Here is a 72089-nt window from a genome sequence, read left to right as displayed (position 1 = left end):
AGTTTGGGTGAGGCAGATAGGCTCTCTGCCTATCCTATAGAGCTGTGGAGCAGCTTTGGTCTGAGTCACAATGCCGTGTGCCCTCTCAGCTTTATCCTCAGGCCCAGGGTCCATCTGCGCTCTTTAGGCTCCTGAGGTCTCAAGTCTAGTTTTTCTCAGGGTCAAGCTACCTGGTGGTCCTCTTGCTTACTCCTCTGCCTGAAGCTCCTTTAACAGTCTCAGGGCACTGCTTCTGTGCACCCCTCTGCACTGGGTCCCCACCCAAGGTCCTTGCCTGTGCTCAAGGTCCACACCTGTGCTCAAGGTCTGGGTTCAAAGTCCAGTTCTTTAGCCCCTTGGGGTCTTAAGTCTTGCTGCTCTCAGGAGCAGGTCCTGGTGATCACAGGTAGCTGCCAAGAACTTAATGAATGCCCCAAACTTGCTTTAACTCTGGCGTGCTGGCTTTGGCACTGTAGATGGTGTGGGGGGAGGGGGTTGCTCAGGTCGCGTTTTAGTGAGAGCTATTTTACCCCCTTATAGCATGGAAATGCCCCGATTCTGTGTACCTTCAATGCTGTGCCCTGCTATGGTGTCCCTTTGTTCGTCTGGATTTGTTTTTATGTCCTCTTGAGGAGTCCTATATGTGTGGGTTAGGAGAGGTTAATCAGCTGCTTCTACTCTGCTGCCATCTTAACCTGGAAGTCTCATTAGGTGCCAGTTTACAAACTAGGCCCAGAGGTCAACTTGGGCCTTGCAGAGATAATATGTTGCAGCCACATGTTGCTTCATAGTTATCTAGCAAATAGTGCAGGTACATAGGAGAGCTGAGGAACTCTCAACCCAAAGGTCCTATCTATTTACTGGATATAGATGGATCATGGGTACCAGAAGACAGCCCTTCTGGTAGTAATTCAGGTCAACATTTGAATCAAGTGGGAATCAAGTTTGGGAGCACCATTGTGGAATACAGAAGTCTATTTTGGCTGCCTTAGTCTGAGGAAGGCCAGGCCTTCCTTGATGAGTAAGAGTAAATAAATCTGGAGTCTGTTTTCTATCTATTCATCTAGTTTTGGAGATGCCAAAGGAACAGATGCCACATATAGATCTTGACTTTGTGAGAGTAGAAGATAACTCTTTTTGCTCTAGGCTGTGTATAGCCTCAGAATTGGGGCTTTAGGCCAGTGGGCCTAATTATACCTGCTCTTCAACAGGGGGTGAGAGATGGAATATTCAGAAGTGATAGCACATCTTCATAGATATGCCTGGACTACCTAATCAGTGATTAGACTGCCAGGATCTTGGGGTGACAAGCAAGAATGGCACTCATGCAAGTAGACTGCTCAAAACATTCAGGGGAAGAGAGTGCATTTGTTTAATTTTAAGGGGCAACCATTGGAGGCAGAATGTGGTGGTGATGATGTTGATAAATCCCTTCTACTTATTCATAGTGTTTGTCTAGGGCCCATTAGCAAGAAGGACTTGTTTCTGGATATTAGACAGAAAACAAAGATAATGAGAAAAAAGACAGAGATACTAAGCTTCAAAGGAACCAGGAGAGAGAAGGGTTAAGTCTTTGAGCACTTGGAGTAGACATCTCCCACTAACTCACTAATGAGTTTGGGGCCTTTTGGTTATCCTCAACATATTTAGCCCATCTGGTGAGTTCATGGAGGACCAGGACCTCTGGTGTAAGGGCTTGCTGAGCCCCTTTCAGAGCAGTTTATCCCTCTTTGGTGTCCACCTTTCACCCATTTCTCACCTGTGGCTCCAAGAAGCTGTAGCATGTAACAGTGGTCATACCCTTGTGTAGACTGTATAGGTTTTAAGGGAAGAAGGCACCCACAGGAGGGAAAGGAGGCCCTTGAGGAAGGGGAGGAAAGGTTTCCTGGAGGTTGAGAGGCAAAGGTGTGATATCATTTGAGGTAAGCTCCTTGACAGAAGGGATTATCTTATTCATTGTATTTGTATCTTTTAACACCCAAGACGGTGTTTGGCATGTAATAGATACTGAATAAATGCTTATTGATTGGTTGTGGTTGTCACTGAGTTAAATAAAATTCATCCTGTATTTGATGTCTTGTTAGTCTGAAGGGTTGTAGTGGGAGCTAAGGGGGCACAAAATGATCCAGATACTGATTGTTTCCAGCCTAGAGTTGGGGCATCAGCCAGGATTTTTGGTTGGTTGGTTTGTTTTTCGTGAAAGATATGAACCAGGTGTGGACATTCCAAAGATTTTCTTGTGTGGAAACTTGAGCTGGAGAGATTTTTGTGAGAAACTCCAACCGAAAATGCATGCCTGTGTCTATTATGCCAGGATCTAGGACCTAATGGATACACAGGTTTCAGGAGTCTCTCCCTGTGTGGTTTATATTTCTAGCAGGCACTTGATCAATGTTAGCTGCTGATGAAGTAGTCTCTCCACAGGTTCATTTGCCAATCTATGGAGGTGGTTGCTTGGCCTTGGATGCCCTAAGACCCAGGGCTGGGCCTCCAATAGCCTTTCCTGGTGGCAGGCCTCAGCTAGTGCCTGCAGCTGATCCATCAGAAGGGGGCAAAATGATGGGACAATTTCCAATGGTGATTTCTTAACTGACAGGGAAATGAATGTTCTCTATTATAGGCATTTAATCAGTGCCAAGTCCCCCGGAGCCTGGAAATGGGCTGAGGAAATGAAAGATGGATTGGATGGAATAGATCAAGTATAAAAGAGGAATACTTCATAACAAAATAAATGAGGTGTTTGCTTTCCCAGGCCATCAGGAAGATGGGGAGTTAGCAGGAGGGTTATGAAGAACAAGACAGGGAAAGCATGAAGACTTAGAGCTACTGGCTTAAGAGAATCATAGGGGAATGAGTTGAACCAGACATAGCACAACTTGTAATTAGGTGCCCAGTGGCCCAGCAGCAATGATTGGTTTGGGAAAGAGGCTGATGGAAACGATGAATAGGGCACTGCCTCTTTCCCACTACCCTGCTGACCCAGAAGGAGAAAGGGTGATGAGACTTTATTGAGTGGAAAGCTCAGTGACTTAATTCCCTGGCTGGGAAATGCATCTCATGTCTGTCCAGATGTCTATAAGTAGGGTTACCAAAATCAAAATGAAGTATTAACTGACAACAAGAGGACACAATAGCATGAATTCTTCTGGCCAATTCTGCTAAATACTGCTCAGTGGGCATCCAATGTTCTTTTGTACTTCAGTTTTCTCATCTTCAAAATAAAGAGTACTGGGCTAGATGAGAGGTTCTTAATGTGAGGTCAGAAGTCTGTGATCTTGGATGGGAAAAAATGACATTTTAATTTTCATGAACTTCTACCGAAATTTAACATTTTATATATAGATAACACTCTGAGAATGGATTCGTAGATCTCATCAGTGTAAGAAGAAATTTAATTAAGTAATTTTATATCACTTATAAGGATTTCTCTATAATAGTATGATAAGCTGTAACTGTGATTTAAATAAGATATAATAGTAATACGATTAAAAGCTTCTTCAGTGATGAAAGGGCTTGTATACCTTTTTTTTTTTTCTCCCTGCCATATACTCTAGAAGCAGGTGTCAGCAACGTATGGCTCTCAAGCCATATCTGGCTCCACCTCCCGACCAGCCAGTCCAGGCACAGCCCCAGGATGTGCCCCAGGGGGCCCTTCAGCCCCTGCCCCATATTCCAGAGCCTCCATCCTTCTCCTTCCGCAGGCGTTTATGGCTCTCACAGCCAAAAAGGTTGCCCACCGTTGCTCTAGAGAATGTGAAAAGAAGAAACTGGGCCCCTTACTTAGTCCTGCATCATAATCAAGTGACTGAAGAAGGAAAAGGAGAAGGAATGGGGGCGGTGATCCCAGTCATAACCCTCTTTCTGGAATTTATTAACCCTTTCAGTAAAATGTTACCAAACTCACTTTAGGAGTGTATTCTGAATATCCTTCCTGTTGATTACTTCTGTTAAGCAACTACCCAAAGCCTATATAAACCTTGTTGTCTGGATTTCAGATGTCTTAGGCCACAGATTTTATAGACTTCTGACTCTTTATTTTGTGCCCTCCCCCCCTCCCATAGAACAGGCCACTGTTAGGCAACCTTAGCATTTATCCTTTACAAATCTCCTTATATTTGACTGGTGCCATAGCACAGCTTTCATTAGGATGATACCCAAGTTTTATTAGAACCAAAAGCTTCTTGATCCCCAAACCTTATATATAATAGGTATTTAATAATGCTAGGATAGGGATATTGCTTGGTCAAATACAGGGTTTTAATACTGAGATAGTATTAGGATTATGAGGCTAAAGGAGTCTTAGTATGGGGATATGATTAGGGTGATCTCTGGTCATCCTCCCCAGTCTTCTTCACTGGAACTTGGACTCTGTCCCTGGAATCCTGGGTTTTGATAGATGAGTTTTTGTCATACCTTGCTGCTGTCAGGCACCACAACACTTCCCATCATGCTGCTTTGTGGACCACTTCTCCTTCTAGCTACCCTATACATATTGTCTTCCTTTATTAGAATGTAAGCTCTTTGAGGATAGAGACTGACTTGCTTGCTTATTTTTGTATAACCAGTGCTTAATATAGTGCCTGGCACATAGTAGGTACTTAATAAATGCTTTTTCCTCTCTGCATCCCTCCATTCCTTCCTTTATTTCCTTCTCCTCTCCCTTCTTCTTTCCTTCCCTCCCTCTTGCCCTCCTTTCTTGCCTTCTTTCCATCTCAATTTCCACTTGTTTATATGTCATTAACTGCCTGCTGAACTACTTCTCCTATATGTTCTATCTTCAACACAGATTAGACATATATAAAATAGAACAGATTATATAAAGCACTTTGTAAATCTCAAGGCATTGTGTAAATATCGACAGACTGGGATTAGTGGAGTAGTGTTAAGAGTTTTGTGGTATAGTGGAGTTAGCTAGCCTTGGAGTCAGGATGACCTGGGTTCAAATGACATGATGGCAAGTTGCTTAATTTCTCAGTGCTCCAGACAACTCTCCAAGACAAAATTGTAGACAAGGTGATAACCTACCTTGGTATATAGTTTTGTCACTAAGAAATTCCCTGCACCAATGAAATCACAGGTCCTATATCCCTATGATTAACTATTAGTTATCTCCTAACAACCCTCCTCCTAACAAACTTTCCTATTTCTGCCTAACATCCTGAGTAGGAGCCATCCTTGACTCTTCTCCATCTTCCCAGCTAATTTAATTAGTTTTCAGGTCTTGACAATCTCAAGGCAACATTTCCACAACATCTTTCACATGTGTTCTCTTTTCTCCACTTGTTCTGACATCACCCTAGATTAGGTCTTCATAAAATCTCCCCTAATCTGTTGCTCCCTGCACTTATTTTCTCTCTTTTCTAATCCATGCAGTTCTTCAAATAATCTTCCTAAGGTATTATTCAGACCACATCCCTCCCCTGCTCAGACATCTTCAATGGCTCCTAATTGGCTCTGGGATAAAATGTAAACTCAGCTTGGCATTTGAAGCCCTCTACAATTTGGCTGCCATCTACTTTTCCAGTATTATTTCTTCTTCAGAGAGGTAATATGTGGGCTAATGGAAAGATAGCGGATCTTGGAGCCGGGAAGAACTGAGTTCATGTCCAGCCTCTGACAAATACAGGCTAAGGCTTAATCTCTTAGTACTCTAGGCATCCCTTTAAGACTCTACATTGAAGAGAGGGTAATGACCTGCTTTAATAGAGCATATTTCCTCATCTGAAAGTTTCTAATAGGTATGAGAAGTCCCCTTTATCACCTCTCCAAGTCATTTTATATATGTAATAAAGGAAGGTACCTCTCTTACTTCTATGTGTGTATAGGAATGGCTCCTTTTCTTCCTCTACATCTGCATAAGAGAAAGTCCCTTTCACCTCTCCACCAGTATAAGATAAAGGTCTCTCTTATTCCCTCTAAAAGAAAGGACCTTCTCTACATTTGTATATGAGAAGGCCTCATTCTCACACTGTGCAGTGAGTTACTGTAGAAAGAGTCTGGGATTTGCATTTGGATTTAAGCAGATTTCCATCTACATCTCTGCTTGGTCTGAATGCCATGGAATAAGATCATCCTTCTAGAATAAGGTGATTACCAAAAATCTTCTAAATGTACTGTTTTAACTAATTCATCCTTGGATACTGAACATCTAACTCCCCCAATCTCTTTCCCCTTCTGACTGAAGGAGTGGAGGGTGGGATGTTAAACTCCTTTCATTTAATCTTTAATATTCCCCCTTGATTACAAGTAAACAAAAATTAACATTCATTTAAAAATGTTTGAATTCCAAATTTTCTTCCTTCTTTTCCTTCTTCCTCCTTGAAAAGGATCATTGTATTGCTGAGAATAACTAAGCCATTCACAGTTGACTATCTTATAATATCACTGTTATTGTGTGCTTCTGTCTCAGCTCATTTTACTTTGCATCAATTCATGTGAATCTTCCAAGGTGTTATACACCTCTCAAAGCTTTCCTTAATAGAGGGCAGGAACTGAACTTGGCAACTCACTCTACTTTCTATCTGCAACTCTGCTTGTACTGAATTCTATGGAATATGATACCCTTGCAAGGAGTACCCTACCAACCACAGTATCCTCTACCTCCCCCTGCTCTCACTTTTTAACTTCCTTTTGTGCATTATCTTCCTCTATTACATTTTAAGCTCCTTGAAGGCAGGGGCTGTCTTTCTTTTTCTTATTTGTATTCCCAATGCTTAACACAGTGCCAAGCACATAGTAGATGTTTACTGATTGAACCTCTCTGAGCTTAAGTTTCCTCATCTGTAAAATGAGAGGGTTGGACTAGATGGAGGCTAAAATTCTTTCCAGGCCTAAATCTATTATCCTATATTCATATAATAGAAGGCAACTTTCTGTATTTCTGCATCTGCATAAGAGAAAGCCTCATTCACATCTACCACTGTATAAGAAAGCCCTTATCACTTGTATGAGAAGCTCTGTACAAGGAAAGATTCATCTTTCAGACATTCCCTTTGAGAGGTTCTGAATCATGGAACAGAGGGCAGTTAGGAGCTGGAACTATTGGAATATATAGGTAACACAAAGGATAGAGTACTGGTCTGTAGTCAGGAGGACCTGAGTTCAAATTTGACCTCTGACACTTACTAGCTGTATGACCCTGGGCAAATCACTTAACTTTGCCTCAGTTTCCTCATCTGTAAAATGAGCCAGAGAAGGAAATGGCAGACCAGTCCAATATCTTTGCAAAGAGAATCCCAAATGTGGTCATGAAGAATTGTACATGACTGAAATTATTTGACAACAATCATAAGTCTAGAGTGTGTAAGTTAGAGAATCTATTTTTATTTTATACTCCTGGAAGCCCCTGGTTCAGGGCAGGAAACATAGGAGGTGCTCAGTAAGAGCCTGTCGATTGTATAGAGGCTTGTTGGTTGCAGGCTTGTTCGGAGCAGGGGAGTGACACGATCACAGATATGCAGTAAAAAGATGAACAGAGAGTGTAGGAGGAGAGAGGAGGTTCTTGCAAGAGTCTGGGCAAGAGGTGATGAAAAGACCTGGATGAGGGCAGAGATACTTTTCTTGACTACAGTTTGTAATTAACCTTCCTTGGGTAGCCATGCTGATGCTGTTTACTGGGGAGAAAACAAGCCTTTGAGTGATTTCTGCAAGGAAGTGGTTGTGCCTGCAGTGATAACCTGGTAAATTAGCTATGGTTTGCTTGAATGCTCTCCTATTATCCAGCATTTAATAAAACAATTCATCTCCACCAAACAAGGACGTAGGCCCACTAACATCCAAGAAGCCAGGAACTGCTCTAGTTATGGGAAGCAGTGGGAAGCTGAGCACACCTCAGTCTGTACAACATGCATTGAGAATGAAACATGACAAATGAATGACCTGAGTGCTGTACCTGTATCCAGGAAATATGTGAAGAATCAGAGGAAGGCCTGCCTTTTCTCATACTCACTGGCTCCTTGTCTTCCATCCCAGAACTCCTAGAGAAAACTTACTTATATCTTAGATTATGGCTCACATCTAGGGCTTCCCCCAAAAGGGCATTCAATTTACATGTATTATATGTGGGACAGGTAATTTATTCCTAAACACACAAGAAATGCTAAACTGAAAAGATTCACAAGTATGCATTTTAGTAGGACAAGATTCAGTAACTTAACCTATAATTACTAGTGTAATTTGCTAGGGGGATGGTATTTAAATCTGATCAGATCATAAAGCAATTTGTGGGATTACAGACTAAGCAGTTTGTAGCTCATTTTAAGTTCTGTACCATTGTTTCATTTTTAGTCATGTCCAACTCTTGGTGACTACTGTGGAAAATATAGGTAATGGAGGGCACCAGGGATGTTAAAATATAATCTAATAGTTGTGGGTACACACACTGGGGCATAGGAGAGACTGGACCTGGATAAGGAGTTCACTGGATTTATCACAGGAATGGCAGTTAGTCTTAACTGTCACCCTGCTCTCCCTAGGCCAGAGTCTAGAAATAAGTCTAGAAATAAGCAGGCAAGGTAAAAGGGGTTTAACAGCTTTAATTATGTTTAACTAAAAGGCGGGAAAGGGATTTCTATACTTAAAATCTAAAGGGCAAAACCACAGGGCAAGGGGAGGACTTATTTCTACACTAATCTAAGTGATTTAACAGGCAGGGCCCAAGAAGCAGTGCAGTCTCTGGGAGCTGATTCAAGCCTGGTGTCAGCCAGACTTGAACAGCACAGCAATGGATCAGAGGGGTGGCCTTGAGGGTTCTCACAGTTTTCCAAAGAGGTTCACAGGATGCCAAAATCCTAGGTGGTCCAAGATACCAAGAAGAGTGAGTGAACTTGAGGTGCTGTCCACCAGGTCTCAAACTCCTCCTCTGCTTGGTTCTTCTCTGTTGTTCTTGTCCTCTTTGTTAAAATTCAGCACCACACAGGATCCCAAGGAAATCAGGAAGCAGGGTCTGAGATCTCCCTGGGCTGGCAACAGTTTTGCCCATCACTAATGGAGTCTCTCAGGGCACACACACACTTACCCCTCCTTCATTCTATCCCACAATGCTCCAGGCTTCCTGCTAGGTCAACCTTAATACTTAATCAATAACTAATCTTCCTCACAACACTACTTTGGGGATTTTCTTGGCAAACATATGGAAGTGATTAGCCATTTTCTTCTCCAGCTCATTTTATAGATGAGGAAACTGAGGCAAACAGGGTTAAGTGACTCATGCAGTCTGAGGCTGCATTTGAACTATAGGAGTATTCCCATATCCAAGGCTGGCATTCTATCCACTGCACCACTTAGCTGCTCTTCTGCATCTTTGCTTCACCCTATATCCAAACCCCTATTTAAACATCATATTCAGCTGTTTCCAAAGTCAATTGCTCTTCCATCGGTAACCTATTTCAGCAAGCTCCAGACGTCTCATAATTAAAATGTTTTCTCTAAGCCCAGACTCAGAGAATTGTCTTTGTTAATTCACTCAGGAAACACAATGTAGAAAAGACATCCGGGGACTTAGGTGTAAATTTGTTTAGTTGAATCTACACTCTAACTGGGGAACAGTAACAGGGTAGGGGGGACCAAATGCTGCTCACTCCCCTCTCCACCTTTACAGGAGTCCAGTTATAGTGAACTTTTTGATACCTGAGAAAGTGGCAGCCATAGAGGGGCTGAAAACTTTTCTTTTAACACTCTCCTCCCACTCTGCTAATGTCATAGAATGGTGATGATCAAGAAACCACTTAGGATTTACCAAGGCATATTAAATAAAACAAGAGTCCTTTTAGTGCTGGGCCACAATGGCCAGAAGCAACCAGGAAATTTGACATCCTCCAAAGGCTCAATTGATGAACTGAAATATCCTTGGGGGATCTAGAGCTTTCTAGGGTACATGCTCCCTGGACTGACCCTATAAAGAAATTCACCCTCACTGTAGGATCATAAATCTATAGCTGGAAGTGACCTCAAAGATCTAGTCCAACTCCCTCATTTTATAAGTGGGTAAATTGAAGCCCAGTGAGGTGAAGGGGGACTTGATCAAGGTTATACAGTTAGAAAATGGAAGAGCCAGGATTTGGACTCAAGTGCTTTGATTAAAAATTCAGTGTTTTTCCTGTTGCTGCTTACCCCCTCCTCCTACACATTTTCTTAGAAGATTTTGGTTCTCTCCTTTGTATCATATTTACTTACCGATAAATTTCTTTTATTACTCCCCTCCCCTCTATTAGTTCTAAAGCCTCTATTAGACTTTAAGCTTCTTGAAGTGCAGCTACTGTTTCTTCTTTGAGCCTATGTTATCCCTCCATTAATGTTCTACTCAGATTTCTTTTTGATTTGTTTATTCTTACATAAAAGAAATGCTATACATAGAAGAATCACAGAATTGCAGAATCACATAAAGAGCAAACAGGCTTAACAGTATTAACAGGAATCAGTCACTTGTAATTATTGTTACAATAAATTTGGAGGCTAATATTTAAGAATCATTAGAAATAAAGATTTTATGTAAGATTGCCAATCAAGTATTTATATTTCACCTTAGCTATTTGCTGTCCAAACACTCTTGGCACTAATTTGCCGATGACATGGGCCACTACTTTTGTCGGCGGTCTTAGTTTGATGCAAAAGTTTTCCTTGCCATGAACCACTATGGATTTGTGCAAAGTGTAGCTGTCATAATTTTAGGTCTTCAGAGATTCTCAGACCTTTAGGAATTCACAAGGTTGTTACCAGTCCTGGATACGTGAACCATGGGATGCTTGTTGGACCAACATCAGTAGAGAACAAATATGAAAAAAGAAAAGAAAGGCCACATAAAGGCCAAGTGGGAGTCAGGGCAATTCCCTTTCTCATACTCAATTCTGGGGACCCAGCTGGAACCAGCCAAGATCATTCACAGCTAGGAAGTTAGAACACCCTTCTGACAAGTTGATTCTACTGTGCTCAGGAGAAAAATAGGAGGTTCTTTAGCCAATTGACATTCATTAAATCCTCACTATATGCCAGGCACTGTGCTAAGTGCTAAAGATACAAAAAACAAAAGTCCTTGCAGGAGACCACAATCATAAATAAGATAAATACAGGGTTGAAGGAAGGCAGCAGCTATCTACAGCACTATGTACAGTGCAAGCCCCTCTTTGATGAATCCTAAATGGCCAGAAGCAGGACCCCAAAGTTCTCATATGGTCAAATGGAACCAGGCAGAGAAAATCTGTCCATACTCTCTACAATCCATTTTACTGCTATGTAATGAAGAACAGAATCAAAACCCCTTAGAATTAGAAAAGGCTATCTAGAAAAATCTATACCCTGAATGAGAATTCCAAATAATCTTAGCCAACATGTGGTGATCCAATCTTTGCTTAAAGTCCTCCAAGGAGTGGGAACCCTTGGAGAATTTGGAATGAATAAATAAGGGTAGGCAGCTAGCAAAGAAGGAAAGCTTTGAGGAGTGCTGGTGGCCTTTCCTCCCCCTCAAAATGAATTTTTTTTCTCTATACAGATGGAAATGATATCTATACCTCTCTGGATCAACATCAGGGGTGATGGTGATTGGAATCAGGGCTGAGCTGCTGCTTCCCTGACTGCCAAAGGGGAAAAGGGGAGGAGAAGGGGAAGTCATAATAGGAATGGGATGTCCCAGGATATCCCAGAGACACAGAGTTAAGTTCTCTTCCACATACTCCTTTTAAATTTCCTAGATTTCATGTGGGAGGTATATATCACAAGCAGTTGTTGGGAAAGGAAGAGACAAAGAGACCAGTATAATATGATAGAAAATCACTGAAATGAAGTGAGGTGACATGGATTGAAATCCCAGTTCTGTCAGTCTTACCATCTATATGACCTTGAGTGAGTCACTTAACTGGTTTGGTATTCTTACTGTAAAATGTGGGATTAAAATTAGATGGCTTGTAAAGTCCCCATCAATTCCAAATTTATGATTTCTACTTGTGGATTCTCTCTACACGGGCAGAGCAGAATTGGGCAAGGGCTGATTCATTTTTGCCTTTGTATTCTCAGTACTAAGCACAGTAAACTTGCTGAATTAGATTAAATGTTAAGGAGAGAAGAGAGATAGAAGATATCAGTTGGTCGATAAATATTCTTTAAGCAGCCATTATGTGCCAGGCACTGTGCTAAGGGCTGGGAATACAAAGAAAGTTAAGGTACAATCTCTGTTCTTAAGGAGTTTGCTGTCTAATGTGGAGAAAACATGCAAACAACTATGTATAAACTATATATATATATATAATGTATATATATATATATACATATATATATATATATATATATATATATATATATATAGAGAGAGAGAGAGAGAGAGAGAGAGAGAGGATAAATAAGAAATAATCATGACAGGGAAGGCACTAAAATTAAGGGAAAAGACTTCCTGTAGAAAGTACAATTTTAACAGGAACTTGAAAGAAGCCATGAGTTGGAGATAAGGAGGGAGAACATTCCAGGCATGGAGCACAGCTAGAGGCAGAAAATAGAATGTTGTTTCAGGATCATTAAGGAGGCTGGTGTTAGAAGAGCCTCCTAGTAGCTCTTTAAAGGGGAAGGAGAAAAAGTAGAGCTACAGCTTTCTGCAACTTAAGCAGACCTATGACCTTTTGTGGAATCACTTCGACAGGGGCACAGAGAGTGCTTTCCTTGTGGTCACTGAAATAGTCCATGGTCTTGAAGATAAAGAATTTATACAAATTCATAGGTGAAGGAGAAGAGTATGAAGAGAGAAGGGGTCAGTCCCATTCAGATGCCAGGAAGAAGGCTACACAGTCACTGGCACAGGAGAATCTTCTACCAGACAGATTGAAGAACTGGATCTAGAAATTCTGGGGAGTCAAGTACCACAAGGTGGGACTAAGATGAGGTATCAGGAGGCTCTCCTTTTTGGACTCCCTGCTCATATACTGACAGCAGAAATACTTTACAGTCATATACTTCTAGGAGTCAAAACCATTGAAGGAATGAGGAAGATGGTCATTGGAATTGCTCTACCTGATTTTGAGCTCATCCATAGTGAATTAACTTCAGAATGACGTTAGGTATTAGTAATTGACCAGACTAAACTGCCTATTGGGTAGATGGCAAAGAGATTGCTGGTCATCCCAAAGATGGCCCTTCAGTTATCCTAGCAGGAGCCAGTTATACAGAATTCAAGGATGTCACATCTTGTGTTTGGTTGCTATAGTTGAACTGAACTTTGCAAGACTTGGAACAGAAGGTCGGGCTGAGTGGCTTGTGGCTCTCTGGTGGTGGCTGGGCCGGCAGGGCCTTCTTCTCCAAACCTAGATCGTTCTCCTGTTCACTAGAGACACATCCTGGACCAAACTGGGATTTGGGCCGCCGTGAGCATAGCCTCCTGGGATATTCCCTCTGCTTAAAGCCTGCGGGCGTCCAGCTCGAACAAGCCTCGAGGTGGGGAGGGCAGATGCCCGGGGCCGCGTAGGCTTGGCGGGGGCCGGGCCTGGGGGGAGGCGGGGGACCCCCCCAACTTCTTCGTTAGGTAAGATCCTGGTTAAGGTGGCGGCTGCGGCCCAGGCCACCAGAGGGGCCACCAGAGGCCAGGAGGCGCCAGGCAGATGCGGGAAGGGGTGCAAGCCTCGGGGCTCAGCTTGGCCAGCTGGGGCAGCAGCATGGTCCTGGAGCCCTTCTTTGAGACACGGCGTTGGGGAGAGCCGGAGCTGACCACAGGCGTTGAGGTGGGCTCCTAGGGAACGCCGGCGGGCGCTGGGCCCCAGCGGCGGCCACTTCGGCACCTGGGCCTTCCGTGTGGCCGTCCAGCTCCGCTGAGCCGCGCCGCGCCGAAAGCCGACAACAGGCCTCCGTCGGAGGGAGAGTCTCCACCACTCGCAGACTGGGAAGGCCCCAGGGCCCAGGGTTCTCCGTGGCGAAGTGAGAGCAGCACCGGACAGCTCCGACTCTGGGAACACTGTGGGGGTGGGGGAAAACGAGGCCAGCTCCTCACGTGACCCCCTTAAAGCAACCGCTGATGTCTACTTCAGCCACCCCCTTGCCTATTGGCACGGGATGAACCTCGGCTGCTTCCGTCTTCTAGGGGGCTGGGCTAGGTCGTCATGGAGATTCAGCACGCGCGCGCATGGAGGGTAGATTCTGGGAATGGGGATGGGGGTGTGAGAAGTTGGAGAAGGGACCAGGTTCCCTCCCGGGGTCGCCCACCTTTGACTAGGGGGATGAGTACCAGTCTATCTGCAACCAGGGAGTGCAAGAGTTAGAGAACTAGGCCTGGAGTCAGGAAGACCTGAGTTCCAATGCAGACGCAGACAAATTGCTATTGTGTGATCTTGGACAAGGCACTTTATCTCTGTCTGCCTCAGTTTCTTCATTTGTGCTGCTTCTTAGGATTGTTGTGAGGAAATAAAGTGCAAATAAAATTATAGCTAGTATTATTTTTTTATTTTTTATTTTTAACCCTTAACTTCTGTATATTGGCTTCTTGGTAGAAGAGTGGTAATGGAGGTCAAGTGACTTGCCCAGGATCACACAGCTGGGAAGTGTCTGAGACTGGATTTGAACCTAGGACGTCTGGTCTCTAGGCCTGACTCTCAATCCACTGAGCTACCCAGCTGCCCCCTACTAGTATTATTTTTTCAACAATTTGTTCAACATTTCAAATATTTAATCACAAAATCAAGAAATTGATTATAGATGTATTTTACAGTCAAGTATGAGTTTTTTGTAAGCACAAATCCAGAAAAAAATGCAAAGGGGATTACATAACAAGGCCTCAAATGCAGAAACATTCTAATTGTCAAAAAACAAGGGTAAGATTTTAACATGGTCCAATATAACATTAACACAGCAGTTCTTGAAGATTCCCATCTCTAAGTCATAGAGGGATTGTAATCTGCTTTTTCCTAGGGAGTGCCCACACAGAGGAAAGCACCTCATAGCTGAATGTGCCAGGCACAGAGTAGGTGCTTATAAATGGTCATTAAATTGAATTATTTAGGACCCAATGAGTTAGAAAAGGATCTAGAGAATGTCTCTATCATACCCTAAGCTAGTATGTACAAGGGAGTGGAGATCAAAGGAATGGAACTGAATTGAATTCCCTGAGCAACTACTTTATAAATCCCTGGGCTCTGCCTATAGGGACCACACTCTGCAACAGATTAGAATAATACATGATCCCTGCTCTCAGAGAGCTTACAGTTTAGTGCTATTGTTTAGCCATTTGTTTATGTTTGTTTCCTCCTGACCAGATGGACTGTAGCTATCTATTTCTTGGCAAGGAAATCGAAATGATTTGCCACTTTTTTCTCTAGCAGATCCTTTTGTCAGGCAATGAGTTGTTCAGGGTTACACAGCTAGGAAGTATATGAAGCTGGATTTGAATTCAGGTCTTCTTGAATCCAGGCCTAGCATATTATCACTGAACCTCAGGCTCCTTATTTATAAAGGAGGGGATTGTATTAGAACTTTATAGCTATAGCAATATGACTTGACATGATCCAGAAGGTTCTGAAGACTAACCCTACATGATCTAGGAGAGGCTGAAATCTGTCCAGCTGACACATAGAGGAGCTGTCATCTTTATTATGTCTCTATTCCCAGGCTGTTACACTAGAGACTTTGCAGAATTTCCCTTTGGGTGAAATCTGAGACTCTTTTCTCTTGGTTGAGCTGGGTTATCGCACTCTGAATGATAAAGCCTATTTACTCTGTGTATCATCTAATATGTATTCTTCACTCTGTACTTTCTCTGACTGCTTTTTTTCTGTCTGTATAAATGAGTTTATTCACTATTTGCTATGTGTGTTCATTGTGGAACTGACATTTAGTGGATAAGGAATCAAACCTTAGATAAATGGTTTGAGTTACTCCTTCCCCATTCATTAGTGATCAGGAGTGCAGCTTGAACCTAACAATATTTAAGGTAATAGGTAGATATAATTTTAGTCCAGATCTCTCTCCTTCTGAGGAGAGCAAAGTGTCTAATTTCTGACTCAAACCTCCTGCTTTCCCTCCTGGGAGGAACCAGAGACTCCCTTGGAGAAGGATGAGAGGAGGAGAATCCAGGGATATCTATGCTTTCCTCTTTGTGAGCCACATCTAGAAGAAACAACGTAGACACAGATAACCTACATGAACACCATAGCATATAGTGCAGAGGACATACCTTACATTTCTAAGAAACACTCTTTTAATATAAAGATTCACAGAGATTTAAAATAAGGAACTGGAGCAGAATTTATTATGCTTTCAAGGAGTTCAAAAAAGCAGAGAAAGAAATAATGATTTAAGACAAACATCAGAAAAAATAGGCATGGTTAAATGATAAACAGAGAAACTACATTATGCTTAAAGGCACCATAGACAATGAAACAATATGAATACTTAATATATATTCACAAAATGGTTTGGCATCTAAGTACTTAAAGGAAAGCTTTATTAAATTGCAAAGAGAAACAGGCAACAAGGCTATAATTATATACAGAAGCAAATGAACATAGTAGCACAATGTTCAATAAATCCAAAGCCCCCAACAACCAGAGTAAAAATTACACTATTTAATAAAAACTTCTGGAAAAATAGGAGTGCAGTCTAGTACGGCTTAAATTTAGCCTATTTCACACCACATGCCACAATAAATTCCAAATGGATATAGAACCTAGATACAAAAGGTCTTTTCGTAAATAAATTAGAGGAGCAAGAAAGGAAATAACTTTTTCAACTATTGAGAATGGAAGTGTTCTTGAATGAATAAAGGCTAAAGAGGATCAGAGGATAAATGGGTAATTTTGGTTACATAAAATGGAAAAGCTTTTGCATAATCAAAATCATTGGAGGTAAATTTAGAAGGGAAAGTATTAACTGGAAAAATCTTTGTAGCAATTTTTTTTGTGATAAACTCTGATATCAAAGATGTATAGGAATTTTGTTTTCATATAAAAATAAGAGCCATTCATCATTAGATAAATGACTGAATAGTCATTTCACAAAAGAGGTGAGGCAAAAGAGCAAATATAAGACAAAATGCTCCAAATGATTAATAATGAGGTAAATATAAATTAAAGCAATCATGAGTTTCCAGCTAACATCTACCCAAAAATGACAAAAAAAGAAAATGGAGAGGGGAGAAGGTTACTTAGTACTGGGACACAAAGTCCTACCACTGATTTGGGAAATTATCTGTGGAGGTGTGAGTTGTAGAGTTAATTTAGTCTTGCAGAATGATGAGTTCTGAAGATCATGACATCCAGACGCTGAGTCATTTGAGTGATCAGGGAAGGTATTAGGAAGAAAATTGGAATTAATCTGAAGTTTGAAAGATGGGTAAGATTCAGAAAAGGGAAAATGAATCAGACTGAAGTGAGTGGAGTAAAGACATGAATGTCAGGATATGTAGAGGGTGGAAGTACAGAGTCCTATGGAGGAGTAATGAGGGAAAAACCTGGGAAAATCACTTGGGACTATACTGAAGGCTGAAGAGCTAGGCAGGCTAAGGGAGTTGGATTTTATTTTGTATACAATGAAAATTTGGAAAATATTTTAAGTAGGCGATTGAGATGATAAAGATAATTCTATAAAAAGATTAATTTTGCACCTTCACTTTTTCTTAGAAGAGTGGGGAATGTCTGAAATGTCCTCCTGCATATACTCTAAAGCAGGGGTCGGCAACCGTTTTGGCTGTGAGATCCATAAACGCCACATTTTTTAAAATGTAATTTCGTGAGAGCCGTACAGTGCTCCTGTAACAGCGCCTGAAAAAAAAATTGACCTTATGGCTCCTGCAGAAAGAGCCATATCTGGCCCTCAAAAAGAGCCAGATATGGCTCGAGAGCCATACATTGCCAACCCCTGCCTTAAAGAAATCAGGGACAGAGGAAAAATTTTTATTTGTACAAAAATACTTAGAGTAGTTCTTTTCTTTATTATTATTATTTTTAAGCCTTTACAAAGGAATATTTACTGAGAAGATATAGCAAGAGCCAAATTTATGAACATTTTCTCTTCACCACCTTTGATATAATTTTTCCTATATACCACCTCAGTCTTGGGGGTAAAAGAGCTCAGACAATGTAGTTTCTTTCTTTTTCCATTTTTATTCCTTTTATTTTTTCAATAACATGTAGAAACGATTTTTTAACAATTGCTTTCTGACAGTTTGCAATCTAAATTTTCTTCCTTCCTCCTTCCCCTCTCTCTTCCCCCAACAGCAAACAATCTAATAGAGGTTATTCCAGTGTTGTCATGCAATACATATTGCCATATTTCACATGTCTTGAAAAGGGCTTATATTATATATGTAAGAAAAATTCATGAAGGAAATAAGGCAAGAAATGGCATGGTTTGATCTCCATTCATACTCTGACAGTTCCTTCTATGGCTATGAATAGCATTTTCCATCATGAGTCCCTTGGGGTTGTCTTGAATCCTTGTGTTGCTGATAATAGTTTAATCCTTCATAGCTGATCATTGTAAAATATTTCTGTTACTTCAGTGTTCTCCTGGTCCTGCTTACTCCACTTTGCATCAATTCATACAAGTATTTCCAAGTTTTTTTTTTCTGAAATCATCTTCTTATGGCACAGTAGTATTCCATTAAAACCGTGTTTCACAATTTGTTCAGCCATTCCCCAGTTGATGGATATCCCTTCAGTTTCCAGTTCTTTGCCAGCACCAAGAGAGTTGTTATAAATAGTTTTACAAACATAGGTCCTTTCCCCTTATCTCTCAGCTCTTTGGGATATAGACCTATTAGTGGTATTGATGAATCAAAGGGTATGCACAGTTTTTTTGGCCCTTTGGGCATGGTTCCAAATTGCTTTCTAGAATGGTTGTATCAGTTCACAACTCCATTAACAGTATATTAATGTCCAATTTTCCAACTTTCCCTCCAGCATTTATAATTTCCTTTTTTTGGTCATATTGGGCAACCTGATAGATGTGGGATGGCATTTCAGAAATGTTTTAATATGCTAATCAATAGTGATTTGGAGCATTTTTTCATATGACCAAAGGAGGTTTTGATTTCTTCCTCTAAGAACTGCCTGTTCATATACTTTGACCATTTATCAATTGGGGAATGACTTGTATTCTTATAAATAGAGCAGTTCTTTTCAGGGTAGCCAAACATTTGAAACTGAGGGAATATCTTATTGTGGAATGGCTGAACAAACTGTTGTATAATTATATGCAATGGAATATTACTGTACTGGAAAAAATGATGAAGTGAACAATTTCACATCAAACTGGGAATGCCTTTATTAATTGATACTGAGTGCAGTGAGTAGAATAAGAGAACAGTTTATACAATGATACCATCATAGGGAAAAATGATTTTGTAAGACTTTAGAATGCTGATCAATGCAATGACAAACCAGAAGCCTCACAGAATGAAAATGAAACATGCCTCTCACTTCTTGAAAGAGAAGTGATGGATTTAAAGTGGAGAAAGACACACCTTTTTGGACATGGTTAATGTGGGATTTTGTTTTGCTGGATTATGTAAATATGTATCGAGGGATTTATTTTTCTGTTTTTATAAAAAATGCTCAATGGGGGAGTTTGTAGGGAGGACAGATTAATAAAAATACTTGTCACTTGAAAAATAAACATAATAAAAGTATCATTTTAAAATATGAAATGTCCTCCACAGGGAACCAAATTGTCCTAAGCATTGTTCAATTTAATTCAGTGAATATTTATTACTTACTCTGTGTATGAAACTATGCTAAGAAGAGATGGTTTAGGAAGGCATGAAAGTTCTGTCTACAATCAACAAGAACTACTTAGGTAGGAGACAACTAGGTAGCTCAGTGGATTAAGAGTCAGGCCTAGAGATGGGAGGTCCTAGGTTCAAATGTGACCTCAGATACTTCCTAGCTGCGTGACCTTGGGCAAGTCACTTAACCTGCATTGCCTAGCCAATACACAGTACTGATTCTAAGATGGAAGGTAAGGATCTAAAAAAAAGAATTCCTTGGGTACCATTGCTGGGTTTTGGCAACACATTTTTTTATTTTTATAATATAGTTCTTGCCCTCAAAGGTCATAGAAGTCAGATTTAGAGCTAGAAGAAACCTTAGACACCATTTCGCCCAATGACTTCATTTTATTGATTAGGAAACTGAGGAAAGTTAAGTGACTTGTTCAAAGTCACACAGGTGATAGCTGAAGGTGATCTGAATTCTTGTATATTACTCTGGAGCTAGCATTCTTTCTACAGTACCATACTACCTCTCCTGGGGAAACTCTTTGTCTCTCTGCCTCTGTGTGTCTGTGTGTCTGTCTGTGTGTCTGTGTGTCTGTCTGTGTGTCTGTGTGTCTGTGTGTCTGTGTGTCTGTCTGTCTGTCTGTCTGTCTGTCTGTCTCTCTCTCTCTCTCTCTCTCTCTCTCTATATATATATATATATATACACACACACACACACGCACACACACACGCACACAAGACAGTTTCTGGGGGTGAGGTATTAGCATCTAGAGGAGTGATAGTGAACTTATGGCATAGGTACAAAAGATGGCATGCAGAGTGCTCTCTGTGGGCACATGACCACTTTCCACCCCCATCCCTCCAGAGTTCATGGTTTCATATCACCTGCCCCTCTGCCCAGCAGCCCAATGGAAGCTCAAAGAGGGTAAGAGGGGCAGCTCACAGGTGACAGAGCTGGAAGGAAGCCAAGTGCTCCAGCCACTCCCCTCCCCCTCTCTGCACTCCCTGATGACATTCCTCATTTCATCCTCCTCTCTGCCCAGCAGCCCAATGGGAGTGTTTTCTCCCTCCCCTGTGTGGGGTAAGGTGGGGCAGGGCACCCCCTGCACTTGGTGGGAGGGAGGGGCATGGCATTTGGTCTCTGGGGAGTGGAGTCTGGGCCCAGCACTCCATCTCTAAAAGATTGGCCATCACTGATCTAAAGGATCAGGAAAGGCCTCAGGCATTTTTATTTTTAAAAAGCTAGAGTGGGCAGCTAGGTGTCACAGTGGATAAAGTACCACACTTGGAATCAGGAAGACTCATCTTCATGAGTTCAAATTTGGCCTCAGACACTTATTCTGCATGACCCTGGGCAAATCACTTCAACCTATTTACCTCAGTTTCTTCCTCTGTCAAGTGATCTGGAGAAGGAAATGACAAAGCACTTTAGTATCTTTGCCCAGAAAACCCCAAATGGGGTCAGAAGAGTTGGACTCAACTGAAATGCAACAACAAAAACAAAAAGTAATATCAGAATAACTGTTACAAAACCATCTCCCAAACACTCTCTCAAAAGTACATGCAGACTCCAGGGAAAGTGGGCTTGGGCTCAATGAGCTCAGGTAGTGAAGGAATAATTCACAGCTCCTGATTATGGGAAGTCTTTTTCTTCCTTCATAGAGGCCTCTTAAAGTTTCCCCTAGTTATGGAGTAGTCCTCTGTTGAGGATCCTTGTAAAGTCCTAAAGTTGACTTTCTTCTGAGTCTCTAGTTAATTGTCAGTTTCTCAGGTGCTGAGAGTGTCATCAGCACTATTCCAACATCATGCTTATGGATATATAATATATATATATATATGTACATATATATAAAGTCTCAAATCTTAGACCTTTTTGAAATCAAGTCTCCTTCTGGCCATGGGGATAGGGGAGGAGACGGAAACCCTTCCTTATCTCCAAATGGTTCCCTTTGAGGGCCTGTTTGGAGCTCTTTTACCTCCAGGTTGGTCAACACTGACATACCAGATTATAAGATAACTTGCTGTTTTTTTCAGCTTCACAGAGTATGTCCAACTCTCTTATTACCAACTTAATGCACTTCCAGTATAGCATTATTTCATTTTCAGTGGCTCAAAACATTCTACTTTTCTCCAACTTGATTAACTAACTGGTTCACACATAGTTTATGCCTTTGATTAATTGACGATTCAGTAAAGGCCTTGTTCATATTTAGTTTACATATTTGATTGATTGTTTCAGTAAGTGGTCTAGGCCTTCTGTAATTGATTGAAGTGGGGTGGACCCCTACCCTTATATTTTCTCTCTAGTTTAACAATTGCTGTCCTCAGCAAATCGAGTGGAGTACTTTTGACAAAAGACTGCAATCTGAAATCCTGGGTGGCTCGTGACTTGGGGAGGTCAGCATTAGCTTTTTTGGATACATTCTCCAGTGTTTTGCACTAAAGAATCTCAGGAAAAGTCATAATCAAATTAAGAACTTAACATTCTTCTGTATTTTCAAATATTTGGTGATACAATTTAACAAACATTATTTTTCAAATTTTTGTCTTAATAGGTACTCAGGAAAAGCCTCCAACTTCCAAATAATAAAATACATAAACATTAAAACACTTAAAAAAACATGTCTCCCCTCTCAGAGGAAAAGCTTGATCCCTACAGAGGTATTTAGATTATGTCGGGCTATCCCCACAGTGAGAAGGTCCTCTGGAAGCCAATACCCTCACCATTCAATTAAAGAAATGCCATTTGGCTTGGTGTTTGTGTAGCAATACTGATCCACTGAGTGGGGATAGGGTGGGGAAGAAAAGGAGAATGGTTTTAGCTTTTGCCCTCTCCCACTGATGGGTCCCATTTTTCTGGGCTCATTTGGGTACTAAGTGCTATAGCAAACTTGCACAGGGTCTAGAGAGATTCCCTCTTCCTCTGCTATTTCTCCCAACTCTCACCCCAACCAGGTTTAACCATCAATCATCTTAAAAAAGAAAACAAAATTAAACTTTAAATCTCAGAAAGAACTTTGATCTTTACAAAGATTCTGGAACATATGGAGGGATTAAAGTGACTTCCACCTCTTTTGCTCTTCTCTCCTCTTTATTTGGAGAGCTGGAAGGTGGAGTACCAAAACTCCTCCTAATGCCTTCCTTTATAGAGAACAGAAATTGAACTCTCAGATCACTTCACTTTGTATCTACTATTCTGCCTGGTTTCAGCTCCATGGAACAAAATGTCATCCCACTCCTTGCCTTGCTTTCCTGCTTCCTTTTTTTTGTGCCATCTTCTCCTTTAGCTTATAAGCTCATTGAAGGCAGGGACTGTCCTTTAAAAAATTAACTGTATCCTTGCATTTAGGACAATGCCTGGCACATCATAGGCACTTACTAAATGTTTATTGGATTGGATGGGATAGGGCTTTCAGTCAAGTTCTCACTCTTAGGTGAGAAACCAAATTCTCACAGGGAAAACTCTTTTATGATTTCATCAGCGCATAGGGCCATTCAGTTGGAATCTGGGGAAAAAAAACCACCCCAATAAATCTTTGTGCCCCTTTCTACACAAAAGACCTCGTACCTTAAGTAAATCCCTTCAGCAATCTGGATGTATAAATCCAGGAATAATCTGAATAGATAATGTCTTGTATCTAAATAGAGCTTTAAGGCTTATTAACAATCATTATAATGGTTAACATTTATAGTGTTTTAAGGTTTGTGAAATCCTTTTCAAATATTAGCTTGTTTTATCCTTATAACAAGCTTGATAGATGGGTGCTATTATTATCCCCACTTTATAGATGAAGAAACGTAGACTAAAAAGGAAAATGAGGGACTTGCCCAGGTATCATGAATCTCATAAATGTCTAAGTCTGGATTCAAGTTTTAGAACTCTAGTTCTAGCACATTATCCCCTATGTCACTTGATAATTTAGTAACAGGTCTTTCCCAGAAATGGTGGTACTGTACCAGTGCTAGATATGGGAAGAAAGGGGCAGGGAGATTTATGGCACAGACATGGTGGGACAGTGGTGGGTCTGAGTTATGGAGAATTTTGACCAACCAAGAGTCAGAGTTTCAGGGAGAACTGGACAGGAGGCAGGAGGCAAGAAGATGGCCAGAGAGCAACTCTGTTGTGGGTTTGTATTGGGAGAGTAATGAACATCTTTCACCAATCAGGAGCCAAGTAGGACACATTATTTGTTTTGCCCAAACCTTGGACCCTCCTTAATGATTTGACTCATATATGTAGCCCTTGTTCATGGAGACAAAACAGAATAGGCTAAATTCCTTCTTAGAAAATTTCATTGAATCTGAGTTTGCTCTGGCCCTGCTGTTTAAGGGTCAGGTCTTGTATATTTCATTCTTATCCAATTCTTCTCCAGTACCCCAAAGTGTTAGGGAATTTCTGCTTTGTGTTATTGACACTCTTTACCAATTTTTGGCATCCAAGCAACCCAATTCCATTTAACTACTTACATTTCACTAGCTTTTGCAAAGAAATATTTACTTCAAAAGTATAATCATTTCCTCTAACACCTTGGAGACATAACTCTCCCCTTATATCACTTCAGTGTCTGGGGAGAAGAAGCTTATTTCACAATTTAACCCAGTTCCTATATCATATTATTCCCCCTAAGTTAAAGTCCAAAGCCCTCTTCTGACTGGTATTGTAGGCCATGAATGTGCTGGTGCTGGCTCATACCAACTAGGGAGCTACTAGTTAAATTTTGCTTTAAAGCATTTGCATTTAAAAAATTTTTATTTTGAATATTTTCTCATAGTTATATATTTTCATGTTCTTTCCCTCTCCCCCAAACCCACCTAACCCCCCTTAGCCAATGCACAATTCCCCTGGGTTTTACATGTATCATTGATTAATACCTAATTCCATATTATTGATAGTTGGACTAGAGTTATCATTTAGTGTCTACAACCCCAATAATATCCCCATCAGCTCATGTGTTCAAGCAGTTGTTTTTCTTCTGTGTTTCTCCTCCCACAGTTCTTCCTCCAAATGTGGTTAATTTTCTTTCTCATAAGTCCCTCAGCCTTGCTCTGGATCCTTGCATTGCAAGCATTTGCATTTTGAAAACCGGCAAAGGCTACAAATCATGACTTGATTAATTTTGTTGATTGTCTTGAATTTAGAAAATAATGGAGAAAATGTCAGTAAAATTAAGATTAAGCTTAAAAGTGTATCCTGTAGACGTAAGCTTAAAAGTATATTCTGCAGACATTTTTTTCCAGAGTCAGTTAAATATTCATCTGCATGTAGTTACTGCCCGAGACTCTGGCTTCTGAAGGATTTCTTGCTGACCTGGCTGCAATATTTGACCTGAAATATTGGGCTACAAAGTCCTAATGGTTTCAAGAGACTGAATCTGGGGATCTACTTCCTGAAGTATGAACACAGAAATTCACATGAAACTCAGCCCAAGACTGTTTCTTGGGGTCATTTAGTCTGGGGCTGAGAATAGGAGGTGGCCCTTGGGTTTTTCCCCAATTTACTGTTTGGTATCAATTGCAGTGAGTTGAAAGAGTTCTTCAGTCCTGGATATTAATAAAAAAAGAGAAGACTTGTACCAATAAAGTAAGATTAAAGATGCAGACAATGGAAAGAGGTTTCTTCCAACCATGTGGCTAGTGTAGAAGGTTCATACACATGCCAAATCTCCTAGAAATCCAAATCTCTTCTCCTAGAAGTAGGTCCTTGGCATCTCCCACATGAGTGTCTTAATTTTAGGTGGTCTGGGGATGTGCCAACCCCCATTACACTTATATAAACCTATATAGAGCAGAGACTAATGGGGCAGCTGGGTAGCTCAGTGGAGTGAGAGCCAGGCCTAGAGACAGGAGGTCCTAGGTTCAAACCCGGCCTCAGCCACTTCCCAGCTGTGTGACCCTGGGCAAGTCACTTGACCCCCATTGCCCACCCTTACCAATCTTCCACCTATGAGACAATACACCGAAGTACAAGGGTAAAAAAAAAAAAAAGAGACTAATTCTTCAGATTTGATAAACTTTTCTTCCCACATAGGCTGTTGTTATTACTCATCTGGAAGAGACCTGGAAAGTGCTACATAAATTACTTTGTTGAATGTCTTTTTGTATCTTTTTATTGAATATTTATTTATAGCAAGACATAAACATACACAAATACATATATGTTTATTATCTGTGTTATTGAATCAATTTCTCCAGATCTTAAACTTATATTTATAGTCAATGTATACTTGGCTTAAGACACTGTGGCACTGGAGCATAAAGCAGGACTTAAAAAGAGCAGTAGGTATTCAAAAGTCCAAGAAAGAGGATTGCATTTTAGGTGTGGGGAATATCATGACTAAAGGCATAGAGGTGGTAGAGGATAGGGCACACTGATGAGTCTGGGGTTCAAGGAAAGAGGAAATAAGAGATCAGAGATGTCATATGTTGTCTGCTTGGCTGCCTGCTGTATCCAGGCTGAGTAGATGCAGCAGGGCTGCATCTGCAGGGAGGGAAGGCATATGGGACAAGGCACAGGGGGATGGGAGAGAGAAGCTGGCCTAGGGGAGAGTCCTGTTCACTACAGCTGCAAGGGATGATAAAAAGGATACAAACACAAATGGGAATCCACAGGCTGTGCAGGATGTTGGACTCATTTACATAAATATTGTTTGCAAAGAGCAATTAGTAGTTCATTTACATTCAGTAAAGGAGCAAATTGTATTTTTTCAGGGAACCAAGTATTTGCCCATATGTGCAAATCTGGTGCCCTGTAATTGTCCCCCGAAGAAGTTGCTGCTAATAGATCTCTTTTTAGTGTCTGTCTCGCTGTGTTTAGATGTACAAATTCTCTTAAGAAAGAACAGCCTACACCTGGGCCAGGGGCTCATCTTTCTGTCCTTTCCTCAATAGCAAGTGGAGTTCTATTTGCATACTTCTTCCTACTATTGGTGACCCTGAGGTTTCTGGATTTGGGCCGAGGACTAGGCAGGTGGGGCCCTAAGGAGAAAAGCATCTGGACTTCCTTTCTTAAGGGCTATAAGTACCACCTTCCCTAAGGCAAAGCTGTCAGCCTAGAACCTAGTGCCTAGTGCCTGGTCATACCTGCCTCCTAGATGTGTTATTCAAGCTTACACTGGAGGGCTTAGGTGATAAGCATAGTTAAAAGTCAGGCCTGGCTATGTCCTGAACTTGTCTGAGCATCATATTCTTTAACTTCAAAAGGTTTGTGAATGAATCTTTACCTCTGTAATGGTATAAATCCTAATTTTTAAATGCTATGATAGATAGTCTTCATGTGTAACCTATAACCAAAAGAATTCATGGTTTGGTGGCTAACTATCATGCATTTACCTAATTTCTTCATAGAAGTGACCTATCAAATTGGAGTATGAATTCTTGCCCTTCTTAATTCCCTTCTATATGTCTCACTGTGACACAGAACTGATTGGATGAATTAAAATTCCACTTTCTGAAAGAGGCCCCTCTATTTCTTTTTACTTTTCCCACAGCCCCCTGCTAGTGCCTTTCCTCTGAGGTTGGTTTCCATTTATATCATATATAGCATATATGTTAATTTTTTCATATTTCACACTTCTCCTTTAGAATGAGCACTCTCTGAGGACAGTGACTGTCTTTTTACTGTTGTCTTGCCTCCTTCTTGAATCTTCACAAGCTTTAAAATTTTTTAAAAACCTTTACCTTCTGTCTTAGAATTGGTACTAACAGTATCTATCTATCTATCTATCTATCTATCTATCTATCTATCTATCTATCTATCTATCTATCTATCTATCTACCCATCTGTCTATCTATCTATCTACTTATAGATGTAGAGGTTTAGGCTTGATATAAGCAAAAACTTCCCTACAATTAAAAAATATTCATGGTATAATGGAAAGAGAATGGAATCTGAAATCAGAAGACCTAGTTTATAATTTTGACTCCGTTATTTACTACCTGTATTATCTTGGGTAGATCACTTAACTGATCTGGGCCTCAGGTTTTTGTAAAATAAGGGACTTATCTAAAAGCCACTAAATTGTCCGTACTCTTTTTTTTCCATTCATAAATGGTTTATTGATATTTGTTAAATGACCCCCAGATGTAGTCACATTTTTCAGAATGTATTACAACCCATGTTATAATAGGCATAAATAATATAGAAATTTCTTAAGAGATGAGGCTATCTCATGAGTTGATCTGGACCAGATGGCCTTAGGGAACAAGCTGCTGGAGTAAAAGTACTGCAAATGCCTGTTTTGTTTAGGGTTTCAAGTAATTCTCAAGCATTTCATAAAACGCTAGTTCCCACCATGAGAAACAACATCATTTTTAAATGAAAGGGTGCCGTAAAGTTTTTTTTAATTTAAACATTTATTAATAATCATTTTTAACATGGTTGCATGATTCATGCTCCTACTTCTCCCTTCACCCCCCGCACTCCCCCCACCCATGGCCGACGCACATTTCCACTGGTTTTGTCATGTGTCCTTGATCAAGACCTATTTCCAAATTGTTGGTGGTTGCATTGGTGTGGTAGTTTTGAGTCCACATCCCCAATCATGTCCACCCCGACCCATGCGTTCAAGCAGTTGCTTTTCTTATATGTTTCCTCTCCTGCAGTTCTTCCTCTGAATGTAGGTAGCATTCTTTACCATAAATCCCTCAGAGGTGTCCTGGGTCATTGCATTGCTGCTGGTACAGAAGCCCATTAAATTCGATTTTACCACAGTATATCAATCTCTGCGTACAATGTTCTGGCTCTGCTCCTTTCGCTCTGCATCAGTTCCTGGAGGTCTCTCCAGTTCGCCTGGAACTCCTCCAGTTTATTATTCCTTTTAGCACAATAGTATTCCATCACCCGCATATACCACAGTTTGTTCAGCCATTCCCCAATTGAAGGACATACCCTTCTTTTCCAGTTTATTGCCACCACAAAAAGCGCAGCTATAAATAGTTTCATACAAGTCTGTTTATCTATGATCTCTTTGGGGTAAAAACCCAGCAATGGTATGGCTGGATCAAAGGGCAGGCATTCTTTTATAGCCCCTTGAGCATGATTCCAAATTGCCAGCCAGAATGGCTGGATCAGTTCACAACTCCACCAGCAATGCATTAATGTCCCAATTTTGCCACGTCCCCTTCAACATTCATTACTCTCCCCTTCTTTCATTTTAGCCAATCTGCTAGGTGTGAGGTGGTACCTCAGAGTTGTTTTGATTTGCATTTCTCTAATTATTAGAGATTTGGAACACTTTCTCATGTGTTTATTGATACTTTTGATTTCTTTACCTGAAAATTGCCTATTCATGTCTCTTGCCCATTTATCAATTGGGGAATGGCTTGATTTTTTATACAATTGATTTAACTCCTTGTATATTTGAGTAATTAGACCCCTGTCAGAGTTTTTCGTTATAAAGATTTTTTCCCAATTTGTTGTTTCCCTTCTGATTTTGACTACATTGTTTTTGTTTGTACAAAAGCTTTTTAGTTTCATATAATCAAAGCCATTTAATTTACATTTTGTAATTTTCTCTAGCTCTTGCTTGGTTTTAAAGTCTTTCCTTTCCCATAGATCTGACAAGTATACTATTCTGTGTTCACTTAACATGTTTATAGTTTGCCTCTTTATATTCAAGTCATTCACCCATTCTGAATTTATCTTGGTGTAGGGTGTGAGATGTTGATCTAAACCTAATCTCTCCCATATTGTTTTCCAAATTTCCCAGCAGTTTTTGTCAAATAGTGGATTCATGTCCCAAAAGTTGGGCTCTTTGGGTTTATCATACACTGTCTTGCTGATGTCATTTACCCCAAGTCTATTCCACTGATCCTCCTCTCTCTCTCTTAGCCAGTACCATATTGATTTGATGACTGCTGTTTTATAGTATAGTTTAATATCTGGTACTGCTAGGCCCCCTTCCTTCACATTTTTTTTCATTATTTCCCTTGATATTCTTGATCTTTTGTTATTCCAAATGAAATTTGTTATAGTTTTTTCCAATTCAGCAAAGAAGTTTTTTGGTAGCTTGATAGGTATGGCGCTAAATAGGTAAATTAACTTGGGTAGAATGGTCATTTTTATTATGTTAGCTCATCCTACCCATGAGCAATCAATGGCTTTCCAATTGTTGAGTTCCAGTTTTATTTGTTTGGAAAGTGTTTTGTAGTTGTTTTTGTATAATTGCTGTGTTTGTTTTGGTAGATAGATTGCTAAGTATTTTATATTGTCTAGGGTGATTTTAAATGGTGTTTCTCTTTCTACTTCTTGCTGCTCTAATGTGTTGGAAATGTATAGAAATGCTGATGATTTATGTGCATTTATTTTGTATCCTGCAACTTTGCTAAAGTTGTTGATTATTTCTACAAGCTTCTTAGTTGATTCTCTAGGATTTTTTAAAGTATACCATCATATCATCTGCAAAGAGTGATAGCTTAGTCTCTTCCTTGCCTATTTTGATACCTTCAATTTCTTTTTCTTCTCTAATTGCAACTGCTAGTGTTTCTAGTACTATGTTGAATAATAGAGGTGATAATGGGCATCCTTGTTTTACTCCTGGTCTTATTGGGAAGGCTTCTAATTTATCCCCATTGCATATGATGTTTGTTGATGGTTTTAGGTATATACTGTTTATTATTTTTAGGAAAGGTCCTTCTATTCCTATACTTTTCAGTGTTTTCAATAGAAATGGATGCTGTATTTTGTCAAAGGCTTTTTCAGCATCTATTGAGATGATCATGTGATTTTTGTTTGTTAGACTGTTGATATGGTCAATTATGTGGATGGTTTTCCTAATGTTGAACCAACCTTGCATTCCTGGTATAAATCCCACCTGATCATGGTGGATGATCTTCTTAATTACTTGCTGGAGTCTCTTTCCTAGTATTCTATTTAAGATTTTTGCATCTATGTTCATTAGGGAGATTGGTCTGTAGTTTTCTTTCTCTGTTTTTGATCTGCCTGGCTTTGGAATCAATACCATATTTGTGTCATAAAAGGAATTTGTTAGGACTCCTTCTTTGCTTATCATATCAAATAATTTGTATAGTATTGGGATTAGTTGCTCTTTGAATGTCTGATAGAATTCACTTGTGTATCCATCAGGCCCTGGCGATTTTTTCTTCGAGAGTCCTTTGATGGCTTGTTCAATTTCTTTTTCTGATATGGGGTTATTTAGGTATTCTATTTCTTCTGCTGTTAATCTAGGCAGTTTATATTTTTGCAAATATTCATCCATATCTCCTAAATTGTTATATTTATTGCCATATAATTGGGCAAAATAGTTTTTAATGATTGCCTTAATTTCTTCTTCATTAGAGGTGAGGTCTCCCTTTTCATCTTTGATACTGTCAATTTGGTTTTCTTCTTTCCTTTTTTTTATTAGAGTGACTAGTACTTTGTCTATTTTATCTGTTTTTTCAAAGTACCAGCTTCTAGTCTTATTTATTAATTCAATAGTTGTTTTACTTTTGATTTTATTAATTTCTCCCTTGATTTTTAGTATTTCTAATTTAGTTTCCATCTGGGGATTTTTAATTTGCTCGCTTTCTAATTTTTTGAGTTGCATGCCCAATTCATTAATCTCTGCCCTCCTTAATTTGTTAATATATGCACTCAAGGATATAAATTTCCCCCTGAGTACTGCCTTGGCCGCATCCTACAGAGTTTGGTAGGATGTCTCATCATTGTCATTTTCTTCATTGAAATTATTGATTGTTTCTATGATTCCTTCTTTGAGAAATTGGTTTTGGAGAATCATATTATTTAATTTCCAATTAGTTTTTGATTTTCCTGTCCAGGTGCCCTTACTAATTATTATTTTTATTGCATTATGATCTGAGAAGGTTACATTTATTATTTCTGCTCGTTTGCATTTGTTTGCAATGGTTCTATGCCCTATAATATGGTCAATCTTTGTGAATGTGCCATGTGCAGCTTAAAAGAAGGTGTATTCCTTTTTGTCCCTATTTATTTTTCTCCACATATCAATTAAATCTAATTTTTCTAGGACTTCATTCACCTCTCTTACCTCTTTCTTATTTATTTTTCGGTTTGATTTATCTAGATCTGAAAGAGAAATATTTAGATCTCCCACTAGTATGGTTTTACTATCTATTTCCTTCTTGAGCTCTGCCAGTTTCTCCTTTATGAATCTGGATGCTATGCCACTTGGTGCATATATATTGAGCAGTGTTATTTCCTCATTGTTTATACTGCCTTTAATCAGGATGCAATGACCTTCCCTGTCTTTTTTAATCATATCTATTTTTACTTTGGCTTTGTCAGAAATCATAATAGCCACTCCTGCCTTCTTTTTCTCATTTGATGCCCAAAAGATTTTGCTCAAGCCCTGAACCTTAAACTTGTGTATGTCCACCCGTCTCATATGTGTTTCTTGTAGACAACATATGGTAGGATTTTGGTTTCTAATCCACTCTGCTATTTGCTTCCGTTTTATGAGCGAGTTCATCCCATTCACATTCAGAGTTATAATCATCAGTTGTGCATTTGCTGACATTTTCATTTCCTCCCCTATTCCTACCCCTTCTCCTTAAACTATTTCCTTTAAAACCAGTGGTTTGCTATTAAGACCCTATCCCTTATCCCCTCCCTTGACTAACTTCCCTTTCTACCCTCTCCCTTGTTCCCCCCCCCCTTTTTGTTTTTAAAGGCCTTATGAATTCCCTCCCCCTTCTTCTCCCCTCCCTTTTTTTGACCTCCCCACTCCCCTGTTTCCCTTGATTTATCCCTTCTGACTTTCTCAGAAGGGTTAGATAAGAGTTTTATGTCCCAATGGATAGTATAGCTATTCTTCCCTCTCTCGGTTGATTACACTGAGAGTAAGGTTTGATTATTACCTCTTAATGCTCTTTTCCTCTCCTTCTTATAATAGTATTTGTTCCCTCTCCTTCCCATGCCCTCTTTGTGTGTAATGGAATATCCTATTTAAGTAAAAAAATTAAAGGCCTGATCAGACTAAATAATTTCGGACTCCTGCCATATACAAATCCTAATTTAATCCTTGAGTTATCTATCCAAAAGAGAAACAAGAAATCTGGATTCAGGTAGTGGCCAGAGGAACATAATATGGTGTTTTTTTTACACAAACCCTTATCTTTATCTTAGAATTGACACTATGTATTGGTTCCAAGGCTGAGGAATGGTAAGGGCTGGAGTTAAGTGAGTTGCCCAAGGTCATACAGACAGAAAATGTCTAAAACCAGATTTGAGCCCAGGACCTTTTGTCTCCAGGCCTGTCTCTCTACTGACTGAGCCACCTAGAAGACCCCATAATGAGATTTTAAAGATTCTAGTAAAGTGAGACTTTTCCTAAATGCTCTTTGAATGATTCCTAAATGCTTTCTGTTCAGAGTCTAGATTTCACAAGTGTTCTGAGACTATAGTTCTAAGATTTCTTCCCTTTCCTCCCTGTCAAATATTTGAAGATTTTTTTTTGAACACTGATTCTGTGATTCAACCTTAGCTATTCCTTGTGGTCATATGTGTAATGCATGGTATATGAGAAGAACCAATTTACTGTTATATGCTAACTAGTGTGATGGAAACAGAAATAATACTTAAACTTCTCATTGCCAGCAACCAAGCGTTATTAGTTAAATGCATGTAAATAATAACTTATATTATCTATTCTGACTTAGCGGTATCAGGAAGGACTAACACCTCTAGTGTGCAGATTTGCAGAGCCCTTTTCAGGGCTGCTCTTCCTTTGGCATCAACCTTTTACCCCATTTTCACCTGTGGCTCCAAGAAGTTGTAGCATGTGCAGCAGCCACATCCCAGTAAAACCCTTTCAGCAGATGAACTAAACCAGCTTGAGGGTAACTGACACACTTCAAATTTGTCAATGAGTTAGGAAGATGTCTACCTCAAGCACATGAAGACTTCCCCTGGTAGAATGAGAAGATGAGAACAATTTTTTTCTCAGTGGCCATGAAGGTGTTTGAAGCAGGTGCTATGGAGTGATTAGAATTAGTCAGACATCAGAAGAAGCCAATGTCATCCACTGCATCCTGGGCCCTTACCAGTTGTCCTGATAATATTGGATGACTCTGAAAAAGAAAGTAAAACTGAAGACTTCGTGCATCTCTGCCTCACTTAAATCCAATTCATGTGCAAAGCAAGACATGATGTTATTGATCCCCTTCAAAAACAAAGGGACAGATGAATAACAAAATTATCAAAACAATATAAACATTAATGCCTCCCTAGGGAATAGACCACTTTTCCTTGGGCTTTTCAGTAAGCGTTTCTAGGGCTAGGACTTAATAACAATGTTCCTTCTTTGCCCACTGGAAGCTGTGTCTAAGCAGTAATTTTTAGACTGAGGAGAAAGTCTTTATGAAAGAGATATTTCAGGTGTGTGAGAGAGAAAATGATTAATATCATAGAAGAGGCTGAAAAGTATGGGATGGAAAGTACAGAAGAATGGTTAAAGATAATTTATGAAGCTAAAAGGAAGAATGGAATTGGTGAGGACATTGAGGTATAGAGGAATGGAGGAAGAGACACACAAGATTTATAACAGATAGGCTTAATTTTCTCATTAAAGTTAGAGGTGTGCCATTTTCTGGGAGAAAGAAGATAGGAGGTTGGTTTGGAGGTTTGGGGAGAGTGATTTAGAACAGCAAGTATGTTGAGTGTGAAAGGAAATCATTCAGAAGTGAATAAAAAAGATCATGTGCATTTATTTGTTAGGTCTTAGTCGAGGTTAAGTGGCATGAATTTATAATGGATCCAGTCAGCAATTTCCTGTGTTTTTATCCCTACTAGAATTAGATGGATGAGGAAGAGCATAAGAAGAGTTGGATTGAAGATTAGAAAGAGGTTAAAATTGAAGAGATTCAAGCACAGAATTATTGAAGTGGCCGACTGTAGGATTAAGACCAGGAAAGAAAGAAAGTTGAGTTTAGAATAGGGTTGACTGACTGGGATGGAAATGAATGGGATGAGGGCAAAGGATAAGAGAAGAATAAGGAATAAGGAGAGTTGGAAGGACAGGAGACTAGTCAGAGAGGGAAAATTTGGAATTCAGAATCTTGGAGGTATAATAATTTTGAGTTGATAGTGAGGTCTAAAATCTGGTCACTTTAGTGCAGTGATTCCCAAAGTGGGTGCCACCACCCCCTACTGGGTGCTGCAGCGATCCAGGGAAGTGGTGATGGCCACAGGTGCATTTATCTTTCCTGTTAATTGCTATTAAAATTAAAAAAACATTAATTTCCAGGGAGCTAAGTAATATTTTTTCTGGAAAGGGGGTGGTAGGCCAAAAAAGTTTGGGAACCACTGCTCTAGTGGATAGTTGAAGTAGAGTGGAAGTGGAGATCATCCATCACTCCCATTACTTTCCCACAAGTCTAATTTATTAGAATCTAATGATGATAAACTGGACCAAGAATTTGAACTTCTGACTGCACCTAATCTCTCCTCCTGAAATCCCTGATTTCCCACTTCCTCATTCCTCCTTCACCTGGAGCAACAGATTAATTTCCCTCAGGAGCTGTCCAGCGTTCTGAAAAGTTCGCAATACAAACGAAGTGCGCAAGCGCCTAGTGTATGGTGGGAAGCCAGCCAGAAGGGGCCTGGGGGAGGAGGCCGTGGCCTGGACAAGATCCCACTGCGCATCCTCCTCGGCACCCCCACCCCTACACTGCAGTCCCAGCCCCAGATCTTGCACCAGCAGTGAGAGCCTCCCGCCCTCCGCTGCGGATTTCCAGGTCTTCACTTGCCTGCTGCCCCACCTCCTCTACTTCCTTTGCGTTCTTCTCTCTTCCTCCCAGTCCTCTTTCACCCAGCTCCTCTTGCATCTTCTTTTCGGTTTTCACCTCCTTCTCGCCTTTGTTCTTTTTCATCCCCTTTCCCCCCCTTTCTTCTCCTTTCTTTCCTGCTGTCCTTTTCTTGTTGCTTCTCACATCCTTCTATTTTCCTTTATCTCTTCCTCATTCCCTCTTCGTTTACCCGTTTCCTTTTCCTTTCTTTCCTCTTTCTCTACCCTCCTCCACCTTCTTTCCTCCTTCGGGGCTCCCGTGCCCAGGCCTGACCATGGGCAAAAATAAATTAGTCTTCGCCCAGGGCTCCTGCTACTTCCTTGCCTTCCTGTTTAGCTTCATCGTGGTGGTGCCACTGACTGAGAACTGCCATGACTTCCACGGCCGCTGCTTGCTTTTCACAGAGGGCATGTGGCTGAACACCAATCTGACCGTGCAGGAGCACCAGCGCTTCACGGTGCAGGAGTGGGGTTCTCCCGCTGCCTGCCACTACTCTCTGCTCGCTGCCCTGCTCTCCTTGTCTGTGGCCATTGGGTTAGCCTGGCGGTCGCTCTATCTTCTGTGCAAGGGATTCGACGAGTAAGTAGTGGCGGCCCCCACTCAGCCCCCGGCCCCAGCCTAACCTGCTTGGGGCTAAGAACTATGTCCCTAAAACGCAGCTCTCTCCTTTGGACCCCATCTACTCCCGTGCAAACAATCTCCCTCTCCTGAAAACAATCCCTGCTCCAATGTAAAAAGCCATATCCTTTTCTCCCATATCCTTCCATGGAAGCCCCTGTAAACAGTCTTCCTCCAACAATTCCTCCAGAAAACATCCCCCTCCCTGAGGAAACTGTCTCCTCTCCCAAGCAAAAACCAGCGCTTTGCAAACAAGCTGCCCTATAATTTCTGAAGCCTGTTCCTTCCGATCCCTGCAAATAGACATCCTCCTGTGCAAACACTATCCTCTATCCAAAGATCTGATCTCTGGGTAAGGCTCATTCCTTTCCTATGCTAGGCAAACTTCCCTTCTTCCAGGCAAACTTCCCTTCTTCCGGGTGCAAATATTGCCTAATCATTTCTCTCCAAGCTTGACTCTGGCCTAGAGAAGAACATTCCCTCTCAGTACCATGGACACCTCTCCCATAATCTTACTGCTTGCTGGAATGACTTGGTGCCTAGTGAGGGAGGAAAGGGCCTGGTTGAGGCCTAGGTGAGAAGAAATCAGACTTTTTAAATTTTACCTCACTCCTCAATAAACACATTTTTTTCATCCTAGATGGAAAATGAAAAGTCAGTCATTAATCTAGGTAGATGGGATTTGAATCAATGCAACTATTTGCCAAGTGACCTCCAACAAGTCGCTAAATCCCTCTGAATCTCAGTTTCTTCATTTGTAAAATGGGGAAAATGCAGCTTACACTCTCTCCTCCTCATACAGATAATGTGAGGAAAGTAGTTGGTAAACTCTTGTAGCAGCTAGATGTAGCTATTGTAATAGCTAGATGTAACGGAGCCTTTTACAGTCTGTAAAACATTTATCTCGTTTGAGCCTCACAATGACTCTGGGAGGCAGGTGCTATTATTACCCCCATTCTACACATGAAGAAACTGAGAAGTTAAGTGACTTGCCTAGGGTCACACAGCTAGGAAGTCTCTAAAGTAGAAGGTATCTTTGGCTCTCGGTTTTAATATTCAATCCATTGTACCTAGCTACCCCATCTGCATAGTTATCTGGATATTTGGAATCCCCCAGATGTTTGGGCACTCTGTAGTTCAAACATTTGGATACTGATTTAATTTTTTTACTTTCATTCCATAGTTTGGAGGGTTGGAGATTTATGTTAGCTCTCAGGAATTGCATTTTTCTGCTCTCCTCTCCCCACTCCCAAGTCCAATGAAGCTCTTTTCTGTCTAGAAAATTCCTTGGGACTGAGGAGACAACTTCTAGTGATATCAAGAAATTAAGAAAGACTTACAAAATGTCTCCCCTTTTCAAGGGAATCATCCACAGAGGGTTTTTCCTCCTCAAGATAAATTCTTTGTCCTCAAGTAAACATAACTTTAAAAGGTTATCTGGTAAGGCATGGAGGAGTTGGTGTTTGTTTTGGCATAGGAATGGCCTACTCTGATGGTATCACTGGTCTTTGATTTTTAGTTCTTATTGATAGTAACAAGAAGGTACTTATTGCCTTCTCCTTATTATACAGCAAGTTCCTGGGGGAAGGGAACATTTTCCCACTTTGTATCTGTAGCTCTGATCAAAAGCCTTGAATATTGTAGGCATTTAATAAACATTTATTAATTTTCAATTAGTATGCATTTTCTGAGCATTCACTGCATACCTACCCTGTGGGATCCTAATGTTTAAGAAAGATGAGACTTATACTTTTATACTGTAATATTTCAATAATTTTAATGTATCCATGTGTTCATCAATATTTATATGCCTTCACATGAAGCAGACTGCAATTCACTCATGCCTCTCACCCTGTGTCATTCATACTTAGACTTTCCATTTTCTCCTCTAGAATATCTACCCAATGACCTAGAAGCCTTCCTCAACTGCATTTAACATTTTGTGGTTACCAGTGCATGTGGGTTATCAGTTTATCATCTCTACCTATTGCTACAGGATAGTCCCATCTTCTTTTCTGATCATTATTTCTTGCATGAAATCTTTTTGGTTGCTTCTTGCTTCCAACTCATTTTGGGAATGAATCGAGCCTACTAACATTCATTAAACTTTTCTCCATAGCCAGTGGGATACCTTATAATCTTGATTCTTTGGAGACTGTGGCATTCTATGATTCACAAATACATAGGATTACCAGAAGAATGTTGGTGTTAAAAACATTGCTTTTATGTGAGGGAGAAATCTAATCAATTTTTCATATACTGCACTCCTTTTTCCTTTTCTTCAATTCTTGGCCTAGTTCATTGTTTTTCTTAAATTGGTGCCCAAGATATATGTATTGATGGCCTCATTCAAAGAACTGCTTGCTTAACTAATGGCATGGTATTCTTCATCCATTTGGTTTTTCCTGTATGAATTTCTAGGTCAATGGTTTTTGAGTAGTCATGTATTTGATTAAAGATTCCCTCTAGAATTCTGGAGCTTGATGCAATTGTCAAAATATTATTTAACATGAGAAGTATCTAGAGGGTCACATTATTTACCAAGACTCACTCTTTCTTTTGAACTTTACTCAAGGCATTTTTTATAACAGAAGTGAATAGTTTTGCAAAACATTTATCTTCTTGTTTTATGCTTCACTTGTATTTGTAGCTAAATGATTATTGAATGAAGTTATATCTCTGTTATTGCATCTTTCAAAGTATGATTTTAATATAAGCATAAAAAAACTCCTTCTTAGAGGGAAAAATTTAGAGGCTACATTTTGCTCAACAATGTCAAACATTTTTTTTGTGGTTAACAACCATAGGAGGATTTTGTATTCTCTGTTTCTTTTGATCATGTGATTGAACATGTAGTATGCTACAGGAAAATATTTTTTGGCAAAAATTTGCATGTTTTCTTTGCAGTAATGTCAGTGATGTTTCGTTATTTAAATCACTGTCAAATATTACCAGCAATATTTGTTATTTATATAATCATTAATGATAGACTATGTCATATGATGCTTTATAATTCACAAAATGTATTCCATGATCAGTTTATATTTTTTCTATGATCCTGTGAAGGTGGCAGGGCAGAGAAAGTTGAGGAAACAGGTGTGGAAAGAGTCTTGTCCAGGTCACAGAGCTGACTAGTGAGTGTTAGAGTTCTCAAGATATATAACCTGTGTTAACTTGTGTGGCTCCAAAGGTAAGATCTGTAGGACTTCAGAGAAGTAGAGAAGGGGCCAGACTACAGAGAATGGAGTTCTTAGATGAAGATTCTTTTTTTTTTTATTTTTAAACCCTTACATTCCATTTTGGAGCCAATATTGGCTCCAAGGCAGAAGAGTGGTAAGGGCTAGGCAATGGGGGTCAAGTGACTTGCCCAGGGTCACACAGCTGGGAAGTGTATGAGGCCAGATTTGAAACTAAGACCTCCCATCTCTAGGCCTGCCCCCTTAGATGAGGATTCTTGAAGCAAGTTTAGAACCAAACAGGGATTAAGCTGAGAAAACTTACTCAGATGGTGAGATACAGAATAAAAGGAACTGATAAGTACAAAAACAGCTATAACTTTTTTTTCTAGTGGCAAAGAATTGGAAACTGAGGGGGTTCCCATCATTATGGAATGAATGAATGACTTTCGATATATGAATATGATGTAATACTATTACTCTATAGTATAGGAAAAAATGAAGGGGCTAGTTTCAGAGAAAGCTAGGAAGATTTGTATGAACTGATGGAGAGTGAAGTGAGCAGAATAGAGGACACTTTAAAACAATTGTAACAATATTTTAAAGGCAAATATCCTTGAAAGATTTAGGAACTCTGTGCCACACAATGACCAGCCACAATTCCAGAAGACTCATGAAGAAACATGTTATTCATGTTCTGACAGAGAGGTGATGAACTGAGAGTGTAGATGGAGACTTTTTTGGGACATAGCCAATATAGTAATCTGTTTTTGTTGACTATATATATCTATATATCTATATATCTATATCTATATCTATATCAACAAGTATTTTTTTCTCAATGTGTTGTTGGGTGATGTAGAAAGGAGATAAGGGAGATTTTCATTGGAAAAATACATTATTTAATAGAAAAATAAATTTAATAGAAAATATTTAATTTAATAGAAAATAAAAATAAATACAACTTAATTAACTTTATCAGTCATGTCAGACTAATCTCTTTCTTTATAAAAAAAGAATTACTTTTTTTTTTTGAGGGACAAATTCCAAAAGAATGTAAAAAAATCTTGCACCTTATTGAGTCCAAAAAAGATGATTCAAAAATATCACTGGCCTAGAAGTCTTTATGAGAATTATCTATATGTGAGTGGAGGATATCCTTAGTAAGGATATTAGGGGGGAGGGAACAATCAAGTTTATTCAAATGATATTCAACAAATGATTACATCTTTACCATCTCACAACTGTCTGAAAGCTGTATAGTTTATAAGATTTTTATGCTTATTGTTTGTTGATTACAAAAGAAAAGCCATTAAAAAGATAAAGATCTCTTAAGACCTTTTGAAAAAATTTAACTACAGAAATAACTTTGCTAAATGATCATCAAATAAGCATTAGGCAATACACAAAAGAGAGATAGGTATATTTATAAAAAATATTTGCCATTGTGATAGAGAAGATTCAAAGCAAAGCACAGGTGAAGGAGGGGCTACATAGCATTATATTAATATCATCAAAGTCCCCAGACACTGTGAAACTTCTAGGAAGAGAATTGTAATCAGTTAAAGGATTCTGGCTCTACCATTCACATAGGAAAAAACAAATGGATGAAGACTATCTATTGCCCAGATTTTTACATGCATCTAAATGGACATCCTTCAGAGCTCATCCAATAGGATGTATTTATGGGACAGACACTACAGATCTTCACTGAGTTTTGCTCAGAGTTGAAAAGGAGAAGAATGAGCTGGATTGTTTACAGGAAATTACAAAATATCTTTTACTGACCCCCAAATTCCCATGACAGTAAAGGTCCATCTTTTCTTTCTTTTAAAAATATTTGTTTTTAACATCCATTTAAAACATTTTTGAGTTCCAAGTGCTCTCCTTTCCTTGAATCTTTCCCTTACCCATATTGCCTATCTTTTCATGCAATATTTTATTAGTTTTTATGTGAGACTTAGAATACTACTATCCACCCAAAATTAAAAATAAGCACCACAGAGAGAGAAATGGAGATGGTTGTAAGTAGATTGAAATATATAAACAATGAGGAATTCCAAAGATTGGAGTAAAGAGTGTCACTAAAGAATTATAAGATAATATAGTTGCCTTGATTTTGTGGTAAGAGATTGAGAAGATCACAAGTAGTTGACCAGAGACCTCCACTGGTACCCTCAATATGTTAGAAGAAAGTAAGGAAGGACTTGGGGCTAACTAATAGGAGATACAGATGAGAGTACCACAAGATAGCAGGCACAGCCAAGTTGTGACATTTATCATGGGAGGAATTAAAGGAACATAGATTAAGAATTAAAAGAGGCACGAAAGGATCTTAAAGGTCTTCAAGTTCAATTTCCTCATTTAAAAGATTAGAACACAAGTATGGATGATTTAAGTTATTTGCCCAGGATCACACAGTATCTGAAATAGGATCTGGACTCGGGTTTTCTTGACTTCATGTCTTTAATCTCTAACCACTGGGCAACTTAGCTGCCCATGCTCTCTGGAATTTCATTATCCTGCAAAATCATATCAGCCTTCTTCCCACATCCTCATTTAAGGAGGGTATCCAGGGGCATAATTTCCCAGCTGGCTACCCTGGTGTCCTTTCCTTCCCCACTTTTCATTTTCTTTTTATGTCTCCCTCTTTTAGATTGTGAACTTCTTGATGACAAGAACTGTCTTTTTCTTTTGTTTGTATCCTCAGAACTTAGCATAGTGCAAGGAACATAGTAGATGTTTAATAAATCTTTATGTATCAACTGACTAGACCATTAGATTTTGGGAAAAAACATGGTATAGGCATAAGCATAGTATAACTGAATTTTAGGAAGACAATTGACAACATCAACTGTTATGTTTATGGATACGTAGAACTGTTTATTATATGATAGAATAGGTAGGTGGATTCAGAATTGGTTGACTGTTGAGCCCAAAAATAATCATTAATGAATCCTTGTCAACTGGGACCGAGGTCTAAAGCAGAGAGCTCCAGCAATCTGTCATTGGCATTATTCTATTCAACATTTTAATCAGTGACTTGAATGATGATATAGATGACAATTTAAAAAATCAACTTTCAAATATGACAGAATAAGGAGGAATAATTTACAAATTGGATGATCAAGTCAGGATCCAAAAAAGATCTTGACAGGTTAAAATAATAGGCCAAACCAAATAAAATTTACTTATTTTAATCCTTTGGGGATCCAAAATTTAATCAGTATATGTCCCACTTCCTCAGATCTATATGAGATAATTTAAGAACTGTTGAACTTCCTGAAAGCTATGACCAAAAATAAAACCTGAAAATCATATTTCAAAAAGTTATCCATGAAAACTCCCCAGATTTATGAGAACCAGGAGGCTAAGTGAAAATAGAAGTTTCCTAACAGAAAAAATACTCCCAGGAAGGTTTTAGCCAAAATCCAGAACCTCTATGAGAAAGAAAAATATTGCAATCAGCCAGAATGAAAAAAAATCAAGTATCATAGAATCATAGTCAGGATTAAACAAAACTTTGCAGCAACTATTGTAACATTGAGAAAATCTTATAATGTGAAATTCCAGAAAGCAGATGATAAAGGCTTACAATCAAGAATGACACCTTAAAAGACTGAGTATAATCCTACATGGAGAAAAATGGATCTTTAATGGAATAGAGAACATTTAAAATTCAAGATTAAAAGGTTAGAGCTGAGTGGAAACTTTGACTATAAATATAGGAATCAAAAGAAACTTACAAAAGTATATTCATTTGGAACTAAATGATGATAAAGTACCTATGGGAAAGAGTAGACAAGGATCCCTTCAAAATCCTAATGTGTTCAAATGTTACAGGCAGATTTCAGGGAAAAAAACCAGAAAACTATGGGTTTTATTGTTCTGTTTTGATTATCTTAAGGGCGGGGGAAGGGAAAGGATAAGGAAAAACAAAGAACAAAATGAGAAAGAAAGGGGTAGAATTTGCTATGTCTCATTATGGGGTGCACAAGAAGAAGAGTATACAAACAAAGGAAAGGGCAGGTGTAGAAAGTATCACATGAACCTCATTCTCAGTTGGACAAAGAAGGGTTGAAGACAAATACACATAAGGATTTGATGTATTAAACAGGGGAATAGGCAGGGATAGTAAAGGGAGAGACAAATTTAAGAGGGAAGAGAGAGTTGGAGAGGTCTGATAAGCAAAACAAATTTCAATTGTGGTAGGTAAATCATCAGGGAGAGATTAAAAGGAAAGAAAGTGTAAAAAACCAATGACTGAAGTGTAGGTGAGGGGAATATAGGACTGATACTGGAGTAGAAGTAGGTAGCTTCAAATACAGTTCACTAGTGCTGACCACATTTGTTTCCTTTCACTATCCTCTCTTTGGAGAGTGGCTTAGGGAGCAAAGAAAGGAAAAAACAGAAAATATGATGGAGAAAAAATATACAATTAACAATCATAACTGTGAATGTGAATGAGAATAACTCACCTATAAAATGACAGGATGGAATGGTTTGAGAAATAGAATCCAATAATATGTTGTTTACAAGAAATTATTTGAAACAAAGATTCATTTATATATTGTTACTCCAAATATGCATGTGTGTGCACTCATGTGCATATTTGATACAGTGATATAATGCTTAAACTATTTTTGTAAACACAATCTATGAATATCTGCTCAGTTTGTTATAATTTTCAATCTGAACTTGGCCTGACTTAGCTCTGACTGGCAACACTATGCCTCTTATAGCCTGGTAATATTCTATTACCTTCATGTAATTTAGCCATTTTCTTATAAATTTAAGTCATTTAGTAAAATTTGTTTATTTAGCCATTCTCCAGTCTACTTTATTTCTAGTTTTTTGTTACTATGAAAGTTGCTATAAATATTTTGGTGTCTATTATACATTTCTTTTTATTATTGACCTTCTTAGGATATATGCCTAGCACAAGCTTTGTGTTAGGGAAGCTAAGTGGGTCAGTGGATAGAGAGCCAGGCCTAGAAATGGGAAGTCTTGGGTTCAAATTTGGCCTGAGATACTTTCTAGCTGTGTGACTCTAGGAAAATAATTTAATCTAAATTGCCTAGCCCTTACCATTCTTCTGTCTTGGAACTGATACTTAGTATCAATTCTAAGACAAAGTAAGGGTTAAAAAACAGATCTCTGAGTTAGATATGAATATTTAATCATTTTCTTAAAATAATTGTTCTCAAATTATTTTCCAAATGATTGGACCAAATTATAGCTTCACTAACAATGGATTAAAGAGCCAGTTTCCCACAACTCATCCAACATTAGCTATCTCTATCTTTTGGCATCTTTATGAATTTTCTTGGTCTGAAGTCAAACTCAGAGTTGGTTTATTTTGTGTTTCTCAGATTTTCAGAATAATCTATCATATAGTTGTTAATAACTTAAAATTTTTCTATTGAGAACTATCTGTTCATATCCTTTCACTACTTATCCACTGAGGAATGGTTTTTGGTTTTATCTGTTTGTGTTTCCTATGAACTTAGGATATCACCTCCTTGTCAGAGAAATTTGATATTAAGGTTTGTTTTCTACAACTGACCACTTACCTTCTTATCTGGGTTATATTTTATTCATTCATAAACCTTTTACTTTTATGTAATCAAAATTATTTATTTTATCTTTTGTGGTCACTTTCATTCCATATTCAGTTAGCAATTTTCCTTCTACAGCACATACTTGTAATTATCAGGTAATGTGTCCATTTATAGCTTATTATAATATATAATTTATAAAATATTTGTTTATAACTTTCTTCAAAATAATTTATACTTTTCCCCCAGAAGTTCTTGTCAAATATAGAGTTCTTAAGGATTTTATGTTCCAGAGTTCATTGAACACTCATTTGTTGAATTTCATTGTTTTTTACTTTTTCTCTATTCTATGATTTACCTTTTTAAAAAATTTTGTATTTGATTTTTCTATCCTAATGCTCTTTTCTCCCAGCTGAATATAAGCAACTCTAGACCAGGGACTATTTCTTTTTGCTTTTGTCATCTCTGCCACCTTGTGAGCATAGTACTGTGCTCATAGTAAGTGATGAATTGAATCTAGAGAGTTCTGCAGTATAAATATTATTAAGTTTACTTGCAGATGAAATGCATGTGTTCAGATTCCTAGAATTTAGAACTGGAAGGGACCTAAATTATCTGTTCTCTTCTCCCTCCACCCTTGTTTTACACAGCTGATTTATTCAAAGTGACAGAGGCAAGGTACAAAAAGGATATCCTTTCCAAATTTGGTGCTCTTTTAACCACATGATACTGTCTTTAGTCGGACCTATTCTTCCAACACTGCTAATCTGTGGTTCTGTGTCTTATAGAAAAAAGTTGGCCTGGAAAATACTGTGGCCCTGTTATCAACTATTCGACTTGGCTGGTTTTCTGAGGGGTGGGTAGTTTCTTGCCTTTCAGCTGAGGTGTATTCCCTAAGGTAGGATGTGTGTGTCTTGTCTGGGGAAGCTCCTGTATATCTTTTCCTTCTTTCCTTCCTTCCTTCCTTCCTTCCTTCCTTCCTTCCTCTCTTTCTTTTATGACACACAAATTATGAGGTGGGTTAACACTGAGAATATATTTATAAAGGAAAGAACATTAAACCTAAAGTCAAGAATCCTTGAAAATAATTGAGACTACTTTCAATAATAATCTCAGATTATTATTGGGGCAGCTGGGTAGCTCAGTGGAGTGAGAGTCAGGCCTAGAGACAGGAGGTCCTAGGTTCAAAACCCGGCCTCAGCCACTTCCCAGCTGTGTGACCCTGGGCAAGTCACTTGACCCCCATTGCCCACCCTTACCAATCTTCCACCTATGAGACAATACACTGAAGTACAAGGGTTTAAAAAAAAATAATAATCTCAGATGTAGAGAGATAGGAGGTCCTGAGTTCAAATCTAGCCTCAGATACTCCCTAGCTGTGTGACCATTTAACTTTCATTGCCTAACCCTTACCATCCTTCTGCCTTGGAGCCAATACGTAGTATTGATTCTAAGATGGAAGGTAAGGGTTAAAAAAAAAGAAAATTATTGAGATGCTCTATTTTATCTTTAGGGTAGCTAGGTGGTATAGTAGATGGAAGGCCATGCCTGAAGTTGGGAAGACTCCTCTTCTTGAGTTCAGATGTGGCCCCAGACTGTAGCTATGTACCTGGACAAGTCACTTAACATTATTTGTCTCAGTTTCCTCATCTGTCAAATGAGCTAGAGAAGGAAACGTCAAGCCACCCCAGTATCTTTGCCAACAAAACCCCAAGTAAGGTCATGAAGAGTTGAGCCCAAATGAAGAAAGACAACAAAATTTTATCTTTTGTAGTCACCTCTGTCCTGTATTTGGTTAGAATCTTTCCCTATGCCATAGCTGCCAAAGATGCCCGATTTTTTTTCTATTTTTTCATGGTTTGACTTATAATCATCAGTTACTATAAGTATTTTGAGCTCATTGTGACATGTAATTTATAAAATGTTGGTCCAATCCTAATTTTTTTTCAAATTATCTACAGTTTTCCTATCAGGTCTTTTCAAATTCTTCTTTAAGGATTTCTTGTCCTTATTTAGACTTGCTTTAGAGTCTCCACTAAAAGAATGAACCTGGGCAAACTTACCTTTTCTGATCTTCAGTTTTCTTATCTGTAACATAAGGATTAGTAGTCAATTAATCAGTATTTATTGAGCCCTCCTTTGTGCCAGGCACTGTGCTAAGCAGTGGGGATACAGAAGGAGGTTCTCTACTGTAATAGTGAGGGAAGAGCTTTGTAAGCCTCAGAATACATAGAAATGGGAACTATATTTTATATAGTTAGGATTTTCTTCCCTGAGGCTAATGAAGGTAGGGTCATATGTGAATCTCCATCCAGCTTACCTGCTGTTGGCAATATAATGTGCTGGCTGGGCATTTACAAAAGTATAAATGCATCCAAGTGAAGAGGGAATGACACCTGCTATAATCATCATGGGATGAATGGAGCAGCCATATGGGACTCTGAGAAGAGATTGCCAGGATGGATGGCAGGGAGTCCTGGATTCCCAGGGAGCTTGCAGATGCCATAGGTTGGCTGTGTCTTTGCTTTTCTCTCTACAGGACCTGCCTTGAATCGTTTGCGGCCTTGATGCTTAATATCTTCATCCTCTTCGTTGTTTTTATTGCCTGTACTATCATCAGTGTGGGATTTGACATGTGGTGTGATGCCATCACAGAAAAAGGCAGCATGCCCAACAGGTATGTGCTCTGTCTGCTTCTTTGTGCTCTGGGGAGAAGGTGCGTATGAGTGTGTGTGTTTGAGGATGAAAGGAAGGCTCAAGGCAGCTCTATGTTCAAATGGGTGGATAAATGAATAAAAAAGTTAATTTCTTACTCTGCTTCATGCATTGTGCTAAGCTCTGAGGATACAAATAGAAAAAGCAAGACAACCTCTTCTCTCAACAAGGTTACATGCTAATTAGAGAGACAACATATAAAGGAAGTTCAACTACATGAGTGAATGGAAAGATCCAGAAGGTTACAATGGTGGGGTAAATGGCAAGGTCTAGATGTTCTTGGTTTCCAGGAGAAGGCTAGAAGATAGCACTGGGGGACTGTAGGCTATAGAGGCAAGAAAGTTGAAAAGGTCTGGATGATTTTACAAGGCAATGAGAAGGCAGATGATAAAGGGCTGGTGGTCCTCCATTTCATCAGAAGGAATGGAGTTGTTGACTCCTATCTCATTTAAGGTCTGTGAGCAGTCAAGCATCTGGGACTAAGGCAAGAGGATAACCCCCAGTGGTGGGGATTATTTTTACCCATTTACTCAAATTTATTTGGGTTCTGAGACAGCTAAAGCTGGAGGAGGGAATGAAGGAGGATTATAAAGGGAAGGGGAGGAGCATTAGATGGGCAGATGAAGGACATGGGTTACTTGGGTAAGGACCTTAATTTCCTCCTTTGTAAAGGAATGGTGAGGGAGTGTTGGGCTAGATAACTTCTCAAAGTAGAGAGATGCTTGAATGGTTGGCTTCTTCCCAATTGAATTACAAAACATGTGTGGGGCTCCTTCTGGTGATTCTTGGAACTGGCAGAGTGATTTCTTTCAAGTCCTAGGAGAAGACCATATCAGGTTTGTTAGAAGAAGCAGTGTCAAAGCTCCGGATTTGCTTTCTTCTTTGCATTTACATTGCTTTTTTAGAGATTTTTCTCCATTGAAGAAAATCTTTGGAAGTGGGACTGTTCTCTTGGGAGGAAGAGATGAATTTTGGAAATAACTTTCTGTCCCAATATCTGTGCTTTTTTAGCTGTGAAGAGCTTCAGAATATGGACTTGGACCTGAATCCTGAAAACTCGGCCTTCTATGACCAGTTTTCTCTTGCCCAGGTAGGAGTGATTGCAAGATTGGGTGAGGAGTGCTATTAGCTGTTAAGGAGACTATTCTAGGGATGAGGGGGAGTCCTGCCAACCTTGGCCTTTTGGTTCAATCCACAGACCTAGAAGGGAATTTAGAAGACATTTAGTCCATCTCTGCCTAAGAAGGAACCTTCCATCTCTCTATTAAGTGGATATATAGACTTTTCTGGAATATATCCAGCTGTGGGGAGATCACAGGGAAAGGCATAAACATTTTATTAAGCCCCTACTATGTGCCAGCTACTGTGCTAATTGCTTTATCATTATTATCTCACTTGATTCTCATAACAACCCTGGGAAGTAGGTGACATTATTGTCCCCATTTTACAGTTGAGGAAACTGAGGCAGTCAGACATTAAGTGATACATCCAGGTGGGATATCTAAGTGGCTCAGTGGATAGAAAGCCAGATTTAGAGAGGGGAGGTCTGGGGTTCAAATTTGGCCTTGGATATTTCCTAGCTGTGTAACCCTGGGCAAGTCACTTAACCTCAGTTGCCTAGACTTTACTGCTCCTCTTCCTTGGAATCAAACTTAGTCTTAATTTTAAGGTTTAAAAAAATGATATACCCAGAGTCATACCTCTAGTAAATGCATGACGCTAGATTTGAACTCAAGTCTTCTCAATTCCAGGTTCAGGGCTCTATCCACTGCACCACCTAGTTGGACCATACAATTATGAATCTAGAACTAGAAGGAACCTTAGGGGTTATCTAGTTCAATCCCATCATTATGCACATGAAGACCAGAGAGATCATTGACTCACTCTTTCCTATGGTAGCCCATTCTTAATTTTTGTAAATCTCTACTTTCTATCTTAGAATCAATACTAAGTGTCAGTTCCAAGGCAGAAGAATGGTAAGGGTGAAGCAATTGGGGTTAAAAGATTTGCTTAGGGTCACACAACTAGGAAGTGTCAAAATCTAGATTTGAACCCCAGACCTCCTATCTCTAGGCCTGGCTAACTATCCACTGAAGCGGCTAGCTGTCCCTTGCTCATTCCTTTTTTGATAGTTATTTTTACCAAGTTATTCCCCATAATAAGTCATTATCTTCCTCCCATTGTTTTTTAGCAGTGTCCTTGGGGTTAAGAAGAGCAAGTCAGAGCCCTCCTCCACTAGACAGCCCTTCAGACCCCTACAGGCTGGTCAGTATTGAGAATCAGGAGATCTTGGCAATTCTGTTGGTTGGGAAACAGTGAGGTACAGCAGAGTGAGTAGTGATTTTGGATTCACAACCTGTATCTGATGCTTGGTTCCTGTATGATCTTGGACAAGTCATAGCCTCCCTGATCCTCAATTTATTCATCTATGAAATGGGAAGGTTGGACTAGATAGCCTCTGAGGTTCTTTCCAGCTTTAGTTTTGTAATCCTACTGGGGAGAACGTCCTGAAGTCAAGATGTCCTGGGGTTGAGACCAGGATCCCCTGATGCTTCCTTGGTAAAGCAAGTTCTTTGTTCCTTATTTCTCAGAAGCAAATAATAATATGTGTACTACCGGCCTTAGAGAGTTTTTTAGAGGAAAGTGCTTTGCAAACCTCAGGCCCAGATAGTCAAAGTGACTTTCAAAGGTCACACAGGTGATGAGTGGGCTTCTGGATCTAGATGGGACCTTGAATATCGTCTAGTCCAAACGTTTCATACCACCCATCAGGAAACTAATGTCCAGATAGTTTCAGGCTGAACTTGCCGAAAGTCACACAGGTAGCAAAATGTCAGAGTGGGGACTTGAAATCCAGTGCTCTTTTCTCTTCCAAATGAAACGTTAAAGACATTTCCATGCAAATGATGTCTAAAATGTACTAGCTTTAAGTTGTATTCCCCCTTTTTTGGAAGGTTAGTGGATTTTTTATCCCACTCCTGAGCACAGCAGGCTTTTGGTCAGACTTCTTCATCTTGAGATTCATTAAATTATTTCTTCTAACTGATTGATTGCTTTCCCAAAGATCTGAAAAACAGAAGAGAGAGGCAAGTTATCCAGGCAGGCCAGCTTTTGGCATTCCTTAGTGCTGAGGCTGAGTTGAGTTAGCTGAGCTAAACATTCATTAGATAGGATGGTGTTAGCAAAGAGAACTTTGGATTGGAAATCAGATCTCTGCTCTGGTCCTGGCTTTACTGTTCATGTGCTGTGTGACACTGAGCAAGTTGATTCCCTTCTTGGAGTCTGTTTCCTCTTCAGGAAAATGAGGGGATTATCTGGTTGTCCTTTCCCAGGAAGGGAAGTGTGTTTAGAGGAACAAAGACCACATTTGTTCCAAGAGAGTCATAGATCACTCCCTGGTGTATCCTTATAAAGGCAGGCATCAGATACTTATAAAAGTATAAAGTATACTTATAAAGGGGATCCAGATACTACTAGTTGTCATCATATGCAGTATTTTCATAATCTTTCCTGGGTTCAGAAACAAAAAGGCCATGTCCTTTCATAGAATATAAGAGGGAAAATCTCAGAGTTGCCCACTGATCTTTTGATTTTAACTATGGATAAGAGAATCAATGAATAAATATTTCTTAAGAGGGCAATTAGGTGGCTCAGTGGATTGAGAGATCCTAGAGATGGGAGGTCCTGGGTTCAAATTTGCCCTCAGACACTTTCTAGCTATGTGACCCTTGGCAAATCACTTAGCCCCCTTTGCCTTGCCCTTACTTCTTTTCTACCTTAGAACTAATACACAACATGGATTATAAGATGGGAGGTAAGGGTTTAAAAATAAATAAACGTTTTTAAGGGCCTACTTTGTGCCAGGTACTGTGCTAAGTACTGGGGATACCAAAAGAGGCAAAATTCAGTTCCTGCTCCCAAAAGAACTCACAATCTATTGGAGTAGTGGTTTGGGCTAGGGAAAGGCTCTCTTGAAAAACCCCTTTGCCCCTGAAGGTGAGAGAGTACAGTGTCTTGGAGACAGAAGGTGAAATAGGTGAGACATCTCACTTGAAGCTGAAGTAGAACCAAGTCTGGGTGGGAATACTTCCCTTCCAGGCTCCTAGTCCTCATCAGCTTGGGCTAGATTTTGTTTAGGTTCAGGGAGGTAAAGATTGGGACAGTTTTGTACTTTAACTGATTCATGTTGGTTTCTAAATTGGACAATAATGATAAACCATGGTAATAATAGACAGTAATATTCAATTTCTCATGGAATGATGAGTGGTTGAGAGGAAAAGTCCCTGTTTGGGGAACCTGGGATTATTTCCTGGCTCTACAAAATACTGCCTGTGTGATATTGGGCAAAGCAACTTAGCCTCTCTGAGACTCTGTTTTCTCATGTATAAAATGGGGCTAGTTCTTACTTATACCACCTACTTCACAGGGTAACACTTTGTAAGTCTGAAAGCACTATAGGAATAGGGATTATTCTTTATTATTATTATTATTATGATGATGATGATGTTTGAACCATTCTTTTTACTTTTCAAAACACTTTCTCATTTTCATTTGCTCATCTGTTTCTCATAACCACCCCATGAGGTAAGCAGGGCAGGGATTATTGGCATCATTTTTAGATGGGAAAGCTGGAGGATGGAGGGGATGTTACTGACCTGGGCCTCCCTCTCCATGAAGTCTTCCCTGTTTCTCCTGATCTCTAGGGTTATCACTCTCCCTGAACTTCTACTTGGCTGAAACTTGCAACTTGGTGCCTGATTATGTTCTTTTGTTTATTGCTCTCTCAGGACATCAAATCATAGAATTATAGAAGAGATTTCAGAGAGCATTTAGGCCAACCTGACACATAGTTATTGAATCAATTAATTAAGCATTAAATAAGCACCTACTATATGCAAGGTACTTTTTTAGTTACTAGGTGTATAGACAAAAACAAATAGTCCCTGTCCTCAAGGAGACTACATCTTACTATCATCCAGTCTCTGAGCACTGGAAATTTGCCAAAGGCAGAGGGACTCTGTTTGTCTCTTGCTCATACTAGAGGCCCAGGAACACATTAGGGCACCAAATAAGCTCAACAGATGGACCCATTGCCCAAATACCTATTCTCTTTTTTCTCTGTGCCCCCTCTTTATTGAGCATTCTTCCCATGGAACTATTAACTCCCATTCCCAAACCCCAAAGGACGATGCATTCCCTTGTACCTCCCCTCAGATCCTTCCGCTCTATCCTTCTGTCCTAGTTTGGTCTCTGGGCTGCCTGGTTGGCCTGGTTGGGCATCACCATCTTGGCCTTCCTGAAGGTCTACCACAACTACCGGCAGGAGGACCTGCTGGAGAACCTCATCCACGAGAAGGAGCTGCTGCTGGGCCGAGCCTCGTCGAGGACCTTTTTTCAAGATGAGAAGAGTGGCATGATCTAATTCCAGGGCCACCCTCCTTTCTCCCTCTCCCTGCAGTACCCTCCTTGTTCCCATTTGTACCCTGGGGCCCCGGTCTTGCCTCACCCTGGTAGTGCTTGCTGAAGCAAAGTCATTGCTGTTTTGGATTAAAATGAGATCTGGTTTAAAGTCACCTAATTTGTATTCACCTGAAATGTCCAGGTAGCATTGAGAGATTCTTCTGTGTCTTCCCCATTCCCATGCTCAATCTCTTCTCCTCCCCAGCCACTTTTTGTTTGCCATGCCCCGGCAGTGCCAGTTTGATCCATCTTAGTTCCAACTCACCAATTAAAGTGGCACTGGTGGCTAAATTGTGCTCACTTAACTGGGCTAAAGTTGAACTTTGCATGACCACTCAAAAAAGAGTTTGTGAAATAAATTAGAGTCCATGAGCAAGATAGCAAAAGACATGTTTATACCACTTTCAGGAACAAATGATTATCAAAGTATTTGAGCAAATCAGGTTCCTTTTACATCTATCCTTTCACATCATCAGGACCAACGCAAATGATGTTGCTAAGGCTATTTCTGCTTGGAAAACTTTTGGTAGTAAATTTATAACCACTTTATATACTCCAGAATAACATAATGACTTCTTAAAATTACTCTGAATTTGAACTTCAATTCCATACGCGTTTAATAAGCACCTACTATATGTAAGACAGGCAGCATCATGGCACAGTACTGAATCAAAAGTACCAAGACCTGGGTTTCAATCTTGCCTCTGATGTGATGATTAGTCCCATGACCCCTCAGGATACACATTCAGTGTCTCTTAGTCTTAGGCAAAAGGCTACAAGTTCTCTACCAAGTCGTGGATGAGTTATACTCTTTGGTGGTGATGGGTGGTGGTGAGTTCCCAAACCAAAAAAAGTCATAGATTTTTGAGAATTGTGCAAAACATGATTCTAGGTGCTGGCAATACAAAGAGAGGGCAGAGACCCTATTTTCAAATAATTTCTAATCTTTTTTTTGCCAGTTCATTCATTCAAAAATATTTCTTGACCACCTATTAAGGGGGAGGTCTGAATTAGTAAGGTATGATTCTAATTGCACTGTTTAGTCCAATCTCCTAACTGCAAGCTTACCTTATTTGGTGTGTAAAATTGCTTTGTAATATGCTAAGCGGACCCAAGTCATTTTTGCTGCAACTATCCACCCAATCACCCAAGGGCAGTTTTCACTACTAAATTTAAGTTGTTCAATACCCAGAGACAGCCTGGGATGGTCAATAGAATACTAACTTTGAAGTCACTAAGACCTGGGTTCAGATCCTGCTTTAGGCATTTAATAGCTGCATGATACTGAAAAAGTCATTTAACCTTTCTGGGTCTCACTCTTCTGGTTTGTGAAGTGTGGGGTCTGGACTTGATGATTTCTAGGCTCCCTTTGGCTCTAAATCCATGAGAGCATCTTATGTTTCAGCTGGTGAACAACTAGCCCCTATCTCCCTGCCCTCCATGAGCATTACTTGGCTGCCCAGCAGACAGCCCTCTTTAGGAAGTGAATTAATCCTCTTTGGGATTGGTATTTTCTTCAGCTAATGGACCGAGTCTTGCCTCAGGCTCAGATAAAAAGAAGCACTGAGGTGAGGCTATGTGATATAACAAAGTACTCAATTTGGATTTCCAACCTTCTCTCTATATGGCAAATCCTTTTCCTTCCATTTAGCCTCAGTTTTCTCTGTAAAATCAAGGTGCCAGACTAGATATTCTCTTAGACATCTCAAGATAGTTCTCTTGCTTTCAACACTAAATCTTATGTGCCCAAATAACTTGGACTAGTCTCAGAGCATCTATCCAGACTGCAGCAAGATGATGTTTGCTTTTTTTTTTTTTCCTGAATTTTAGACTAGACCCAGATCTTGCTCCTTTGACTAGAAATCAGTGTTCTCTCCCTGTAGAACTGGGGCTGGGTTGAAAATCAATCCAGATAAGTCAGATCTTAACCTCTCTCTAACTTTACCATTACCAATGCTCCCTTCTCCTTCAGTTGCTCACTTTAATTTCCCTGGATTGCTGCTTGAATTCTCCATCTAGAAACATCTGGATAATGGGCATCATGAAGGCCCAACATCCCTGTGTTCAGCACCCTGCAGTCAAAACATCTGGATGTTTGGCAGGCATTTTAGTTAATGTTCAGATGCTTTGGTATTTCTTAGCCAGGAGGAGACTCCTGGTGGATGCTGCAGTAACCCTTTCTTTGGGCTCTTGAGTTTACTTTTCTTTGACCGTATTAGAGATTTAGAAGGTTTCCCAAATAGGTGAACGATTATACCTTCCTTTGACAGGCAAGCCCCTCACTTTCCCTGAGCCTCAGTTTTCTCATATATAAGATGAGGAGTTGCACTCGTTGATCTCTCAGGCCCCTTCTCATTCTAAATCCTAGAAGCTTTTGGATTTGTGACTGCCACAGGGTTTGGGGTCTTGGAGCAATTTCCAAATTCTTTAGCACCAGACCCTGTATCCCCCTGCCTGCCCTAGAGCAGGACTCATTTTGAATCTGAGAAAACAGAAGATAATGGTCTGGCAGAATTATCTCTGATTCAGATGAGAGCCATTTGAACCCATGCTCCTACAAGGATATTATTGGCTTGATGGCTTCAGACTTTTTCATTTCCAAGACCTTTTGGGCTCCTAGAAAACTCTAGAATGTTGCTCAGACAGGCAAGCTTTGATTCCAAATTTTTGGGGGAGAGATGTTTCTGTTAAGTAGCATGAACTAATGATGAGTGAAAAAAATGATGAGCTATTGGCTAAGGAGAAATGACTGGAGCAGCAGAAGCAACAGCAACAATAATATTGTTTCCATTTTAAAGATAAGGAAGGAGATACAGGAGTATATGACTCTCCCCAAAATCTCATAGATAATTTAAAAATTGTTATTAAGTACCTGGTCATGCCTCATATGGCATATGGTATTCAATTATGAGTACCCAAGTCTAGAAAGGAGATCAATAATATGGTATGATAGATAGAATTGAAGATAGACCTCAGTTGAAATCTGGCCACAGACATTTAGTAGCTTTTTGATCCTGGACAAGTCACTTAACTTGTCTGCCTCAGTTTCCTCATCTGTAAAATAAGGATACCAAAATAGTACTATCTCATAGGGTTATTGTGAGGTTCAAATAAGGTGATATTTTATAAGCATTTTGTAAACCTTAAAGTGTTATAAAAACATTATTTATTATTGTTATTGTCATTGTTGTCATCATTATTATTATCCTGAGAAAGGCAACCAGGGTGATGAAGGCTTTATGTCCATGCTATATGAAGAAAGATGGGATTTTTAGCATAGAAATGAGAAGACTCAGTGGGGATATGATATTTGTCCCCAACTAGTTGAAGGATTGCCATGTGGAAGAAGCCTAAGACTTGTATTCGATCCTGAGGGCAGAATTAGGAACAATGGGGGAAAGAACAAAGAGGACAGTTTAGGTTTGATGTCAGGAAGAGTTTCTTACCATTAGAATTGTCCCCTAATGGAATAGGCCATCTTGGAAGAGAGTTCTGGAGGATCACTTGTTAGGTATGTTCTGTTGGGACTTGTGTTTTGGATATGGGTTAAATATGGTTTGGGATATGAATGAAGCCCCTTCAAACTCAGAAAATTCTAGTGATTTCAGGATTTCAAAGTCCACTTGTCAGGTTGGATGATGAAGGAACTTTTATTTGAGGAACAAATCAAAGATTCTGTGATTTTGTGACATTTTGGTCCCATCACCATCACTGAATATATATATAAAAAAGCAAATTCTTAACAGTAATTTTTTTCTAAGGAATTCTCTAGCTGACTCTCAGAGGTTGTGAACTAGTCTATAAACTTCACAATGGCAAGGATGCCTTATTCACAATAACTACTCTCATTTTTAAAGCACTTTTTAAGGGTTACAAATTGCTTTTCCATAAGAGTTCTATAAGGTCAGTAATTGAAGGGTTATTGGCTCCATTTTACAGATGAGTAGATGGAGGCCAGAAAGATGAAGTGACTTGCTCAAGGTTATACAACTATGAAGAGTAGAAGCCAGCATTTAAGCTCAGATATCCTGAGTTCAAATCTAGCTTTCTTTCTACTATTCTGTGATGTTTCTATATTATTAAACAGATTGTGTGGATTTAAGATTTAGGGTCCAAAGGGAGTTCATGGAGCCCAAACCCCTCATTTTACAGGTGAAAAAACTGAGGCCTCGTGTAGAGTCCCACTCTACATATATTTCTTGGTGGGTTTGAATCACCTGCGGAGGGAAGCTGAAAACTGGAAAGTAATGGGTTAAATTTACAGGTTAGAAAATGAGCCCTAGAAGGAGCAGAGAGAGACAAGGAACACAGGGACAAAACCTTAGCGTGGCCTCAGCATGTCAGCAGGTCAGCCTGTCAGCTCTTTCTCAGATGGTCAGAGAGAGAGATCGAGTGAGCTGAACTGATTGTATTGAGGATTGTAGCCATGGGGGTTGTGGGATGTCAATCAAACAGGCGGCACATCAGAAGTTATAACCTAGTACTGACAACCAAAAGGCAGCACAATAGCACCGCCAGTTGCCTGGGACGGAAGCTCAGGTGAAGCTTCCTCCTTTCTGGCACACTGGCACCAGCTTATACAAATGCAAGAGGCAGTCTTTGACATTATGAAGGACCTTTAGAACTTGCCTGCTAGCTTTCAGACTGCAGATAGTAGTAAAGGTTTGATTTTTAAATCCACAAAATTTAAGCTCCATCCAATTTAAGGATTCAGAAATCAATTATGTGAAATATTAGAAATATATAAGTATAAGTCTGGTCCATGAGCACTTTGCTCATTAGAATCAGCTTTTGAATACATCTTTCATATCTTCATGATTCATTATAACTAAAACCCTTCACCTAGAAAGTCACAAAAGATTCCAATGCATGGCTTCCAAACTCCAAATTTAATGCTTTCTTTACTACATCATATTGCCTCATCTGACATTGATTCTGTTATTTCGTAGTAAGGAAATTCTCTAGATCACCTACAATCATAACCATGACCTACTATTGTCATACTTTGAAGGTGCGTTTGACAACCAAAAATGCTTTTTTTCATCTCCAAGGCAGCTATTGTATATTGGAAAGAACCTCAGATTTGGAGACAGATAACTCAAGTTCAAAGCCAGACTCTGTCGTCAACCAGCTGTGTGATTTCTGGTCAAATTTGTCAAATGGGAATCTTGACACTTGCCCTTTCTAGATCATAGGGTGGTTGCGAGATGAAACGAGCTAGGGCAGTGATGGGCAAACTTTTTAAAGAGAGGGCCAAAGGAAAGGAAATGCTCATCTGTCAGTCTGTTTCTAAGGCAACTCTTTCACAGTTTCATTGAATTGTATCCTACTCCTTGTATTCGTCAGATTAGGAATAATGTCGTGGGGATAGAACATTTCGGGGGCCTGCATCTGGCCACGGGCCATAGTTTGCCCATCACTGAGCTAGGGCATCTAAAGTGCTATATAACCTTCAGCTATTGATAGAACAACAAGAAAGTTGGGTTTGAAGTCTGCCTTGACCTGTGTAACTTTGGGCAAGGTTCTTCCCTTTCCAGGTCTCTCCTTTATGTAAAATTTTACAGCCATATCTGTAGGTGGGAGAGGTAGACCAGATTATTTCTAAGGTCCCTCCTAATTCCAAATCTAGGATCTAAGATCATAGGAAGTTATCTCTGAATTGGATCATCTGGAAGGAGAGTTTGCCTGAGAGTGAAGGAAGGCCACATATTTGATTTTGCTGAGTGACTCTTAAGTTATTTCTATGAAGTAATAGATTTAGAGTTTCAAGAGGCCTTGGAGATTGTGGGCTCTAAACATCTTCTCAACAGAGAAAAGAGAGGCTGTGACTTGGATGGGGCCACTCAGTTAGAAGACAGTAATGATGGGGTGTAAATAGTTTCCGTGGGAAGAATTTCAAAGAAAAATAATCCATTTCTAGAAGTGAGGGGTTGTTATCCCAAGAGGAAAAATGAATTCCAGATCTCTTAGAGATCAGGTCAACAAAAGAGAGAGAGAGAGGATGGAAAAATTCCTACCGTTTCTACTCCTCCAAAAAGCAGGGAGCTAAGACAAGATCATGGTTGTGAGCCAAGAGAGAGGTAAAATTCTCCCAAGTGTATCTGGGCCTTTTGTGTTATGAGGGAGCCTCTGGCATGAGCCTTCTCAATGGACCACAGAGGATTATGGCTTGAAATCTGACTGTGTCCATTTTTTTTCTTTTTTTCTCCTTCATTTGAAGCCTATGGAGTGATGCTTCTAACTGGGTAGGGGCCATAGAGTCCAACCTTCCCATTTTACAGGGGGATAAACTGAGGCCAAAAGAAGTAAAGGGACTAGATGAAGGTCACATTGCTAGTAAGTGAAAGAACTTTGACCCCAACATAGATTTTCTGACTTCAACTCCATTTCACCCATTTAAAAATATATCATTTGAATATGCATCATTAAAAACACTTTCGCCTTGAAATATTTACATGGATAAGGCAGTACGGTGTTGTAGATAAATAGCTGACCTTGGGGTCAGGGAGATCTGGGTTCAAGTTCTGTCTTAGACACCTGCTTGATGTGTGACCCTGGGGAAGACCTTTAACCTCTTAGTGCCCTAGGCGCCTTTCTAAGACCAACAGTTGCAGGGTAGGTATTGTGCTGCCTGGGGAGAGGATATCCCTCACATGGAGCTCTTACCATCAAGAAATGATAGATTCCTCCCCGCTCTGATCAGTTTTTTGTAGGAGGACTTGGGGCCCAGGCACAAGCAGCCCTAAGGCCTAAGGAGAGATTTGGGGTGTGGGTTGTTTGTTCACCCTCTGTTTTGCTGCCTCCTAGATGGACAGTTACATCTGTTGCTGATCCCCTGATGTTTTCTTCCTGCTGCTTGTATGAAGTGGAATTTTCCTCAGTTAAGGGTGACTCTGCTTCCTTTGTCTGCCCTTGACCAGCATCATGACTCCCTTGCAACCTCTTCTCTCTGCTTATCTCCCTCCAATCTGTCTCAGAGTTGTTTCTGCAGCCTCTCTCAATAAAGTTGTCTTCAGCATGGTGTCTGGTGTGCTTTTGTGCCCAGGTGTAGCATCCTTCCTTCCTGTCCTGTGCCCCCTCTCATTTGTGTCAAGCAGATCAAACCTCTGACACTGAGGAAACTGTGACTTTCCAAAAATCATTGGTAAGATTTGGGCAGAGTTGGACCTGTCAGAGTATCATGAAGATCACTTTGGATTGATCCACCATTGCTTTGGCATGGAAAAGAATACTCTGGGATCAAGTTTCATGTCCCAAGACTGATGGTCTCACTGGCCTCAAATCATAGAATCAGAGTAGAGAGAGTTAGAAATGAGAAGTAGTTTATAGGTGCCAGGGACTATGAAAGTCAGCTTGTCTGAAGCCCTTATGTTGCTGATGAAGAGACTGAGAATCAGAGAAATCAAGTGACGGTCACACAGCAGTTTGGCATAGCAGAAAAAGTAATGTGTTTGGACAAAAAGAAGACAGGGTTCAAATACTAGCACTAAAACTTACTATTGTGGGGTATCGGGCAAAGCACTTTTGTTCCTCATGCCTCAGTTTCCTCTTCTGTAAAATGAGAGTTGGACTATAATGATCTCCAGCTCTGACTTTCTCTATTCCAATGCCCCTTTCAGCTGACATTCCATATTTTATGTTCTAAAAGCTCTAAAAGGTCATCTGTTCCAGGCCCTAACTGAAGGCAAAATCTCTTCTTCACCTATGGTAAGTTCATAGCACAGCACAGCACAATTTCCTTTACTTTTTCTACCTCTAGGATAAGAAGACATGTTCCCAAGAGGTGTTTGGATGGGGAAATTATGTGGTAGATAACATGGCACAGGGCATATTATCATAGGGGGATATAACAATGCCAGAGCCAAATTCAAATTCAACAAACATTTATTAATTGTTCACTATGTACTGTAGGAGAGAATTAATAATTTAGATAATACAGAGCCCTGACATCATTGGAGTACCCATTATGGGGGTGCAGGAAGAGAGAAGACCAAATAATTAGAATAATCTGTTGCTGGAACTGCACATTTTTTCTTCCCATGTATCATCTCTATTCCATATTCACTGGAAAGCACCTGGGACTATGTGGCTTCCTCCCTTTTTTTTTTAAACCCTTGTACTTCGGTGTATTGTTTCATAGGTGGAAGATTGGTAAGGGTGGGCAATGGGGGTCAAGTGACTTGCCCAGGGTCACACAGCTGGGAAGTGTCTGAGGCTGGGTTTGAACCTAGGACCTCCTGTCTCTAGGCCCAACTCTCACTCCACTGAGCTACCCAGCTGCCCTGGCTTCCTCCCTTTTGAAACATGAGGAGAGGGAATTTAGAAGAAGAAACTGGGGAGTACATTTGGTGTTTAAACTTAATATGGGTATGGGAGAAAGTTTAATAGTTCTGAAGGAGAGCTCTTGGAAGCTGGACCCTACCCTGTAAGGTAAGACAGTCACATTCTAGGACAAGGGGAAATCCAAACTGCACATTAGAAATGGATTGAGCTCAAAGGAGTTATGGGAGTATTGTACATCCCTGTATGAAAACTTCTGACCACTGAGGAGTATTATCCTTCCAGTGAATTTGCAGCTAAGGTCTATCAGAGCTGGACCACAAGGAGTTTTGCACAGAGAAGGCTCCCACTACCTGCTTAGAACTGAAAGGAAATGTACGCAGAGTGGCATGGATGAAAAAACATGAAGCTAACCTAGGAGAAGAGGTTCATGAGAGATTCCATGGGAGGATGCACAGGACACTCACAAGGCAGAGTTCCAGTGAGAGTTCCAATAAGTGGATGAATTCATATAGTTTTCAAAGAGAAATATGGCAACTTTGTGGGCTCTATTTTTGTTTTTATCATTGACTCATCAATAAAATTATCTACTCTTTGAGCCTTGTGAATGGTTCATTCACATTCACACAACACAAGGGTGGTCAGTGACAAGCCAGGGCAAAGCAGTGGTGCATTTGAAAAAATGTCCTCTGATGCTGTGGAGAAGGGAAACAGATCTGTCCTCCCTCCCCCACTTCCCTGCCCCAGCATGCCTGGGCACCCATGTCATGGCTTTGTCAACACAGTCCTAGAAGAAGGTGTTGTGTGGAGATGGAAAGCATCCATCCCCTGGAATTCTGGGTGAGGCTGTCCCTGTATCTTTGCAGGGATTCCATGCTTTCCATCTCGACACAACAAAGGTCATCACTGATATTGGAGATCGCTGAGAATGTTTTCCTTTAACTGCAAGATGATATGTCAGTATCTACCAGCCTTGCATGGACTCTACTGATTGAGCTCCCCTCTGTGTGCTGAGATTCTCTCTTTTCTCACTGCTGCCACCTCTCCACATCTCTATACTAAACTAGGAACATAGCTCCATTGAGTCATGGAACAACAGAGCTGAAAGGGACCCTAGTTAGTCCCCTAAAGTATACAAATGAGGCTACTGAGTCATCCAGGGCCCTTTTCTCTTTAAAAAAAACCTGAAGAATAAGATACTGATTCCAAAGCCAGGTAGATCAAAAACAGAGAAAGAAAACTACAATCTCCCTAATGAACATAGATGCAAAAATCTTAAATAGAATACTAGCAAAGAGACTCCAGCAAGTAATCAAGAGGATCATCCACCATGATCAGGTGGGATTTATACCAGGAATGCAAAGATGGTTCAACATTAGGAAAACCATCCACATAATTGACCATATCAACAATCTAACAAACAAAAATCACATGATTATCTCAATAGATGCTGAAAAAGCCTTTGACAAAATACAGCATCCATTCCTATTGAAAACACTGAAAAGTATAGGAATAGAAGGACCTTTCCTAAAAATAATAAACAGTATATACCTAAAACCATCAACAAGCATTATATGCAATGGGGATAAATTAGAAGCCTTCCCAATAAGATCTGGAGTGAAACAAGGATGCCCATTATCACCTCTATTATTCAACATAGTACTAGAAACACTAGCAGTAGCAATTAGAGAAGAAAAAGAAATTGAAGGTATCAAAATAGGCAATGAGGAGACTAAGCTATCACTCTTTGCAGATGATACTTAAAAAACCCTAGAGAATCAACTAAGAAGCTTGTAGAAATAATCAACAACTTTAGCAAAGTGGCAGGATACAAAATAAATGCACATAAATCATCAGCATTTCTATATATTTCCAACACATTAGAGCAGCAAGAGGTAGAAAGAGAAACATCATTTAAGATCACTCTAGACAATATAAACTACTTAGGAATCTATCTACCAAAACAAACACAGGAATTATATGAAAACAACTACAAAACACTTTCCAAACAAATAAAACTAGACCTAAACAATTGGAAAGCCATTGATTGCTCATGGGTAGGATGAGCTAACATAATAAAAATGACCATTGTACCCAAATTAATTTACCTATTTAGCGCCATACCTATCAAACTACCAAAAAACTTCTTTACTGAATTGGGAAAAACTATAACAAATTTCATTTGGAATAACAAAAGATCAAGAATATCAAGGGAAATAATGAAAAAAAAATATGAAGGAAGGGGGCCTAGTAGTACCAGATATTAAACTGTACTATAAAGCAGCAGTCATCAAAACAATATGGTACTGGCTAAGAGACAGAAGGGAGGATCAGTGGAATAGACTTGGTGTAAGTGACATCAGCAAGACAGTATATGATAAACCCAAAGAGCCCAACTTTTGGGACATGAATCCACTATTTGACAAAAACTGCTGGGAAATTTGGAAAACAATATGGGAGAGATTAGGTTTAGATCAACATCTCACACCCTACACCAAGATAAATTCAGAATGGGTGAATGACTTGAATATAAAGAGGGAAACTATAAATAAGTTAAGTGAACACAGAATAGTATACTTTTCAGATCTCTGGGAAAGGAAAGATTTCAAAACCAAGCAAGAGTTAGAGAAAATTAAAAAATGTAAATTAAATGGTTTTGATTATATTAAACTAAAAAGCTTTTGTACAAACAAAAACAATGCAGTTAAAATCAGAAGGGAAACAACAAATTGGGAAAAAATCTTTATAACAAAAAACTCTGACAGGGGTCTAATTACTCAGATATACAAGGAGTTAAATCAATTGTATAAAAAATCAAGCCATTCCCCAATTGATAAATGGGCAAGAGACATGAATAGGCAATTTTCAGGTAAAGAAATCAAAAGTATCAATAAGCACATGAGAAAACTTTCTAAATCTCTAATAATTAGAGAAATGCAAATCAAAACAACTCTGAGGTATCACCTCACACCTAGCAGATTGGCTAAAATGAAAGAAGGGGAGAGTAATGAATGCTGGAGGGGTGGCAAAATTGGGACATTGATGCATTGCTGGTGGAGTTGTGAACTGACCCAACCATTCTGGCTGGCAATTTGGAACTATGTTCAAAGGGCTATAAAAGAATGCCTGCCCTTTGATCCAGCCATACCATTGTTGGGTTTGTACCCCAAAGAGATCATAGATAAACAGATTTGTATGAGACTATTTATAGCTGCGCTTTTTGTGGTGGCAACAAACTGGAAAAGGTGGGTATGCCCTTCAATTGGGGAATGGCTGAACAAACTGTGGTATATGCTGGTGATGGAATACTATTGTGTTCAAAGGAATAATAAACTAGAGGAATTCCATGTGAACTGGAGAGACCTCCAGGAACTGATGCAGAGTGAAAAGAGCAGAGCCAGAAGAACATTGTACACAGAGACCAATACACTGTGGTAAAATCGCATGTAATGGGCTTCTGTAACAGCAGCAATGCAATGACACAGGACAGTTGTGAGGAACTTATGGTAAAGAACGCTACCCACATTCAGAGGAAGAACTACAGGAGAGGAAACATAGAAGAAAAACAACTGCTTGAACACATGGGTTGAGGCGGACATGATTGGGGATGTAGACTCGAAACTACCACACCAATGCAACTAACAACAATTTGGAAATAGGTCTTGATCAAGGACTCATGATAAAACCAGTGGATCGTCCATGGGTGGGGGTAGTGCGGGGGGTGAAGGAGAAAGTAGGAGTATGAATCATGTAACCATGTTAAAATAAATATTAATAAATGTTTTTAAAAAACCTGAAGAATAATCACCTCCTCTAGGAGGTTGCACCAGATACACTATACCTGGTTGAGATCACTTGATATATCACACCAAGCATTTATGCCCAGAGCTTAATCTTTCTCTTCTCAATCTTCTTCACCAATATGAGAGCTAAAGTCCTCAATGTCAAGGACTATATTTTCTCCCCTCAATGCAAATGATCCCTGAATTTGGGGGCAATTTTCCCTCCAGATAGGGGGCTCCTTTAGTGAAGAGATTTCATTTTCTCTTCCCTTTTTAGGTCCATTTCAGGAGACCAAGGATCTAGAGCTATTGCTGCTCCCCAGGACAGAAAGACCCTTAGGGGAGGACTGTGTTGGGTCATCTAATGGAGATTATATTATAGACTTGAGAGTAAGAAACACATGAGGTCACCTGGCTCACCTCTTGTATGTATGTATGTACATATATATGTATGTGCATTTGTATATAATAAAACTTTTTCTTAAACTCCAAAAAAAAAACTTTCAAAGAGAAATATAGCATCTTTATGGGTTCTGCTTGTTCTCTCTGAGTATTTCCATACATACCATAACATAGTAGAACACAAAGTGGATTTTATTCATATACACTGTGAATCACTTGCATTTTTAAAAGGCACAAAATAAATTCTATGCCATAGATTCTTAACAAGGGGCCCATGAGTTTAAAGAAAATTTTTCGATGACCATATGTCAATATAATTAATATCCTTTGTATTCCTATGTATTTTATGCATTGAAAAATGTTATTCTGATGAGTCCATAGGCTTCACTAGATTGCCAAAGGGGATTATGAAAAGTAGCTTAAAATCAGTGAGAACCAATTATTCATTTTCAGTTTGAGCATTTATACCCTGGAAACTGGCAAATGCTACAAATCAGGGCTTGATTTATTGTTTTATTGATAGTCATGTCTTAAGAAAGTATTGGAGAAAATGTTAAAAATATAAATTAAATTTTAAAATGTGTATCATATACAGGTTAAACTATTAGCACAAACCCACACAGATATCCAGGAACACCCCACACTTAGCCCAAGGATGATAAGAGGGGAGATATCATGGCATCCCCAGTCCAACAGGTTCTTGTTACTCCCACCACATTTTGTCCCTCTATTCTCTGTTTACCACCATGTATTTGCTGTGTCACCTGTCTGACTACTGATAAACCACTTTCATTCATTGATTCTCTCTCTCAAACTCCCCTAGATTTCCTGGACAACTAGAGGCTTTGGTGGAAATGTTGCTAAAAAGCAGCTGGTACTTTCACTGAAGCATTTCTGGAAGTACTGGGATGCTTAAAATAATCATAGGTGTCTAAAACTGGAAGGTTTCTTAGAGATTCTCTAGCTCAGTCCTCTCATTTTACAGAGAAAGGACCTGGGGACTAACAGAAGTTAAGAAATTTGCCCAGTGCCATGGAGTAAATACTTGACAGTAAGAACTTAAATTTGAGCCTTATGACTACAAGTCTAGAGCTTACCACAAGAATGATGGGATCTGGGGCAGCTGGGTGGCTCAGTGGATTGAGAGTCAAGCCTAGAGATGGGAGGTCCTAGGTTCAAATCTGGGCTCAGATATTTCCCAGCTGTGTGACCCTGGGCAAGTCACTTGACCCCCATTGCCCACCCTTACCACTCTTCCACCTAAGAGCCAATACAGAGAAGTTAAGGGTTTAAAAATGTTGAAAAAAAAAAGAATGATGGGATCTATGCTATCCATCTGTGGGGAGCATCAGGCAAAATTCAACTTGTAAGCATAGAGAGACCTGAAGTTCTGCTTCTGTTTTTTGCTGGACTCTTTGGCAAGGCATATATTTTAGGGATATATTGTGGAGAATGCCAGGGAAGAACTGCCCCCCTCAATCATTTATTCACTTATTCAGAAACCATTCAAATAATTTTTGTAGAGGGTCATTTGTTAAATTGTAGGAGAGAGAGAGAGAGAGAGAGAGAGAGAGAGAGAGAGAGAGAGAGAGAGAGAGAGAGAGATAAAGAGATAGAGAGAAGTAAGTGACAGAATCTCTGCCCTTAAGGGGCTTGCATCCTAGAAACCAGTGACTTACAAGCAGGAAGAAGAGGCAGGAAGGCAGCAATTGGTGCCAATATCTCGAATGAGCAAAGCTGCCTATTTCTCCTATTGGGGTTGCCTTAAGACAGCCACTAAAAAACAGGGAGAGCCTGAATCTCTGTGTCAGTCTTTCCTAATCTGGCCTTTATCCTATGGTTGTAAAGCTAATAATATTGAAAGAGCAATAGGCTCATGTTGCAGAGCCAACTGGTTTTGGGGATATTGGTTACTTGCTATCTGGCTTTTCTTGTGTTTACATGTTTGTTCCTTTTAGTGTTATGTTGCAGAAGGTCACTGTGAAAAATGTACTTTATAAACCATAAAGTAATGGATAAATATATCGCTGCTGTTCTTCTTCTTCCTTTCTCCTCTTCTTCCTTTGCCTCTTCCTCCAAAAGTCTCATACATTGGGCTGGGCTTGGAGAGATTTGAAGTCCAGAGTACAATGAAGGGGACCAATGCTGATGACTCTTCGTTCCAAGGTCTGAGAAGATTTCATCTTTAACCATGCCTTCTGGGTTCTCTGTTCCCTTCCCTATTCTCCTGTGTATATCTAGCTTGAAGTTCATGATTGTAGATGCTTGACAAGATTAGGCATGATGAGGCATAACTAGAAGGAAAGGCAGATTGAGGTGGCTTAAGATGGAGAAAGAGAATTATGAAAAAATCAAGGAAGGAATGATCAGAGATGAGGGAAGGCTTCCCAGATATAAATCGAAGATGAAGCAATCAGAGGATGATATAACACTACATGTGACCCAGGCCTAAATTGTATTGTGCTTCACTGATTCAAAGGACACAGAAATCATTGTGGGGTGGGGGTGGGAGCAATATATACTAAGGTTCTTGCCACATAAGTGAGGCTAATTTTTTCCTAAGCAGCAAAAAAACCCTATCTTTTATACATAATTGTTCAGGGAAACCGAGGCTGACATAGCTTCACAGTTGCCAAAGTACAAAAAACATGAGGTTTATAGACAGTTTCTCAGATAGAGGTCTCATATCTAAATATATAGAGAGATCTTTGTCAAATATATAAGAATGTGAGCCATTCTCCAACTGATAATTGGTCAAAAGACATAAACAGATGGTTTTGGGATAAATAAATCAAATCTCTATATAACTATGTGAAAAAATGCTCTAAATCATTATTGGTCACAGAAATGCAAATTTTAAAACTCTGAGATACTATCTCACACCTATCAGATTGGCTAAAATGCTAAAAGGGCAACATGTTAAATGTTAGAAAATGGGAAAAACTAATGCACTGCTGGTAAACTGATCTAACTGTTTTGGAGAGCAATCTGCGATTATGTTCAGTTATAAAATTGTGTCTACCCTTTGAACCAGCAACACTACTATTAGGTTTTTTTCCTAAGGTGATCAGGGAAAAAGGAAAAAGAACCCATATGTTCTAAACTATTTATAGCATCTCTCTTTGTGGTGGCAAAGAACTGGAAATTGAAGAGAATGGAGAATGGCTAAACAAGTTGTGACATGATTGTGATGGAATACTACCATACTGTGAGAAATAATGAACAGGTTGATTTTGGAAAAACATGAAAAGACCTGCATGAAATTATGAAGAGTGAAGCAGAACCAAGAGAACATTATATGCCACAACAGAAATATTATTTGAAGGATGACTCTGTGGATGTCCACCTCTGGAGAAAGAACTGACAAAAAGAAATAAGAAGACATAGTTTTATATATACGTAGATCTTTTTTTCCCCTGTCAAATGACCTCTGTAAATGGGGAATGGGATAGAAAGAGGGAAAGAATAACTATCTGGGAGAGTAACTGGGAATTTTAATATAACAAACAAATAAAGTTAAATTTTAAAAAAGCATGAGGAGTCAGAGACTTAGACTTGAAATCCATTTCTGAATCAATATGCTATTGTGGAAATTATGGAGGCAGAGGAGTTGTGCCCAGTGGTGTCAGTGCTGCATTCTTGTTGAATGTCCTTTCCATTCTATGGCTAAGGAAACTCTATTAATGAGTGTCTCATTTTGTTCCAGTTCTGAATCAGAAACAGAGGTTGGTACTAAGGGAAGACTGGCCACTTGGTAAGACTGGTCACTTAGTAAGAATTGGCAGGATTGTGTAAGAATGATATCATGGCTATTTTTATGATTTGAGGGGAGGAATGGCAATGTGTAATGAGAGAAATCCTACACCCTTTGATCGCTGTTTCTGGAGGTGCTTCAGACTGCATTCCTTGAGTCTTCTCGGTGGGCATTGGGGGTGAGGGGTGGGGTACTCTCACTGACCTGGGAAGGCTAGAAAATAAATTGTCAGGTCTGATCCAGAATAGCTGGGGTAGAATCTACCCTGGTTAAGTTCTCATTGTCTCATCCTAAGAAAAATATTAATACATTGGAGTTTACCTACGGGTAAGTGATCAAGATTAGAAAAGGATTGTAAATATAAGGATTAATTGGAGGAACTGGGGATATTTAACATGGAGTAAGACAGAGTTGGATCTGGAAAGAGAATTACTGACAATTACTTATTGGCTATGAAGAATTAGAGGGTTTAGATTTGTTCTATTTTCCCTTAGAGAATAGAACAAAAAGTAATAAGTATAAATTTCTAAGAAGATGGTCTTAGTTTGTAGTTTTTCCTAATGTGGTGGTTGTTGTTCAGTCTTTCAGCTGTCAGACTTTTCATAACCTAATACTAAATTATCTTATAATAAAGCTTATTCCCTCAACATGGAGTCAGTTTGAATTGTCATTTCTTTGGAGGAGACTCTAATTTTGCCATGCCCACATAAATAAGGGTTTAAGAAAAATAATTTAAAAAATAATATTCTTAATCCTAAGTGGGGAGATGTCATAGTTCAGACCACAGCTTAAGTAGTTAATTGGATATTAACTCAATTAACCTTAGGTATTTCCCCAATCCACCTCTTTTATTTTAGTGTACAGGTATTGCTTTTTTCAAAGATACTTGGAAAGAGTGGAAGATGTCAAATAATGGGGAAAAATAATTGTTATTCAGTCATTTTTCAGTTTTGTACAACATTTTTTTACCCCAGTTGGGGTTTTCTTGCCAAAGAAATAGGTGGTTTGCCATTTGCTTCTTCAGCTCATTTTACTGATGAGGAAACTGAAGCAAACAGAGTTTCTGGGACTGGATTTGAACTCAGGAAAATGAATCTTCCTGACTCCAAGTTTGATACTCTATCCACTGTGTCACCTACCTGTCCTGGGAAAAATAATGGATATTACAAAAAAAATGGTAAATCAAATGGATAGCAGTAATTACTGTCCTATGTGTCTAATTTCTTTCTTAACTCCACAAAATTTTTGGTAGAACAATCAGATTTACACTGATCAAGAATACTGAAGAAAATATGGGAAACATATCAGTAAGTGAGGGAGTCAATTTAGAGTATTATGGACCATAGGTCCATAGGAAGGGACCAAAGGTATTCATAGGGATATCTAGTCCAACTCTTTTATTTTGAAGTTGAGGAAACCATTCTCTTACTAGGGGAAAAGATATGACTCAAGTCCCATAGCTAGCAAGTAACAGAGGTAGTACATGATCTCAGTTCCTTTGACATAAAAATCCAGTTCTCCCTCTACTTCAGTATGTTTCCTTTGGGTACCACAAGAGAAAAGAAAGAGAATTTCTTTCCAGGAAATGGGTTCATGACCAAGTAATGGATAGGAAGATGGTTATACCATTTCTTTCCAGGCAGGAGTTATATAGCCTATGTAGGTGGGGCAGGAGCTTTTTCATAGTGTTAGAAGAAGGACACAGGATGGTCCCAGGTAGCCTAATATTTTTCTTACCTGCATGCCACAACTCTAATGTCCCCTGAGACAAGATCTAAGAAGCCAGCTACCCACTCAAAGGTGTGTTGTTTAGACAATAGTGGTAAGAGTGGAGTAATGGAAAGGACATTGGACTTGGTGTCAGGTGTCAGGTGACTTGAGTTAGAGCTCTAGCCCTGTCACTGATTTTCCATTTGATTTGGGGCAACTTATTTCCTCTTTATAGACTTTAGTTTCCCCATTTGTGAAGTGAGATTACACTAAATGATCTTTTCTTTCTCTAACATTCTCTGAGCCTTCAAATTAATAATGGCAATAGAATCTCTGATGGGGCACTGGACAAAGGCTTGCTGACTGGAGACTGGTACCCAGCTCATTGTGCATTTTGTGAATGAAGCCATAGCTGCAATGTTTCTTTCTGATTAGCAAACCCATCCATAAAGCCTGAACCTCCCTTTCCCCAATATCATAAAGAACCTCAAACCACTTGGCCTGTGTTTATTTGGGCATTTGGATAGTCGTGATTGGGTGATGTTGGTGGCCATTTTTGACCTGAAAGAAGAAGCCAACTTGGTCCTGCCTTGGATATGTGGTTTTTTAACTAAAGAAGCAAAAATCCCGAGTATCATTTCTAACGCTTCCTGCTTGTTGAGCTCATGCTATTTTTCTGCTTTCTCTGTTTTCTACTTGAGAAACCAAGCTATTGTTTTTAAGTCATTTAGTTGGGTCTGACTCTTCATGACTGTGGGCTATAGCATGACTTGTTTATAGGGTTTTCTTGGCAAAGATACTGGAGTGGTTTGCCATTTCCTTCTTCAATGGATAACCTTTTGTGAGAACTCTCCACTATGACCTGTCTGTCTTGGGTAATCCTGCTCAGCATAGCTCATAGTTTCACGGAGCCACATAAGCCCCTCTCCCATGTCAAGGCAGCCATCCAGGAAGAGAAACTGTAGAGGGGAGGCTAAATTGAGATATGGAAGCCTGGGATTGCCCCAAACCACTTGGAATTGCACAGAATAGTCAACGACCATCTGAAACTTCTTGTGACTACCTGTGACCATGAATGATTTCTCATGACTACATATGACAGACATTTATTAACCTTAATTTCCTGTGACTGCCTCTAACTCCTCATGAGTACCTATGATGGACAGTCCATGACTGCCTGGATCTACTCCTTGACAATCTATCCCTTGACATTGT

The 72089-nt window shown here is 39.6% G+C and overlaps 1 protein-coding gene across 1 annotated transcript; it reads left to right on the top strand.

The window, feature by feature from the left end:
* Positions 1-35693: 35693 nt before the first annotated feature.
* Positions 35694-52908, top strand: TMEM179 (transmembrane protein 179). Its single transcript, XM_044661891.1, has 4 exons — positions 35694-35998; positions 47311-47448; positions 48498-48576; positions 52729-52908. The coding sequence occupies exons 1-4, from the start codon at positions 35694-35696 to the stop codon at positions 52906-52908; spliced, it is 702 nt and encodes a 233-aa protein (XP_044517826.1).
* Positions 52909-72089: the final 19181 nt, after the last annotated feature.

Source organism: Gracilinanus agilis, chromosome 2 (genome assembly GCF_016433145.1).
Source record: "Gracilinanus agilis isolate LMUSP501 chromosome 2, AgileGrace, whole genome shotgun sequence".
Classification (NCBI taxonomy): Eukaryota; Metazoa; Chordata; class Mammalia; order Didelphimorphia; family Didelphidae; genus Gracilinanus; species Gracilinanus agilis.
This window is presented reverse-complemented; position numbering and strand designations above follow the sequence as displayed.

What these genes read in the sequence shown, in the direction of transcription:
- TMEM179 (XM_044661891.1), top strand. Translation starts at nt 35,694, where the DNA reads ATGGGCAAAAATAAATTAGTCTTCGCCCAGGGCTCCTGCTACTTCCTT. An exon ending in AAAGGCAGCATGCCCAACAG is followed by an intron (nt 47,449 to 48,497) that starts GTATGTGCTCTG and finishes GTGCTTTTTTAG; the next exon opens with CTGTGAAGAGCTTCAGAATA. An exon ending in ACCAGTTTTCTCTTGCCCAG is followed by an intron (nt 48,577 to 52,728) that starts GTAGGAGTGATT and finishes CTTCTGTCCTAG; the next exon opens with TTTGGTCTCTGGGCTGCCTG.